This window comes from Mytilus californianus, unplaced genomic scaffold, assembly GCF_021869535.1.
Source record: "Mytilus californianus isolate M0D057914Y unplaced genomic scaffold, xbMytCali1.0.p SCAF_1, whole genome shotgun sequence".
Lineage (NCBI taxonomy): Eukaryota > Metazoa > Mollusca > Bivalvia > Mytilida > Mytilidae > Mytilus > Mytilus californianus.
This window is the reverse complement of record NW_026262581.1, coordinates 136,800,271-136,853,492: the sequence shown is the minus strand read 5'-3', so window position 1 is coordinate 136,853,492 and position 53,222 is coordinate 136,800,271. Positions and strand designations below refer to the sequence as shown.

At 31.7% G+C, this 53,222-nt stretch overlaps 4 protein-coding genes across 6 annotated transcripts in view; 2 read left to right on the top strand and 2 right to left on the bottom strand.

The window, feature by feature from the left end:
• Positions 1 to 7,331: 7,331 nt before the first annotated feature.
• On the bottom strand, positions 7,332 to 22,560 carry LOC127735835 (membralin-like). The gene is made up of 11 exons (XM_052246227.1): positions 22,515 to 22,560; positions 19,048 to 19,279; positions 18,148 to 18,700; positions 17,492 to 17,602; positions 17,092 to 17,214; positions 16,574 to 16,674; positions 15,978 to 16,035; positions 15,665 to 15,748; positions 14,671 to 14,803; positions 13,183 to 13,282; positions 7,332 to 12,191 (listed from the first exon to the last, which is right to left on the bottom strand). Exons 2-11 carry the CDS (start codon positions 19,231 to 19,233, stop codon positions 11,424 to 11,426), a joined length of 2,217 nt encoding a protein of 738 aa, XP_052102187.1. The 5' UTR covers positions 19,234 to 19,279; positions 22,515 to 22,560; the 3' UTR covers positions 7,332 to 11,423.
• Positions 22,561 to 22,748: 188 nt separating this feature from the next.
• On the top strand, positions 22,749 to 31,089 carry LOC127736067 (BRISC and BRCA1-A complex member 1-like). The gene is made up of 7 exons (XM_052246571.1): positions 22,749 to 23,059; positions 24,655 to 24,713; positions 25,890 to 26,010; positions 27,124 to 27,236; positions 28,763 to 28,886; positions 29,938 to 30,024; positions 30,661 to 31,089. The coding sequence occupies exons 1-7, from the start codon at positions 22,805 to 22,807 to the stop codon at positions 30,859 to 30,861; spliced, it is 960 nt and encodes a 319-aa protein (XP_052102531.1). The 5' UTR covers positions 22,749 to 22,804; the 3' UTR covers positions 30,862 to 31,089.
• A 4,602-nt stretch (positions 31,090 to 35,691) lies between these two features.
• LOC127736106 (leptin receptor gene-related protein-like) lies at positions 35,692 to 41,265 on the bottom strand. The gene is made up of 4 exons (XM_052246656.1): positions 41,216 to 41,265; positions 40,784 to 40,852; positions 39,199 to 39,385; positions 35,692 to 36,434 (listed from the first exon to the last, which is right to left on the bottom strand). The coding sequence occupies exons 1-4, from the start codon at positions 41,230 to 41,232 to the stop codon at positions 36,321 to 36,323; spliced, it is 387 nt and encodes a 128-aa protein (XP_052102616.1). The 5' UTR covers positions 41,233 to 41,265; the 3' UTR covers positions 35,692 to 36,320.
• A 9,910-nt stretch (positions 41,266 to 51,175) lies between these two features.
• The window catches only part of LOC127735817 (transitional endoplasmic reticulum ATPase), a 25,748-nt gene continuing 23,701 nt past the window's right edge, over positions 51,176 to 53,222 (top strand). For 2 of the 3 annotated variants that reach the window (XM_052246207.1, XM_052246198.1), the window contains exons 1-2: positions 51,176 to 51,306; positions 52,515 to 52,617. In XM_052246207.1, the coding sequence (XP_052102167.1) occupies positions 51,290 to 51,306; positions 52,515 to 52,617 (120 nt within the window). In that variant the 5' untranslated portion in view covers positions 51,176 to 51,289. Of the gene's footprint in view, positions 51,307 to 51,857; positions 51,932 to 52,514; positions 52,618 to 53,222 lie in introns of those variants that run through there. The other variant, XM_052246215.1, reaches the window with a different exon arrangement.

Here is a 53,222-nt window from a genome sequence, read left to right as displayed (position 1 = left end):
TGAATTATTTAGTGAGAGAACAACATCTATATGAAGTGTTCCTTTACTAATTTTTATACCTGTGATTGAAAAGAACTTCCAATTGACATTTCAACACCGATGCTGATGCGCGTTGTCAAATATAGCTTTGATATATATTCATACATTTTTATTTCTTTTGTCAAATTTTATTTCATTTTTTTTTTATTTTGGCAGATTATATTTTTTTTTATTTTGAAAATGGGGGGATTAATTTTAACCTGGTTTCATAGTAATTTAATAATTTTCTTATTTTTTAAACGGACAATTTAAGAAAGTTTTATTAATAATCATATCAGTATCCTCGGGGTTTCATAGTCCATCAACAGTGGTAGCGACCCAGTGCTGTAAAACATTATACATTTCATGAGACTGCAACGCTTTTCTAACATTTTTTTCATCAGGAACGCTCAAAGCCGAATATTTGAAAGCCAAGGGCGAATACGAACCGAAACAGTTGAAGGCTTCATACAAAAAAGTTAATATTTTCTAATCTTGATCTCATATTGTATATATATTGCTAACTTATGCATATTCAAAGTTTTGTAACGGTTATCAATGAATTACAAAGACCACTGCTTAAAGTTGAGAATAAGGACCATATAGGTTTGACGTAATGTGCGAGTAATTTGATGTTAAGTGAACCTCTTCATTTTCGTCAACGGAGATAGGTTGATTTTGCTCACAGTTATAAAACACAGAAAACCACAAAGAAACTGTTTAGACATATACCAGCAATAAAAAAGTTGTTCTTTGATGAATAAATAATGTCCAGCCTGAACTATTATCCCTACAAAAGTTGAAGATTGCAACTCCGAGATGGTAAATTGATGTGAGATGAATTTTTCTAATGTTTAGACATATCAGTGTTTTAGTATATTAATGCCCTTACAGAAATGGCTTATTAACGGCGATGACAGATGTTGAAGGCTATGTGTCAACTCTTAGAGCAATGGATATCTGAACTCGAATGGATATGGTTACATTTTTGACACAACCTGCTCTTCACAGCAAGGTTTTGTATGAAATTCGTATTCCCACAAGAACAAGTTTACGTGTATTGTCCAGTGATCCGTTTTATTTGCCTCGTCGGTGTCTTGCTCTTTGCAAAATAGTTTACAAAAATAAAAACAAAAAATCAGTCGTAACTTATCCATATGCCCTCGTTAATATCTTTTACTCGATCAATTGGATTTGGTAATATTATATGACCGAGCTTTAATTTTTCAATGTCTGTATTGTTTTGCAAGTAGCAGTCTTGTTTATGCTTTGTTCTGAATAATAAGGTGTTTCAATTTCAAAATTTAACATTCGGTCAAGTTTAAGGGTCAGAAAATTTACATGAACGATTATTGGCGAATTGGTGATATCTTAGTAAGTCAATAACCAATCCGCTTTTGTGTGATGCCTAATCACGTAATATTACTTATCAACGTATTTTATAGGAGTAACTCGACGGGTTTCATACGTGGAGCCGGATCTGCTAATCTTTCTAAAGCACATGAGATCACCCCAAGTTTTTTGGTATGTTTAGTATTGCTTGGTCTTTATTATTTTTTCTATATGGTGTTTTGTGAACTTTTTGTCTTTCCTCGTCTTTCGTTTTGCCATGGCATTGTCAATATCTATCGACTTATAAGTTTTGAAAGTCCCCTTTCTATTTTCCACCTTTTTTTCCAGAAATGAAGGTTAAAGTTATACAAAGGGAAATGTACTATTTCCCAAAAAATAAAGGATTTCATTCTATAATCTTAGGTGGTTATTTGCCAAAACCTCAAAGTATGGAGGTGCAAATGTCATTTTTTCGCAGATCTGCATCGACTTTAGGGGATTGAATTTATAAATCATTCCGCGAATCTAGCCTGCTCTTGGAATTTTTTTAATGCGACTTATGTGGACACAACGAAATTGTAAAACTAAAATACATTTCAAAAAGATCAATCGGATCATTTCATAGTGAACGTTACAAACTCGTCTTACCTTAACATTCGCGTTATTTTACAGCTGTAAATAAGTTTCAATTCATGTGTTAATTCGAATAAGACAGCTGATGATTTCAAATCTAGTAGGATTGTGGGTAAGCCTTCTTTTTCCATTGGATCTACTAACACTGATGACTTTACTATGGCCTTCTTAGGGCAGATAATAAAATTTCCTGTAAATTGAAAATTCGACTTTTGATAGATTATACGATTTGATAAGAATTTTTGAATTGTACTACAATAGAACGACTGAAACACATACTGTCAAGTCACAATTAAAGTCTTTTTGATGATAAATGTGATGTGTGCATACATTCGGCGAAATTAATAATTGTATCGTAACATTTCATGAATGGTTATGTTTATGTTATGGGAAGCGATGGTCGTTCATTATCAAAGGCTTGGGTCGGCAAAACTTAATCAAACACCACTAGCTATTGAGATTACAAAACAAATGGTAAAGGGTTCCGTAGAACCATGTATCTCGTATGATATTGCTAATGTCAAGAATAGATTTTAAATGATGACTGCCAAAAACTAAGTTCACTTACCAGTTAACTACAAAAAAGTAAAAACAAAATCAAACTTATTTTCTATAGATTGTATTTCTAGATATTGAAGAAGCTTCTGTTCATGTTCCAAAACATTCCCTGAAAGTGTTAACTGTCAAAAACTAAGTAATATCCTGTCGAATAAAATACACAGTTCAACCAGATGCACATTTCGACAATAAATGTCTAGTCTCTCTTGACGTTACACGATTTGGACGTTTCGTAAAATAACATGAAGGTTGGAAAAAGTTATAGAAGTCAACAAAACCTTAACCTTAAATTGTAACTTAATGTAAACTGTCCAAAAAAAAAACAAAGTCCATTATCAGTAAAATAGGAAAAATAAAGAAAAAACATAATCAAAATTTACTCTGAAGTCTTTTGATCATTAAAAAGCTTCTGTCCAAGATTCATATATTTCCATAAAGGTTTGACAAAGCTATTGGACATTTTTACCACGCGTTAGATTCTGGTTTGTCATTACGTCGTCTGATCTTTTAATTACCGAACGTGACTTATTCCCGATTGTGACTGTTTTGCTGAGTGTGAAACCGCATTGCTATAAGACGTGTCACGGTACTTTTCTATCCCAAATTCATGTATTTAATTTTGATGTTAGATTTGTTATTCTCGTCGGATTTTGTCAAATTTCTTAACGTCTTTTCTGTTATATTCGTGTGTTATGGTAAAGATAATTAATCACCCCCTTCATTTATTAGATTTTAGTTTGATTCAACAAAATTTATACGATATATTTGGTTTACAGTTTGATTCAGAAGAAACACTGACATAGCTAGATAATACAATTAATTATCTAATTACTACCACAATTTGATATTAATAAGTATTGTAATTTTCATTGTTATTAATAAATGTAATGTCAGTATTACAAATCTAATCTTAAATCAATCCTAATCTTATCTTATTTTTGGGAAATATTTTTACAAATTCAAATGTGACGTCACTTTGTGTATTTTTTTAGAATTGCAAATGTGACGTCACTTTGTGCGTTGAGGCTTTGGCTAACTCGGCTGTGTATTTTTATGTGTTGGATTAAGTTGTTTTATTTTATGTATCCGTTTTTATTCTGTAGTTAGTCCCCACTTCGGTTTTATCATGTATATCTATCATATAGTCATTTTATAAAATTTACTGTTTGCAAAATTATAAATTATTCTAAATAATAAGGATGTTCTTGTCCCAGGCAGAAAACCCTGGCCGTGTTAGGCGCAACTTTTTGGAAGTTTTGGTCCTCGGTGCTCTTCCTCTTTGTACTTGTTTTGGCTTTCAAACTTTTTTCATCTGAGCGTCACTGGTTGGTCTTGTGTGGACGAGACGCACGTCTGGCGTATTGAATTTTAAGCCTAGTACCTTTTGTTAGCTATTATTCGTGTGTTTCTTTGTCCTATAGATATGTTCTCCCATTAATTTGTATTGTGGTCCTGTCATGTGATGTTGTCGTTTTGGTGTTGTGTTTGACGTTGACATAAAAGCGGGAGGTTTGGCATGCCACAAAACCAGGTTCTACCCACCATTTTTTTCTTAAAATGTCCTGTACCAAGTCAGGAAAATGGCCATTGTTATATTATAGTTCGTTTCTGTGTGTGTTACATTTTAATGTTGTGTTTTTGTTGTGTCGTTGTTCTCCTCTTATATTTGATGCGTTTCCCTCAGTTTTAGTTTGTAACCCGGATTTGTTTTTATCTCTATCGATTTATGAGTTTCGAACAGCGGTATACTACTGTTGCCTTTATTGATGCTAAACGAAATAACCAGTCTTATCCAAAATGTTGATGCTGTCGACAAAGACGGAACGAAGGATCATGATGTTTCGCTTCCTTGACAAAATGTCATAGACTCGACGAAAATGAAAAATATTTGAATTTAAAAAAATACGGGAATGGAATACTGATGCCTTAATCCCTAGAAGGACCTGAATCCTCAGAAGGCATGTATATCCTTGCTTTTATCGTACGGAACCATCAGCGTTGAACATAGAATTATGGCAAGAGCCTTTCAGAGAGGGACGAAAGATACCAGAGGGACATTCAAACTCATAGATCGAATACAAACTGACAACGCCATGGCCAAAAATAAAAAGACAAACAGACAAATAATAGTACAGATGACACAACATAGAAAACTAAAGTCTAAGCAACACGAACCCCACCAAAAACTGGGGGTGATCTCAGGTGCTCCCGAAGGGTAAGGATCCTGTTCCACATGTGGCACCCGTCGTGTTGCTTATGTTGTTACAAATCCGGTAAATAGTCTAATTCGGTAGGTCACATTCGTGAAAAGGGAAGGGTATTGTAGTTACGACATAAGGAACATATCCGATATCATCTGTGAAACGGTTATTCCATAACGGTCAACCAACTCGTGATGACGTCCGTAAAATTTACGAAGGGATGATTTCAACTTCACCACTTGCGTTTTCCATCATTATTTCCTTGCATAAGAGTTGCTGCTAATAAGAAGCTATCGAACCAAGGGTTCCTAATGGTAAAGTTAAAAATCCCTTTTAAGTTTTAAGGACGTCATTATGAATTGGCTGATCGTTATGAAATATCTGGGTCATAGATGACAAATGAGGTTTCTAATATCTTAACAATTTCCCCGAGTCTGACATCATCGAATGCGACGTATCACCGAATTGTTGGCATGAGCAACACAGCGGATGTCACAAGCTTTTCCTTCCTGAGAACCTGCGATTACCCCCGGGTTTGTTTTTTTTTTGTGGTGTTCGTGTTGCTCAGTTTTTAGTTTTCTGTTTAGCGTTTCTTACACCAATGGAAGAATTTAGTAAAGTGTTTAATTAATTTGTAGAAACGAAATCCCTGACTTAGTAATTTACATAAATTACGTTCATTGAAATCTAAAACGTGACTGCAGACACGGGAATAGCAAACAAATTCTGAAATATGCACAACATAAGAATGGGCAAAAGGAACATCCCCGTCCAAAATGGGAAAATTAACAATAGGAAACGAAAAATCATCTCTCTTGTCAAAATTTCGTAAAGAGTGTTCTGTACGAAACTGAAATAAACATACCTAGAAAAGGACAATTATTGCTATCTGTATAAGATTTATTTAAAGTAAGTACTCTTTGTTAAAAATTTGCTGTTTATCAAATTTATTATGTGTGATACAATGTCCAAAAGAAAACTTAGGACAGCTATACATGTAGCAAATAAATTATCATATTGCTTAGAGTATTCTAGTAACAGACATAACCACAGAACTTAATGTTATTCACTGTTTCATCATTGGAGTCAATAGAGTCAGGGTCAGGTGAGCCATGTCTAACCTACATAGATATATTGCGATGATTCTACATTAATGTACCAAATATAATATTTTTATTACTCATAAAAATGTTCAGAAGATTTAATCCTGTTTTATAGTATACACAAAGATAATTCCAGTAAAAATTTCGTCTAACTCTTCCAACTGTGTCTTAAACATAACAAGCACCAAAACTGTAAGTAATTTTTCAATATAAAAGGAAGGAAAAAGAGTCAGTAGACTATGATTGAGGGGGAGGGGTGAAATAATCTTCACGGAAAAGAGATTTGTCAATGCTTATCCTGTTGCATACCAAATACACAATTGCACTCGATAAACTGCCTTGTCTGCTTTTGATTGCAATTGAACTTTTTATTGAATGTCTTCAATATAAGTTTGTACTATAGGTACCACATAACATTATTAATTCTAAATCAAGATGGCATCAAGGTCGAATGGATCCTGCCTAATACATACACTGCAAAATCAAAGTATACACCAAATACAATTTACCATTTACTGATAGCATCAGAAAAACAGGCCTAATTACGAAATTTCACATTCACCAATGAACCATAAAAATTGTTTCAGATAAACACTGCCAACTTACAATATGGCAGTTGTTTTTCACTTGTTCCATTGATTGATAGCGTTTGATTTTGTCAGTTTTTATGGACTTCCCCTTTTTTAATTTGCCTTGGAGTTCTGTGTTTTATATACTTTTCTTACAATCGTTCAATACATCATATAAAATTGACCTTTTGATCATAGTATCCGATAACCGGCTCTAATAAGGAAAACCAATGAATCATAAAAGTGAGTTCAAGGTCAGAATAACCCTGTCAGACAGACATATACACTTTACAATCTGTACATATACCAATTATGTTAATCTATTGCTTCATTTCTAGAGAAACAGACATAGGAATTAAAAATTAACTTTGATCACTGATCCATCGATGGAGTTAAGGTCAGGTGAACCCTGCATAATGTACATGGATACCTTGCAACGATTCTATATACCAAATACAGTTGTATCAATACTCAAAACTGAAAAAAATGATGCCATATAGAATTTAAGTTTTTAAAAATTTGCTGGAACCCATGAAAATAAGATCAAGGACAATGACATATGTCAGATGGAAACTCCAGATCATAAGGCATCTGTTTAAAAATTCTTGAGACCAACATCAATGTCTACCCACCAGAAAATACACATCTGAGTTTCACTTCCGCTAATTCCTTGTGCAGTCAACACAAAAATCAGACATTTGCTTACTATGCGGTATGAGTTTTGTTCATTGTTGAAGGCTGTACTGTGACTTATAGTTGTTGACATCTACATCATTTGGTCTCTGGTGGAGAGTTGTCTTATTGGCAATCGTACCACATCTTCTTTTTTTTATATTTACCTGGCCTGACAATAGACAAGAAATCGCCGTTATACATGATTCACCTAAAATCCTATCATACAAATAAGAAATAATCAATAAAATGTAAAAATTAAATAGCTGTATTAAATTTTCTTTTGGACCTTGTAAAACACAGAATAAAATTGGTAAAAATAAACTGAACCTATGAACTATATGAGATAGACCCTGTAGAGAAAACAGCAGTGAGCTCTTCGTGTAGATAAAATAATATTAATCAATGAATTCAGTTGTTGTCTTTACTGAGGTTATAAAATGTTTATACAACAGCACCAATCATATCAAATAATTTTCTGAACATTTTCATATTGAAATGGCTTTCTTTCACAAGTGTACATCCTCATATTTCACACTATATTATTACATACATTTTCAAATAAGGAATTTAAACAATGTAATCATCACAATAATGATAAAAAAAAATAACACACTTTTTCTCAGATTTAAATGAAATAAGAATTTTAAAGATTATTTTACATCAAGACTCAGAAAAAGAAGGCTCATACAGATCATATAAAACACTGAATTGCAACTAATAATTGGAAGCAAGGGATTAAACAGTCAACATCACAGTGAGCAACAAATCATATTGAATGTCTGACACAATTTCTAATAGGGCATTTCCAAATCTTTTTTCTTTTATTTGTTAAGTATTTTACGAAAAGTCTGTCAAAAATATAGACAGAAATAAATATCATAACTGTTACAACAAATTGTTATTCTAATAGATAATAAATATGTTGTAACAGGAGAAAAGTACAAAATGAATGAATTTCTGCACCATGTATACATATACAAGTCAATAGAAAGACATCTTTGTTACTATTAGAAATGATGGATTCTCGTACCATGTGCAATATATGTTATTTTTTTTATAAATATTGTTAGGCACAAAAACATCATTTTGTAACTTGAATATATGAGTATAAATTTCCTTGATAAATTTCTTGATATGTACATAAATAGGATGAAAAGAATGTTCACCTAAATACATTTTGTTTTTGTAGTGATGAGGTCTTGCAAAAATAAGCATAAGGGTTTTGATTGTATAAATGCAATCTTTAACCAAAAACAATAGGAGCATTAAGCTTTTATTCTCTATGGGAGAATGCTTTAAATATATATTTGTATTCATAGACGAGTTCTTTATAGAATCAATACTTTATGTCACATACATAGATGATTTTCACTATGTTTAATTTGGTAGTGTAATTTGACTAAAAAGTTCTAATTTTTTTATTTTTATTAAAAAATTAGGAATCATTAAAACCTTTATGATCTTCTAAGGATACATACCACATCTTTTCGATATTTTCTTACAACATTTTTTAGAATCAAAATTTTTGTTTTCAGTTGTGACTCAGAATTAAGAGGTTTTTAAAAATCTACTGTCAACCAACGTTGACAGAATGAGTATATTTTTTTTCCTGGAACATTAATTCTTATAGTTAGTATTTTCCATAACACAAAATAAGTAATATTGGTTAGGAATTTGTTCATCTAAAGCTAAAAATCTAAGATGTAATTTTTTTTTAATCCCCATGTACCAGTAAGCAGCTTTACTAGTGCAATATAGGGCTATATAAGGCACAACATGATACAACTGCAAGCTGTCAACATGAGAACATTGAACATGTGTTTATTGAAGCAACAATGAGCAGGATATTGTTATGAACACATTAATATATAGACATTAAATTGATTCTATTTACCATGTACAAATATGATTTCACATCATGACACAATTCTTATTGACACACCAATGCATTCATTGATTGTCATAAAAATTCACATGGAAATAAATGTTGGTGATTACCCAATAATCGAGCCCTTACAGCTTGGAAATTATGAGAAGCTTACAAAAGCCATGTGATAACAACATTATATCTTCATTCAGACAAGTTGGACTGTGAGTTATTGCTCACAAATGGTACCCCTGTTACAAGTATTCCGAAAACAGTAACTGATGAGCAATGGATGTGAAAAGCATCACACTGTATATCATGCTCATATCAAGCTCAATTTTAAATATCAGAAAGCATAGCCATTTTGTGTAAGAATATATAAGTATTTGGTACACCAGAAGCTGTTGAAAAATGATGCTTTTTTGGGAAATCATAAGGAAAACTCAAAATTGAATTCTTTTATTTCTGGCAAATGGAAATCAAATGATTGATATTTTACCAAAGTCTATGTCTCAAAAAATGATTTTTTTCTGAAGAATTCAAAAGAAAAAATAAAAAATAATTAACTTCAAACTTCACAAAACACTTCTATTTTGCACCTGTTCCTCTTATAACCTTTTATTCAATTCATCTCAGATACAACAAGTAAAAAGCTGGCACGGCCAACTGATATTCCCCAAACTGAACATTTATTCAGAGAAAACAATTTCAAGGGTTCAAATTACTAGTATGCTTTGAGGTGCAAATACACATGTACTATAATCACAAATTTTCCACCTGTATAAATGTTTACAATTCATAGTGGGATACAATCCCAAACCAACTTGAATAAAACAAAATTGTTTAGTACATCACTACATGTGATAGCTTCCTTCACCTTTGACAAATGACATGTCAAAAGTTGACAGTAAATGAAGGAAATAGTGTATAAACTTTCTGCAAGTCATAATACATCATTAGTTTCATGATATGTCTTCAACTCAAAATTCTGCACCATCTTAAAATAAAAAGTGATCACATATATCCAGCTTGGCTAGATCAAAAACTGATTCAAACCTTCTTTTGAATATTCATGGCATGTACGTCAACTCCAACATAAAACGTTAACAGATAACAATGTACGAGTCAAAATTACTGATAACTTGACTGCTCTAGATAGCCAAGGCTTCAAAGAAGACATTGAGAAGAGGTAGAAGATAATATTCTGTATTGATTCTTTCAGCATGATACATCATAAAAACTTACAATCTCATTACATGTATGTGTATCAGAAGACACTTACATTGTACATAAAACATACCCTTCCCATCAATATGTCCTTTTTTCTGCTTTTTGTTTTGAATTGTAAAAATATATATATAGAATTAAAACTAAAGGTAAAATTTAGCCCCAAATATCACCATATCAAGTCAATTATTTCAAGACAAAATGTGTTTCAAGTTGATGAATAAACATGTGAGAAAGATGAGAAAATCTCCTGTATTTCAACAAAAATTTACGTCCAGGAAATATAGAACACAGGGTTCAACAAACTAAATATTCAAGTCAGATAGGATATTTGTTAAAACAAACATATTGTTACAGGTTTTTTTTAGATGCATGTGCTGTATTCCTGTCCAGAAAACCAATGCAAATTGGTCTATTTTTCATCAGACGAAAATTAAAATTGATCCTAATAACAAACAAAAGAAGAAAAAGACTGCTGATATGTCAATTCAAAACTTAAAACATTTTTTTTTCTATTTATTAATTGTTATAACTATGATTCTTTGTGATAATAAGCAGAAGCAAATATTAATAATTTCAAATTTTAGCTAGAAATAGGGGCCACTTTTTTAGGCCTTACCAAGTCTACTTTTTTATTTGCAAGAGGCTTAGAATACATGTAAAATGTAAAATGTGAGGCTTTGCTGAGCATTTCAAACCTGTTTCGACCTCAGTACAAATAAAATTTACATTCTGAGATAATGAATAATTGTCTTTTTATACTGCAACTTTTACACTGTTCAAATGAAATTTTTTGATAAAAAAATATGTTTACATATAGGAATAAATAAACAATGCCATTCCATCATACAATATAACTGTGTCAATTCTTTAGCACATTTTAATTTACATTACTTTTATGCATGAACAGTTCAGTCAAAGATTCTTTGTTTTCTGTGGTTCCAGACAGACATTTTGTTTTCTGTGATTACTGACAGACATTTCATTTTCTGTGATTACTGACAGACATTTTGTTTTCTGTGGTTACTGACAGACATTTTGTTTTCTGTGTTTACTGACAGACATTTCATGATAACATATCAATATAGGTACTGTGTTATGAACAGCTGCATTTTTTTTCTAATCTTGCACATTTTTTAATACATACAAAACAAGAAGTTTTTAATTCACAATTCCTTACCCAAATTGCATTTCAAAATTTTCTGTTTTACCATTATACAGTTTCACAAATTAACTAAATTCATGATGTGGAAGTTTGTTCACTATCACAGTTCTGAAAACAACTTTGACTAGATCTAGATGATTCAAGTGTTTGATCTGAGTCACCTAAACACTTTGATGATTCTAAGTTATCTCCCTTAGAATTGTCATTATGTGAAGTAGTGGTATTGCAAGGTTTATGAGAGAGATCACCAGTACTAGTTCTGTTATTATCATTGTTAATTAGAGATTCATTTTCTGAATCTTTAGGAATAGTTCCATTCATAGTTTTTATAGAGTCTGATGGTATATGAGAATTATTTTCAGTAACTGTTTCACTATTTTCTAAATTATTTTCAGGTATAAAAGATGCTTGTTGGCTATTTTCTATAGATGTATCTGTTCCTGCAGATACAGCTTCTAAAGGTGATTGTGTATTAGTTACTTTTGTATTTGTTTCTGTAGATAAAGCTCCTAATGATGGTGGTTGATTATTATCCTCTGTTATATTCTGACCAACAGATTCAGTCTGTACTTCAGACTCTGAATTACTCTGATTTGGTAGTTCTTGTGTTGGCATATCTACTGGTACATTAGGTTCTATAGGCTGCTGATCTACTGGAACATTAGGCTCTGTAGGCTGCTGATCTACAGCTACCTGGTTATCTTGTGTAGTATTTGCTGGCTGATTATTTTCTCTTTCTGCATTGGTTTGATTAGTATTTTGGTTATTTACTATCTGTTGTATTCTGGCTTGTTGGAGAATTGCTGGTAATTCATAGTGATGGAAAAAGTACACCATGGAATGCTGTAATATAAATATTCATGACCGATGATATTTTTAATGGCCAATCAACCTATGAACACAAATTGAGGGGAAATAAATCCTTATTTTACCACATTTTTGTTCTTTAAAGATATTATTTGTCTGCCTGTAGCTACTTTAAAATTTGTTAATTTAAACTTGAAATTTTTATTTGGCCATCAACTGCTGTAAACCAACTAATTTTCGCATGTGATTTATTTTTGTGTCTTTCACGAGTAAATAAATCATGTGTATATAAATCGTTGTGAATATGTAATAATTGGGTCTTCCCTTATATAAAAACATCAAGAAATTTTTAAAAACCATGTAAAGTCGTCTATAAAAGGCTAAACTCAAAATAAAGTATCAGCAAAAAAAAGTTGGTTAACAGTTTTGGTTATAAATATAATTTTCATTTACTAAAGCAATCAACCTTGCCACATGCTAATGTGCCCGTTCCAAATAAGGAAGCTTTTCAGTAGACTGATTTTTTTCTCCCTTAAAGAATTTGGAGTTGATAGCTGATCTTTGGTAGCTGTTGATAATTTGTTCACCACAAGTCTAGACAGGTGGTTAGAGCTTGATAAATGGTAAGGATAGTTGTCTATCGTTGGAGACTTGCAGATATCTTCACTAGTTTTATTGTGCTACTACCTGTGGTCTCCTTTTATTTCAGTCGAGATTTATTCTAACAAACATATCATCTTAAATCTACTAATATTGAAAACATATTTCATCCTGAATATTTATTCACATAATGCTAACCAATCATAATAAAATGTGAACATTCTTTTAACAAGGTCTTCCAATTATAATTTCTTTAAATATGATAAGATTTGGCTATGTAGTCTCGGAAGATTTTACTATGTAGCCTCAAAAGAGAAGAACACAGAAAAAAACATCAATTAATAAACAATTGACTTTTAATAGGTCTGGAACCTTTATATAAAGGGATATAACTCTTTCAATGAATCAACAGAATGAGAGTACTTACCTGTATAAATAACCAAGATGTAAACAAAGCTAAACCACTGTACTGCCCATTAAATCTATAGTGGTAGGCATAAAATGCCAAATGATATAAATAGAAAAACCTGAAACAAAATTCAAAATTTAAAATCTTTATTAGCTTTTTTTTTTTTAACAAAAGTGTTTCATCAATGGGTTGCGGTCTCTAAATAATATGAACAGAAATGGTTCTGGTATGGGAAACTCCAAAAATCATTCAGATCAAAATTCAAGCTGGATGGAACTGTTTTAGTGGACCAAAAAAGGTGTCTCCTCTTCTTCTACAGCATGCATTCTAGAAGTCCTTGAAGTTAAGGAAGGTACAACAAACACAATTTTGTACTTGAAAGGTATTGAAAGGTATTGTCATTACAAAAAAGAACAAGCATTCTGAGGGTGGAGGAAAAAACTTATGGTGAACTAGAAAAGTATCTCAAAGCATTTACAGATACATATGGTTTAGCAGAGGGGATATGAACCATCTTTGAGATATTTAACAATGTGCCAAATATCAAAAGCCTTTGTCAAAGATTGAACTATTTCGGCAAAAAAAAATCCCCCAAAAAATCTTTTTTTTTTACTTTGAGATCAAAGGTTAAGGTCACAAAAAGGTCCAAATGATATGTAGCACATTATCTTGAGGTTATATACATTCATGCAAAATATCATATAACTCAAATGTTAAAAGATAAAAAGTTTTGACCCAGACAAGAACATATGAGAACAAGAATCTGAAGAACAGATGAACCAAAAGAAATACTTCTAAAACATAATGTCTCTTTCTTGGAAGAGGTGACATAAACAGCAGGTGCAAAGTTACAAGTCCTGTAGAAGAATCTGTTCTTGTCAAGTAAAATTCTGTCAAAATATTTTCAAGGACTTAAATTAACCAAGTTTTTTATTTTGACAAAGAAGTATTAGAACTAAAATCGTATTGACCTCTCAAAGTTTTCATATCTTCAATAACAAACTCTTAGTCTTACTTTCTCGTCAGAAAATAAACGTGGTTTAAGGTCAGTTTTCATCCAAATAAAGAATAAAAAAGATAAATAACAGGTAATCAATTTGTTAATGAAAATGAGGAAGATACATCATTTAGATGCTTGTCCTTGCCTAGAGATATTAACCTAGTCAAGGGTCATTAATTAGGACATGTCTTGCAGCAATTTGACAACTGTCAACTTCTTTGATGGTAATATTTATGAAACATTTTTTAAATAGTAATTAATTATTATATGCTTAAAGTAAAACACATGGATATTAATTTGATTAAATAAAAATATTTCTTAATATGTGATTTAGATTACATAATAGTTGCTGTGAGTTACCTGGTATTTCATATCTCTGGTTTGATCTTTCTTTAGAGAAAAATTTCTTATCTTCAGTCAAAATTGTACTTTTATATGTTATTAAAGTAAATAAATTGTTTCATCACTTTTTCTATGAATTTTTGTTTACACAATCACATATTTACCTTAACCAATGACGTTTACTGATGTTAGTATGACAACAAATAGCATCGTACTGGTCAGCAATCCATACTATCAGTATTATGTAAAATGCTGTTGTGGTATCATTAAAAAATTCTGACATAATGGCTTCCATACCTGAAATTAAAATCAATTTATTATTGTCTCCTCTCCCATTAATTATATATTTTGTAACTGTCTCAATAAAGGGAGAGGACTTACATGTATATTTTATATACTGGGGATTAATTATTATTCATGGGATATAAACGTTCAATGATCACATGGCTAAAGATAAACCACACTTCTAAATGTTCAACAAAGTATTAATTATCAATAGGCTTGTAAGCAGACTTTGGCAAAACTATTAATTCAAATTTCCATGAAAACACAATTTTTCCTCAATCAATAATTGTTACCAATTAAAATAAATTAATCCAAGGTATCTGCTATTCTGTAATGCTGATTAATTTACTTAAAGCACAATGTCCACATTAATTTAATTTTGTATTTCCATTAAAGTTTTGAGAATATGATACAATATAATTTTAAATACATTAATATGCTGCTTACTTATAATAGGTTGGGAATGGAATTTTGAGGGATTTTTTGGTGCACAATTTTTTTTTCTGAAATCAACAAGGAAATTGTTGGAAGTCTGTCATACTGTTTAGAACATTACAATCTACAATTGTTGTTGTCCTTTACAGCTTGCACTATACAAAACATGAAAATAGTCATCTCGACTAATTCAAATGTCAGACAGGAAATGGCATAAGAAACAAACGATTAAACTATTTTTTTTTTCAAAGATCATTTCCAAAGATACCATAATGATATTTGTGTATGCATATGTCTACAATATTTTGGATTGAAAACAAAATTCCACATAAACCTGACTAGAAGATTGGAAGGTCAGATGTGGGAAATATTTCTAAAGGATGCCCTATTTTATAGAAATATAACATAACCAAATTTCATAGACTCAGTAGGACTTACCAACTAAAGCAAGGATTACGGTCAACAGTGGTGCAGCAGGGAATGCAATAGTGATATTCATCTCCAACATCTGTAGAAAATCAACTGTAAATGAAATGAGAACACATCAATAAATGTCACTCAACAATACATTAAATTGCTAAAGAAAAAAATCTTGCCCAGGTGAGACGATGACTGAGCAAAAACAATAAGTTTGTCAAAACTTTGTTCTGGAAACTTAATAACCTACACCATTTCACTTCACCCTACACTGTTTGTTCCATTTAGTAGTACAAAATAATTATCACATTTCCTCAATACTATTTTGACTCACCTATAAAGATAAATATCTGGTGATGAGAATACCTCAACAAAGTTGATACAGAGACAGTCTACAAAATAATACAGAAGACATGTTATCCTAATAATCTCTCATCTTTATTTATTATAGATTTATTCTTGTACCCTTCCAATTAAATAACTGGTCATAAAAAAATAATTACTGCATATGTTACGATGTTGTAAGATTTAAGTTTTACAGGTCTACTACAATCATCAAAATATAGTTCTCAAGAAAATAATTATAAACAGCCATTTTATTACAGATAAATGAAAAATGATTGTCATCAAGAAGTCTGCTCATATAACATTGAGGACAAGTCACAAATGGACCATCCATTTATTGCTCCGACAATCTTCTTGGGATGTAAAAATCTAGGCCTATTTTAATACAAATTTCCTTGATATGAACGTGCTTTCCATGGGAAGCACATACCTCAGACTTATGGTTGTTGACAGTTTCCATAATCACTAATCTTTCTATAATTTAGATTAATTGAAGTTTTAGGACTTTTTGTGATAACACTTCTCATCAGTAACTTATATATTTAAAACTGATCCCTAAGACTCTTTTGGTAACCTTTAACTTACAAATATTAGCATAATGAAAGCAGCAGCTAAATATGAACTTCTAGCCATCCACATGCTGACAAATCTGTAATGTTCTCCAGATACCACATTTCTGAGGTAACCTTGAATAAATGATAATAATATTTCTATACAAAATGAAATTTAACACATTTTTAAAAGTTCTCTTATCAAATTACGTTTGCTGTTGGTTTCAGACAAACATCAGACAGACAAAAATGTATTTTGCAGGTAACATATGGAAAATACAACCATTTTGGAGGTCAAAGTCTCACCACTTCTTGATACATAATATTTTATATAATTATCTATCAAATTAAATAAGAGGATTTTCTCTTTTAAAGTATAATTTTCCTTTGAGATGCATTCTAAATTTAGTTTTAATTGTGGGACCTTTGTGAAGAAATGTTAAGTTTTTGTGTAAATGAACAAATATAAATCACAAAATGTATACATATAAATTTTCATATAAAATCAATAATGCTCAATGATATAAAAAGCTACTTGTTCAGGTTATCTACCTTTATTGTCTTCCTGTTCTGCTAACTGTTTGATACTAGACATCAATATGTCATCATATCCCAAGAATTCTGCCAGTAAAAATCTACTGATACTATCTCCAAAACATACATCCCTGTCTGGATCTGTAAAGCATAGATATCTTATATTCAATACTTTCATTAATGTTATTAAATGTAGTGCAACATAAAAATCATAAAAAGATGACAACACAAAACCTCATCTAATACATGAAATTTGACATTGTATTCTATAATAATTGTCTCACCTTTTTTCAAATGTCTTCAATAAAGATTAGGCTAAGTTATATCTCGAAATGAATATTAACTGCTATTCAATCATAATTATAAAGTTATAAATTTAGTTCATTTAGCTGTAAATGAAAGGAAAACCAATACAAACCTAGTGTTACCAACATGACTGTAATATTTAGTTTCTGTCTGGTCTTTGGTGATAAGCGTAAAAATCCATACTCAAGAGCATATTCAACAATGTACTTTTCTTCTGGCCAAACTATTTAGTAAAACATAGAACAACGAAAATCATTATATTATGTAAATTTTATGTTATACATATATAAATCAAATGTAATTCTTAACTCGTGTCTATAGTGAATTCAGAGACTTTACAGTAAAAATACAATAGTCAGGTTCTATGTTTAACTACTAGGAAAGAGCTTTATATATGGGGGAATCAATTTTCCTTGTTATTTAAAATCACAAACATAAATTGTTCACTGATTCATTACCATATTCTATTGATTCATAACCATATGCTATGTACAAATGCTGAAATTAGAATCACAGGAGTCATATCAAGTTTTTAGTAAACCACAAACTGGAATCTGCAATACACATGTAAATACAAATAAACTTTAGTCAGTATTTCTGTTTCCTTACGTGTAAAACCATATATACTAAATTATCACCAACTTTAGCAAACTTAATAGATATAAGAAGATGTGGAATGAGTGCCAACGAGACAACTCTCCATCCAAGTCAAAATTAAGCCTACAATTCTATTTCAGTAGGTTGAAAGCCACAAACTAAAGTACCTACCAACTTTGGCCAGCATTTCTATTTCAGAAGGTGTAAAGCCATAAATAGACGTGGCATCAGTGTCGTCTATCGTTTTGTCCTCTGCACTTAACAGTGTGGTATTCTCAATAGTTGTCCAATTATCCGATTTTATATCACTGGTCTTTTCAGAAAGAAGATGATCTATGAATTTAGCTTCCAAAATTTTTTCCTCCACTTTCAATTCTTCACTTCTTTCTTCAGATTTTACTTCCGACTTTTCTGAATTACCACCAGGTGGCACTTCTTCATTTTCAGAGGCTGTAGTTTCATCATCATGTGATTGTTCCCCTTCTGATGTCTTGTCTTCTTCTTGATGGAGAACTTTGCCATTATTAAAGAATTGAAATGTAAAGTCTGTGTATTCTTTCTCATAAGAATTAATTAATGTGTAGTTTGCTGTTGCATTGTGTACAATTTCTACTCTAAGAATACCATCTCTTGGCCATGAGTCTTTGACGTGAGACAAACAGTTAATAGGAGTTCGAGCAAAAACAACATGTATATAAACTAATATACTCAAAACAACCAGTGCCTGTAAAAAAAATAATATTGTTTAAATTCAATCATGCTTAAAACTTTATGTGAGGCAAATAAAAAGTATTAAGATAAATGCACATTTAAGATGACTAGTCATGAAGATTCACATGAAGTTCATGCCAATGCTAAAAAGCTTTTAATGTCCATGAGATGTTATATCTAGTTTACAATATTACTAACTCTTAAGCATGTAAAGTGAAAATAAAAATATATATTTTCGATAAAAATCAACATTTTTTAAAAATGTTTTGAAGTCATATTTGAATTGTTCAACAGACATGAAAGTTTATGTTTAAATCATGGCACTTTGTACAGAATACAGAATAGATAATTTTAATTTACCTTTAATAAAATTGCAAATTCCAATACTCTTCTGATAGGTTTAGGAAAGGCCCTAGCATATGTTAATGCTACTCTGTAGAATAAAGCATGAAAAAGTCTGTCTCTAACATTCAACAAAGGGTTCTGTCCTGTCCTTCCTCTAGCTCTGGGCTCATTGTTATTGTTCTCTTGGTCAGGATTGTTCATAACTGGCTCGGGTGTTCACTTATATTCCAATACTGTTCATCAACAACTATCAAAACAAGGAATGCATGGCATAATTACAGTGTTAAGACATGCAGTGTTTCTAATTTCAAATGTACATACTTTGTTGTCAGTTCAGTGAGCATGTCTATTACATTTACAGATCATCCAATTTATGATTTTTGAAGTATGGTCTGACCATGCTGACCCCCTCCTCATCTTTATTAAATCCTATACTCTATAAAGGCCCTTATTACAAGTGATAGTTACATTTTAAAGAAGGGTACCACATGGAAAAGTAAAAAGATTTAATGTTGTCACTAACCTACATTGTTGTACCTAAAACAGCAACAGGTGCTACTTAAACAAGTTATTTTTTTCAATTGCCTATAAACATATTTTTTTTTATGAAAAATTACTTGAAAGAGTTATTTGAAATTTTCAAATTTCACTAGAAGCATGGACTACGTGTACATGAAGTTTTCATTAAATTTTTCACATTACTTTATCACATATAATTTAGAATCAATTAAAATTGAGAGGAGTATATAGATAAAAGGTTTCATTAAAAGTAATGACAAAAATATTACTTCGATAAGTTATTTTCTACATCTTTGAAATAATTAAAATGATTTATTGTTATTGTTTTCGACTTTAAGTTAACTTAAAGTCTCAATTAAATCACAGGTTTCTATCTATTGTTATCTGTCTACCATGTCTACCTTCTGGATTTCTAAGGAAAATGATATTAAATAGTCCCATATGACCAATCTTGTACCCAGAAGCACCAATATTAAATATAAGTGTGTCTGGAATGCAATTAGTGTTTCAGGAGGATAAGTTTTTATTCTTGATGGGAAAAATGACCAGATGTAAGATTTGATTTTGATTTGATTTTTGATGTTTTAACGCCACTTTTAAGCACCGCTTTTGGGCTATTTCGTGGCGGCCAGTTTTTATTTGTGGAGGAAGCCGGAGTGCCCGGAGAAAACCACAGACCTTCGATACGAAAACTGACAATCCTAGTCAATTAGGATTGGAGTCGAGTGCACCCGCACGAGGGGGGTTCGAACTCACAACCTCAGTGTTGACTGGCTAGTGATTACAGTAGTAACTACTTAGACCACTCGGCCACCTAGGCCCCCCAGATGTACGAGAATATTTGTTTAAGGTAGTAAAGTCTGTGTGAATGGACACCTATGCAAACGAAATTTACAAAAGAAACTTATAATACAAGCAATATTTAAGTGAGCCTCATTTTCAACATACCTTGTATAGGTAATTTTGAAAGTCACATGTTTAAGAGATGCCCCTGACTGTAAAGTACCTGTAGTCTCCATATTTACACTGTCATGGTTTTTTTACATTTTGCTTTACATGGTGTTCCAGACAAATCATATCAGATACTGAAGTTTGAATGGCATCACGAAACATGGTATATCAATATTATTTTTGATCAGATGATGCCCTCGATTGCATATAACGTTATAAAGGGACATAACTCAAGAACGGTAAAAGTGAAGCTACCCAAATTCGTACTTGATGCTGAGTTTTGTGGTAATAAGCATTGGGTATCTGTTTCATAACATTTGGTTGAGGCAAACTTAAGTTATAGAATTGAACAGAAACGAAAAATTCAGCAATTTTTCCATTTGTAAAGGGGTGTAACTCTAGAACGGTAAAAGTGACATATTTACACTGTCATGGTTTTTTTACATTTTGCTTTGCATGGTGTTCGAGACAAATCATATCAGATCCTGAAGTTTGAATGGCATCACGAAACATGGTATATCAATATTATTTTTGCACATTTTAAAAACTAGGCTAAAAACTGGTTGTCGTTTAACAACAAAGATAATGTTACAGGGCCTATAAGCAACAACACTATTGGATACAAGCAAAATACCTTTCAATCTTATTTGAGAGATGAATAAAATTTGTTTCTTGTAGGTCTTCACCTGTGTCACAATTACATTGTAAATCTATGAGCTTGAAATATGACAATGGCATTAAGACTAATTGACAATGCAAAGGATGCAAAACCAATAAACTATAATAATTTTAAGTTTAATTTAATCAAATAATATATGTCTGATATTTTACCTGAACTACTCAGAAACTTCAAAATACAGTAAACATAGTAAAAGAAATCATTTCATAGCAACAAAATACTCTATACGAACAAATCTTTCTTGTCCCATGGAAATCCCTATATTATAAATACAGTAGTCTCTCCCTTGTTGAATAAGAAGAAGAGAGAAAGATTTGGAAGTGTTCTGAGACTGTGAATGACTTTTGATTACGAAGTCGAGCAGTTCTTGCATGCTTTGAAACCTCATTCATGCCACCTTCACATCAACTTTGCAAAAGGCATGTAATTTACTGTATCGTTATGTAACAGGACAAGGGGTCTAACTTGTGTAGTGCACACCTTAATCTAGCTGCCGAAACCGCAACTCTATTGGTCCTTATTATGTTTTCTGATATGAGCGACCACATGGTCCCCAAATTGTAAAAAAAAATTACAAGGACCATGAGAGCTACAATTCCACAGCAAGCCTATATCATGTGGGTACCCAGACCGCAGGTTAAACTAGAATGGGTACTTTGAGGGCCTCTGTTGGTCAAAGTGGCCCCAAACTTAACCTGGAGATTGATCAATAGATATCTCTTCAGTTTATCTTTTCCCACCAAGGACTCCAGTGGTTCTATCCAAGTAATTTAGCTTCCTCTACCTTTATAACAGACTTCGCCGTGTTCTAACACTCCCTCTGTGTGCGGTTAGGGATTGACCTGGTTGTGGGACGTGGGTTGCATATAAGTTAGTGACACATCTCCATTAATCCTGATAGGGAGTGTACACCAACTCCCCTGTACCCTCGCAGCAATCCAGGGAATTCCGAATCACAGAGGGATCTTCTTACCTACATACATACGTTGGCAGGTATAACATTTGTAGGAGTTTGACTTATCTGAGCTAACCATATGTGGGTAAATTACCCTTTTGATTTCATTTCAATAGACTAGAATATAAATCTTTTCGTCATTGTTTTTAAATTCTCGATTTTAAGTAAATAAAGCCGAATTGTGATTTTTTTATATCCAGGTAAATTATTTGGTCATAAAACAAATTTAAACATGTAAAAGAAGACTAGACCTCAGTTTGCAGTACGATCATTGTTTAACCATAATTATGATGTTGAATAGCTATACTGCGCTTATTGGGTTATGTTAACATGTAATATACTTAAAAGAAATCATAAATATCTTGTTATTAATAAAACCTCATGATTTTTGTGTATTCTTTGATGTGCGACATGTCAATAATGGTTATGAATAAATGAAAGACTTTTTAGACAGGTTATTATTGGTCTCAAGTCTAATATTTTATTTCGAAATTGATAATTTTTTATTAATAAAAAATTATGATACTGAAGAAAAAATAATTTGTATATGATTTCTGGCAGATAGATATATATTTTACATAAATGCTTTATAATCTTTCTTTTACTCAAAAGGCCAAGCCTAATACCAAAAAGATGCATCTTCTGTAGAAGAATATTTCCACTGAATTATGAATAATGCTTGGTTATCTAATAACAAGTCAAAAGATAATAGATCTGATGAAACAGAGAAAGAAAGAATATCAAACATTGTTTCTTCTGTGATTCACGAATATGATGTTATAGACGACCCACCCTGTGCTTCCAAAATGGCCCAAAATGATCAACATGAAAAAGTTTTGACAAATGACCAATCAAAGCTGTCACAATCAGCAAATGAACAAATCATAATGTCATACCCAAGAATAAACTGTAGAGAAAAAATAGTTAGTATTTGCATTCATGAGCATCTATTTTAAAGAGAAATAGAGTACTTTCACATTAATTTATTTTCCCGTACATTTTCTATGTCATAATGCTATTGTTAATATGCTTCACAGTAAGAGTCAATTGTTTAATGACATCATTTACGCTGATTGGTGTCGGGTCATCAGACGAAACTCATTAAAAAAAAATGAACTGGAAACTTGTCTTTAGTGCTATGTCGATCATTCCTATAGATATCCGCCTGTAAAATCTACTATATTTTCTCTATTTTTGTGCTTATAAGGAGCACATTCTTAAAGATTAGCAGTTTATTTTTTAATAAACCTAACACAAATAAACTGCTGAACCTAAATTCATTTTTAAAGTATTAACATATTTGGCTTTGTCATTCATTTGTGTTAATTCTCAAGGTGCCAGTTCCATGTAATCTAAATTTCAGGAACAGAAGGTAAATGAAAACAAAATTGTTTGATATAAGTATCCAGAATATGGAGTTTGAAAAAATGATGGTGTAATAGCAATTTTAATTTGGGACAGCTTTTATGTGACGGGTGGATACAATAATGTGACCCTGTGTTCACTTCTATGAACCCCAAGCAATAATAATGCTCTGGAACAATTTATGATCTAACAGTCAAGTTGGTGACAAGTACCACTATATTTTTTAATGCAATTTTTTAGCTGAGAAGCATAAATATTGTATAAATACTTATTTCACAAAAAGGCATATTAATGCAAATACATTTCAGAAACTAATGTCCAGTAATCGCAAGGAAGTTTTAAAGAAACTTTGCACATATATATATCAAACATGTAAATACTTGTGTGTGTCTTCCTGGCTTGTAACTCTTATATTCTTTATTTTTTCTGTATGTTTCATAATTATAATTGTTAGTTGTATATGCATGTAGATTTGTATATTGTAAATTTTGTGTTTTTCTTTTTTGTTTCAAATGTTATTGTATCTCTGTACCGATGTTATGCAATGGCTGTTTGAGAATAAAGATATATATATATAACAATAATGATTGAACATATTCAACTTTACAATATGACACCTTAAAATAAAAGGTTTTTTAGGGTATATGTCAATGAAACAGCAAACAGACAACACATTTGTCAAGATAAGGTCTTCATGAAAAGACATGTGTTTATCATTTGTTTATACAATATGTTGAGATAAATTTATTTATTTGGAAAATTCAAGGATTTGTATAGTAAGTATTGTCTTACTATACAAATCCTTGGAAAATTCAATTACAGAGGGAACAGAACTTAAGAAACTGTTAATATTTAGCATGAATCAACACTTTCATAGGACAAGTCTTCAAAATTAAAACTAATTATATGCAATAATTATTTGGGTGTTCAAAGATAATAATTCATAGTTGTAACTTATTAAGTAGCAATATTTTATTTAAGTATTGCATTCATTGTTGTTCCATTAAAGGTAATGTGGCTAAAAATCATTAACCTAACAGGACAATAGCAATTGTAAAGTTATGTTTATGTACAAACTATGCATTCTAGAATTTTTGGAAGTTTCTTGAGATTTATTTGATTTTTTAATAGTGTTTTTTCTTACTTAACACAGGTGATATGTGTAGACCTCAGTTCAGAAATGGACAAAGTGACATTTAGATCTAGAGCTGGGTAGGTATATTAGCTTTTACAATTAGATTCAGAAAAAAAATAAGAAGATGTGGTATAATTGCCAATGAGACAATTATCCACCAAAGACCAAATGACGTAGAAGTTAGTATTTGTAGGACACTGTATCATCAGGAAATCATAGTTGAGTTGGTTTGATTTATCTTTGACATTTAGATCAAGAGCTAGGTCTGTATTTATCAGCTTTAATATTTATATCTGGAGCTGGATTGATATATAGCAGCAATTATACATATATTCAGAGCTGAGTAAGGTATTAAGCAGTTTTGACAGTAAGATCTAGAGCTGCTTAGGTATGGGTCACCTTAGAACTGAGTAGGTACTGGTCAGTTTAGACACTTTGATCTAGTGCAGTGTAAGTATATACTGGTATCAACTTAAACATTTTGACCTAGAAATGTTCGGGTATATATTAGCTTTGATGTTTGATGTTAGGGCTAGGTAAGTACCAATTACCTTTTGCTTTTAGATCTAGAACTTGGAAATCAGTTTAACACACAGCACTTGATTCTGTTGTAAAGGTATATAGATATAAGAAGATGTGGTATGAGTGCCAATGAGACAACTGTCCATCCAAGTTGACAGTTAGTCTATAGGTTCAGAATTGAGTTGGTATATATCAGCTTTGACATTAGATCCTGAACTTGGTAGGTAAGTTAACATATTTTAAATTTCACATATTGGCTTTTAACTATCAGAAAAAAGGGAATAAAAGTAATAAACTTTTGATATGGTATATTTTTTTAAATATTCAATATAAAAATAAGAAGATGTTGTATGATTGCCAATGAGACAACTATAGGTCACCATACAGCCTTCAACAATGTGTAAAACCCATACTGCATAGTCAGCTATAAAAGGCCCCGAAATGACAAATGTAAAACAATTCAAACGAGAAAACTAACAGCCTGATTTATGTACAAAATAATGGATGAAAAACAAATATGATACACAGCAACAAACGACAACCAATGAATTTCAGGCTCTGTATGTTCATATATACTTGCTTGTTTTGAGGAAAGATTTTTCAAAACAGTTTCCGTGGAAACAATTTAACATTGGTGGTTATACTTTTTTTGTTTCTGATAAGTTTTTTATATGAATTTTAAATAATTTATAATAAGCAGGATTTCATTGTTGTTATTTTTTATTTTTCAGTGATAAATGGACACCTCTTAAACTGGTAAAAAGAGCCTTAGGATTTTTTCTTCATAGTAAATCAAGAATAAATAAGTTACATGAATATTCTCTAGTCATTCTACATAACTCAGCAAAATGGGTAAGAAGCTTATTATTGCTAAAATAAAAAATTACCTGTTCTCAATAGTCTGAATAGTCTTTTTTAATTTTAGTTCATTTATATGTTTTGGAGTTTAGTGAAACGTCCATTTTCATTGAACTAGTACACATTTTGTATAGTGGCCAGCTGAAGCCCGCCATGGATGTGGGATTTTCTCGCTGTGTTGAAGACCCATTGGTGGTCGTCGGCTGTTTGGTCGGGTTGTTGTCTCTTTGACTCATTCCCCATTTCCATTCTCAATTTTAAATGCCAATTCTGTAATTTATTCTGTAATAAGAGATTCATTTGTATGAGTTATTTCCCCTTGGAGGGACATACATTTTATTTGCCAAGAAAAAGCAAATTTATCTGTGTGAAATGTGTAAGTTTTGCAAATCTTTTGATTTCATTTAATCTTTTGGTATGCTAGATACTTTTTGATATCAAAAAGTATTTTTCAATTTCTCTATCTTAAGAACCCAACACAAATATTATATTTAACATAAATTAATTGAACTGAAATTTTCACTTCAAAACACAGAAACATCTATTATTTTAGAAAGAAAAAAATCACTCAATCCCAAAAATGTATATTAATTGTAATTTTCATGCTTACCTTATCCAAACAAATTAAAAAGACAAAAATACACAATGTGACTCACAGCTTCAATATGAAGAAAAAAAAAACTACCTCAGATGTGATTTTTTTAAAAGTGTATACAGTGCCATGGACAGATGTGATTTTTTTAAAAGTTATACAGTGCCATGGAATATGTTCACCATATAATATACACTGAGGATTTCTTTGTCAGTCATAGTCATATGAATTCCTATAAAATCTGCATAGACCATAAATTCAGAAATGTTTGCATTGTTTTTATTATTGCAAAGCATTCACTAGATGCAGTATTCCATTACTTAGAACTTGCATTGTTGATTCTGGTCATATATTTGTTTGCAGCATTTTCTGAAATCACATTGACTTTTATCTGTTGATCGTCAATTGCAACTCATAATTGCATGCAATGATTTCTAAATTAACAGTAAGCATTCAAAACAGAAATATTTGAAATATGTCAATGTGTACAAAATATTTATTCTTATATTTTTCAGGTGAGAGATTTTACATCAAATCCAAAAGAAATTCTGTCGTTCTTCGAAGATGAGATATTATTAGATACAATCGCCTGTGAAACATTTGATGCATCATCATTATTTGATGTTTTGTAAGTACGCTAAATATTTAGATAGCACTCCATAGTTAGACAATAAAATTAGAATTTAACCACAAAATGTTTGATCATCTTCTATTCCTGGCTTTCTAAATACATTAAGCCAACTGTTTGTGTCATACATGTGCATACGTATGTAATCAGTATCTTCCTTAGATTTGATTTTCAAAAGTTAAAATGGTGAAATATAATTCCTTTTTTGTGTATCCATGGCAACATTCTGCATTTATTTACCATAAAATATTGCAAAAAGGGGCATGAAAATGTCACATATTCCCTCAAAATTTGGTTCAAACTAGAATTTCAATCTCTTTGAGTGGTATCTTTTCTGAAACTATTGACATTAATCTACCAAATGATTTAATAAAGATTGGGTGTCTTTCGCCTCATTTTTTCATAAAATTTAATCACTAAGTTCGTGCGACAAAAAGTTGGAAAAAAAACATTACAATAATTTCCAGACCAATGTCTCGTATGGATATGAAAATACAGACTGTCATACAGAAAACAGCCCATAATACATAGATTACACAACCTTGATGTTCCTATTAAACCCCAATGAAGGCTATATTAATCTTCAGCTATTCAAAAATGTATTTTATTGCACATTAGCTTTCATATTTAAAAAATCCACAGGGGCCAAAATGTGAAACTACACACCTAACTGTGGAGTTCTACTTTAACCACTCGAAGACAGAGTCAATCTTGGTTGTTAACATGACCTTTAACACTGTACATTTGCTGTAAAAGTGAAGAATGGGACTCTTATTGTTTTTTGTCATCTGTAGTGAATTTGGAGTTTCAGATTTTAAAATTCCTGTAGAGTTTAATGTTAAAAATTTAACCATTTCCTGATGGAGACACTTTATTTAAACAGATCTGAGATAATGTTTTCCTACTTCTTTAGACATTTTTGCCTACAAGTCTTGGAATTAATTTTAAAAGGTCCTCCATTGTAGCTTGAGGGATTATGATTAAGTCAACATATAGGTCTATATCTGAGAGAAACTCCAGATGTTCATGAATGTTACTTCATTGCTACTATTCTTTCATTTAACCAAAACATTCCTAGAACAATTGGATCAGCATGACTTACATGTCTAGCTGAGTGGCATGATTGCTATTTCATTTTCAGTTCAAAATTTTGGAAATCTCCTGTTAGTTACTTTGATTAACTTGAATGCCCATAGTTAAACATGCAAAAAAGTTTCAAAACAGAATAAGACAATGTCCCGCTTGTTCAAAATATATTGTGATTTTATTAGGCAGTATTGTCCTTTTTGTGCCATTTCAATAGGAAAATCAGAAAACAACAAATAAATTTGATATTTAAGTTTAATTTCTACGTGATTCAGGTTGATATGGCTTGGAATTATCACTTGATTTATTTTCAGTTTGCAAAATTTCAAAGAAATGTATGTAACAATGTAAAATGTCCCAATTTTTTTATTATCTATCATTTATATGTGAAATGACAGTTAAGTAGTGACTATAATTTAGATACATATATATATTTTTAGGTTGAACAGATTAGAATTACCTGCAGTGGAAGGAGATGTTTCTGTTACACCACCACCATATATTGTTCGCGTTTTAATGATTTATGGCAGATCACATTGTCCAATAGAATTCAGAAAAAAAGAGGTACGAAAATATATTTAACCATTATGCACTTATTTTTAGTCATTCTGTCATAAATGTTTTATCCAGCAAAGAAGAGACTTAAAGTATTTAAACAGGCAAATCCTAACATTGCAGAAACATTTTGTCGTTCTATTCTGTAGAATACAATATTGCTGAATGAAATCTACGCTGAAGTACAGCTCCCAATATTACAGTTAATGACAGCATAGTTTCATATTAGAATCTGTGCCAGTCTTAATTATTATTTTTTGCTTGTACTTGTGTTTTTTTCATTTGTAATACCTTTTTACTGAGTATAGTACCAGTACTTTTCCTTGATTTTTATTATGCATACTTGTATGTTCCCCGTGTGATTTCATTGGGGAAGGGCTGAGGTTTGAAAAAAAGGTGTAGCCCTGCCACGCGTTTATGTCTGCACTGGAACCTAATAATTAGTTGTTCATGTTTTTGTGTCTGCATTAAGTCCGATTGTCTTTTGTTACATCTCATTGTTTATTGTCGTTTGGGGAATTTGTTACATCTCATTGTTTATTGTCGTTAGGGGAATTTGTTACATCTCATTGTTTATTGTCGTTTGGAGAATTTGGTGCTGAAATCAGGTCTTTGATAGTCTATGTTAAATTAAACTTTTTTATACTTGGAGTCATTTAAAGTTTGACATATTGAATTAGCAACTCTCTATTGTTGACAGTGTGTTGACCTCTGGATGTCTTTTGGTTATATTTGTGGTTTGGTTTCTGTCTAATTAAAAAAATTATATGGTCAGAATAGGGACATAAGATATAATGCCCAATGTTTGGAGAGGCAATCTCTACTTTTAAAAGAAGACGTGAACTTTTTGAGTGTTCAGTGGGACTGAGTAGGTGAACAAAACAAAAGCAATTGCCATTACCCAGCAAAATATCCAAATTTACTGCCCTTCATCCAGCTTACCTTCTTTACAAAACCTTCATTGTTCCTTTTTGTTTATGTGATATATTTGCTACTGGATCAAAATAAAAACAGAAATCAATCAAATATTATTTTGTTTATGTATTTCTATTCTTTGCAGTCTTTCAAACAGCTTGATTCTTCTCCATATTTCTTTGTTGATGTGATGTATATACATGAAGCTCCATCAGAAGAAAATAAATGTGAGGTATGAATGCTCTTGTTATTAATCGACTGAGTAAAATAAGGTAGTTCTCCAAGTTATAATCCCTAAAATTAGTATTTTTTTTATGTTGAACAAAATGTAAAAATAATACATGAAATGGCACATATTTCATTATTAAATGCACAATTTTTCAAAGATTAAAGTAGTGATAAACTATAGAACTGAAAAACAAAAACCCCACAAAGCATCAAACTTCTATAATCTTTAACAGAAAAAATAAAATGACACAAAAAAGCTAAGAAGCATTTGAAAATAGCTGTGCCAAAATTAAAGAAATTTGAAGTAATAATCTGCTTCTGCAAGATAATGGCTTCAATCAACAAATTCATTATACTGCCATGGATTTTGGTGGAGTCACACCAAAAAATCAATCAATCAAACACTTTACTTTAATCAAGAACGCACTGAACTTACAAAGCCACAGACATACAAATATATTTGAGCTAAATAACCTAAATATGCTTTAAAAAGTAGCCCAAAAACACCAAATGTCAATATTCCTGATATTATTATAATATATGAAAAAGATATTTAAACAGAATAATTGGACTATTCACTATTCAATTTTGTATAGACTTCATATCAAATGTCATCATAATTGTTTATTTTACTCTGTAGATGATTTTTGACAGCCTTTGTGACTTTGATGAGAAAGGAATGTCTTACATATTTGAAGCGGCTAGAAATCCCACTAAATTTTACGACCAGATGTCACAGTTATTAGCTCATCCCTTACAAAGGCCTTTACAAAAAGACATTGCTTGTAGACTTCATAATGTAGCAGAACTTGTAGAACAATCTTCATCTTCATCTTCATGACTTGTTCATAAATGTTTTTGAATGATGTTCATAAGCATTTTCAGCATAGGTTGTAATAAAAAAAGTGTTATCAGATCTGAGACATAATAAACTGAAATGTATGTGTCCATTCTCTTTGTATGTGTAGTTTGTTTAAATTATAGTTGAAATACTTCCTGCTGAACAATAAACATCTAATATTTAGTCAATCTGTAATATTTTAACATTATAATAAAGTTTTGATACTGACGTAAGATGGTAATAAATGGGGATTATCCCAAGGAAGGTTTTAAACCCAATCTCTGATGGTGGTTATACCTGTTTACTTCTGTCCACCTCTTGCTCTCCATCTATCTTAGTGATTTTTTTCTCAGGAACTACAAATCAGAGCCTGCTGAAATTTGGTATTAAGCTTCATGTGAGCATTCTCTACTGTGTAATGCATTTTCACATTCATCACTTATCAACTTTCTGTTAACAAAATACTGAAGTATTCTTGCACATAATGGCCATGTATGAATTTTTTGACACATTTTTCTTAGTATCTACTAACCATGTGATTGTTTCCAGATTCTTCACTTAACAACTTACTGTTTACCAAATAATTTACTGTGGATTCAATATTATTTGTGGGATGCCAATTGTCATGGATTTCTTGTGTAAAGTTGAATTTTGAATTTTAATGCCCAAGAAAAGTAATAATTTCCTATATGATTGTATGAAAACTTTAGCACAACCACAAAAATGAAAATTTTCATCAATCCACTTAAATTTATACCCAAGAAAATAAATTAATTCACAGTACATTTTTACACATTTGGGCTATGTATGAAAATTTTGCCACATTTTTCTCAGGAACTACAAATCAAGGCTTTCTGAAATCTGGTATCAAGCTTCATGTGAGAATGCCGTAGTGTGTTATTCCTTTTCAGATCCATTGCTCATTAACTTCCTGTTTACTGATTACTCATAGCAGGGTTATCATTTGTGAGCAATAGCTCACAGCTCAGCATGTTTTCATTGTTAGACTGTTATCACAACTGATATCTTAATACAGTTGACTGTATGGAAAATTCACCCCTTTCTGTATGGAAATAGCACTTCAATATGACAACACTCCAATGCCAATATATCTTCTTTAAAAATAAGGAGATGTGGTATGATTGCCAATGAGATAACTATTCACCAGAATCCAAATGATGCCGATGGGATGATAACAACTATAGGTCACCCTTCATCCTTCAACATTAAGCAAACCCCTCGCCACAAAGTCGTCTTTGTTTATTAATGGATATACAATCTAATATTTTGCATGTATTATTGGTCTAATATTGATACTTTTCTTGTAATGCATTGCTGGTTTCCTGGACATGCTACTGGAATCTGTCCAATGAACTTTCTTTGTGATTGATACAGAGCTTAAGAATCATAGCCAGCTGTTAATATGAGATGTCATTTCTTGGGTGTGTCTGTATGAATAGTAGTTATATGAAGATTAATCATGATTTGGTAAAAAAAAATCACACCAAAATATGTGTTGCCTTTTTAAGGTCCGTCAGTATAGTTTACCTATTGCTTATAGTATTTGAGATAGAGGATTGACCATGTAAACTTAACCTTGATCACTGACCACCTTATTTGTATAAAGCTTTATATAAATAGTTGATGCTGCCACCAGATTGTAATCCCTTTGTCTGACATTCACGACTAAGTATGTCAGATAGAAACAACAACCACTGAATAACAGGCTGCTGTCTTGGGATAGGGGCCGATAGGCACATATACAATGTGATGAGGATAAACATGTTTGTGAGCTCTCAATCCTCTGCTAACCTTGGACAGTGGTGCAACAGCACAAATACAAAACAAACTGTAGAAATCAGTATGAAATGGTCTAACTAATCTGATAAGGCTATTTTCCCAAGGTCTACAAGACTCCATTATTCAAAATTCAATGTATCCTGTAAACCAAAACATAGAAGCTGTCAATCTATGAGAGCTATCTGTATGTCATGTATAAAAAATCTGTAAGTATTAGCTTGTACTTGGATGGTTCCCGGTATTCAGAAAATATCTTCAAGAAAATTGCCTTGTATATTTGAAGACCTAAGAAAAATGTACAGCTGTCAACCTAGCACTAAAACATTACACCTTCATTGTTATATCTACCAATTTTTACCATTTAATATTGTGATTTTATCTTAATGATGTCAAGCCATATAAGCACATTTTCAGAAGCCTGTAAACATTTTGTCATGTTTACATATGTGTTAATTTTAAATCTTACAACTTGCTCATCCATTTTTATTACCCTTTGCAATGCCAATAAGTCATATTTTTCCCTTTCAAAATGCCTTAATATCCCATGACTGCTATTTTCAACTTGATTTGACGTGCAACATGAAATGTGGTGGTTAAGGGAAAAACAAAGTAAATTGCATAAAATTTAATTTCTCCTATATAAATGATTGACACATTACTATAAATATTAAACAAAAAACAATCATAAAGGTTATACAACAACAAAACTTTAAAATCGGTGGTTTCACCCATTACAGGCAAATATCTTATTATTAAGCAAATTAGAATTATATTAAAAAAAAATGCTTTACAAAATGCTATATTCCTTGGACACTGCTATAAAATATAGACAAATGCTTAATACTCATGAACTGTGAAGAAATTTAGGTTATGGGATAGAGCATTGTTCCATCAAAACATACATGGGACCCATGGAAGGTAACTTGAATCAGCTACCATGGATGTGTTTGGAATAATATGTTGTACACACATTTTTTTATTTATGCTGACTGTCTCCAAATTGCTTCTAAGGGTGGCTTCTCTATTTTCAAAGTGCTTTCCATGGTTTCCATGTATATCAAACAAATTTAAAAATTGTTTACTTAAAGACTCATTCTTTATAGTTGTATTCCTTTTTCCCTGCTTTAGATAGTTTAAATATAAAATCTGTGACTGAATGATAAGGAATGACATATATACAAATAAATTACATAAGTCATGAAGAATAGATATATACAATGATTGCACCAATACACAAGGAATTAACTATTAAATGATTTCATTATTCTTTTTACAATTTCTTATTTTATTTTTATTTAGCAATTTAGAGTAAATCAATAAATAAAATCCTCCATAAATTTACATACTTTGTAAAATGAAGAATGAGAATCTAAAACAAATTCTAATATGGTCCAAATTTAAATTTCTTATACAGGTTCTAATTAGATTTCAGAGAATTCTGAAAAAACTGGAGAGCATTTTGTTTTAGAAGTTCATGAAAATGCATGTTATATATGAGTAAATGTAAATGATATTCAACAACACAAGTTTGACAATCAAATATCTTGCTCCGTTTTGGATAGATGTAGTAGGGTACAAACAAATCATGTATCATCCTCCAGTTTATATACGGTCATATTTGACGATGTGATAATGATTCCATACAACTAGCAATAATCAAAACAGATTTCAATAAATAATACAAAACATGAAATCAGATGATACATATTAAACCTATGCATCAATACAAGTAAAAGTTATTGTTGACAATGACTCTAGCTATACACAAAGCTGAACATTTAATCTCAGAAAATAAGAAACAGGTAGACATAATTTGTAAAAATAAATGTTATAATGACTGTATTATTCATAATATAAAGTCTTTTTGTTTTCTCCGTGATAGTTCTTAATATATTGTTATATTGTAGTTTTGATAAGAGAACATGGTTCATGATTTATAACATATATGTATAACTTTATACAAAAATCTACATTAATTTTTAATTGGCTTAAGTAGTTATCGGGGTCAAAACATTCTTAAAATACAATACACAAAAGACACACACTGTAGCTAGGAAAACAGTCAAACCTACTTTTGTGGGCCCTGTATAAAGGAAATCACTAGGAGTAGCTAGGGATACAGTCCAAACTGCTTCTGTTGGCACCTGTATAAAGGAAATCACTAGGAGTAGCTAGGGATACAGTCCAAACTGCTTCTGTTGGCACCTGTATAAAGGAAATCACTAGGAGTAGCTAGGGATACAGTCCAACCTGCTTCTGTTGGCACCTGTATAAAGAAAATCACTAGTAGACAGGGATACAGTCCAAACTGCTTCTGTTGGCACCTGTATAAAGGAAATCATTAGTAGATAGGGATACAGTCCAACCTGCTTCTGTTGGCACCTGTATATAGGAAATCACTAGGAGTAACTTAAGATCAGTCAAACATGTTTAAGTAACACCTGTATAAACTTATCATAAAGGACAAATAATTGTCTTCCTTTGGATAGCACATATATCTAGGTTTGATTATATGAATATAAATGTTAAGGTGCACTTGATCTGCCTGTCATGGGATTTGTAAGTTACCCCTGAGAGGCTGGATTGTTTATCTCTGATACAACAACAAAATTGACCACTATTATGAAAAGTAATGCACAAATAAAACAAACATTTTAAGTATACTGTGTGCTAATCAGCTATTGAAAATAAGGTATGATGAAAATTTAAATAGAACACCTTATTTTGATATTTAGAGGGAAAAAAATCAAATGTAAAAAGTTGGTTTAAGCCTTGCTGTAGTTCGTTAGGTATGTGTTTAATAAATCCTAAGACTTGTGTCTAATGGCAGCAATAATTTGGATGCTATAATAAAATTGAGAATGGAAATGGGGAATGTGTCAAAGAGACAACAACCCGACCATAGAACAGACAACAGCAGAAGGTCACCAACAGGTCTTCAATGCAACGAGAAATTCCCGCACCCGGAGGCGTCCTTCAGCTGGCCCCTAAACAAATATATATACTAGTTCAGTGATAATGAACATAAACACATAACTTAATATTACATATCAAAGTTTGATGGTATTTTCTTAAGACAAGTGCTTTATGATATATTGTTTATATCTTTAAAAAAATCATTTGTTCTTAATATATTTTCTGTAAAAATAAATTGAAGTTGACAAACAATTGTGTAGATATTAGCACAGTGGTTCATGTGAGCAGATCATTATAGGGTTTAATAGTGGCAATTGACAAACCTCTTTTATTTCCAAGAAAAATGTTTCTACCATTCCCTTCTAATTAAAAATAATGCCTTTTGGCACAGCTGCTTATTTTTTTTATTTAAGTTTCACAATACAAAGAATAAATATTTCTTTTACAATCAAAGCTATATTTCATATGATAACTACAGTATCCATGGTATGTGCCCTTAAGATGAATTTTGCATATAAAAAGGGTGCTTTGTTTGTTTTAAACCATATCCTTTTCAAAATTTTAGGAAACACTGAACCAAACATTATAAATACAATGTAAAAAAAACCGGTATTTTCCAAGAAACCTATACTTTTATTTCTATACAATCTAGTTTCTTGAAAAATCTTTCAAGAACAATAATTCAAAATATAAATATTGTTTGCATTAAAATAAAATCCCACTTGCTGGCTGACAATGTGTCATCACCAGGATGAATAGTCCAGATCTTCATTTCCAAATACAAAGAAGTATCCCAGTATTGTAAGGAATACCACAAGGTTACCAGCTAACACCAAAGCACATGCTCCCCAGTCAATCTGAAAAATAAAAACAAGAGGCCAGCTTAAAACAATTTACTACTTGGACTTATTTACAAACAAACTCCATGTAACCAAATCTGAAATATGACAGTATTTACTGAATAAGTCAGGACTACATTCACAAATAGTAAGTGCATGCTAAGTATATCACCATAAATAAAAGTGAATTTGTATTAAGTCAGACCAAACCAACTCCCAAGCAAAGACCAACCTACATTCATCACAGGAAATCTGATATGTAATAAATTTCACCAATAAAAACAAGGGGCAAAAACTAAGTCTCAACAAAGGAAAAAATGTGTTTATTATTTTGTACATAAATCAGGCTTTAAGTTTTCTTGTTTAAATAGTTTTACATTTGTCATTTTGGGGCCATTAATAGCGAACTATGCGGGATGGGTTTTGCTCTTTGTTCAAGGCTGTGCTGTGACCAAGGAATTGTACATTTAATCTTAAATATACAACTCCTTGCTGTGACCTATAGTTGTTCGGTTCTAAGTCATTTGGTGGAGAGTTGTCTCATTGGCAATCATATCACATCTAATTATTTCTAAAGAAAGGGTCTTATCTGGCCTTAAATATGGTACCAATATTAAAGTAAACATACACTATCACAAACCTGTTAAAACAATATTATGTAATGGGGTATTCAGGAAGTTGAGAAAACTTTTACATTCCAGGCAGATCTTTCATAGCCTCTGTTAAAAATTGATTTACAACTTTTTTTATATTGAGAGGTTGGAGAGCTTGACATATTGTTTAAACACCTGTTGTTAATAAACTGTTAACACAGAGATATGTCTCGCCTATTTGTTATTTTGACAATGCAAATGTTGAAATTAAAATAGCAATACTTTAACATGTAAGTTATGCAAATATTCAAAGTCAATGAACCATGACTGAAGGTACAGGGCTAAACAATCTCCATGGAAATGAGATGTGCCAATGCTAATACAACTGCAAACCAAATACCATTGACTTTTCATAAGTCGTTCCATTTAAACAGACCTAAAGCAAATATTAACTTGTAAACTATGTAAAAGTTTCAAAGTCAATGAACCATAATAAGGGGGTGGGGTTATATAATCTCCATGGAAATAAAACTTGCAAATGCCAATACATTTGCATACCGAATATCATTGACTTATTTTATTTTTTTTTTAACATTAGTGGTTCATCTTAAACTGACCTAATCACAAACTAATACATGTAAACTAAGCAAAAGTTTCAAAGTCAATAGACTATGACTAAGGGGTAAGGACCCAATATTCTCCATGGAAATGAGATGTGCTAATGCTTATACAACTGCATACCAATTATCATTGACCTACCACTAACAGTTCCCCTTAAACTGACCTAATCACAAACTAATACATGAAAACTAAGCAAAAGTTTCAAAGTCAATAGACCTTGACTGAGGGGGTGGGGCCAAATAATCTCCATGGTAATGAGATGTGCCAATGCTAATACAACTGCATACCAAATATCATTCACCTACCACTAGTGGTTCCCCATAAACTGACCTAATCACAAACTAATACATGAAAACTAAGCAAAGTTTCAAAGTCAATAGACCTTGACTGAGGGGGCGGGGCCAAATAATCTCCATGGTAATGAGATATGCCAATGCTAATACAACTGCATACCAAATATCATTGACCTACCACTAGTGGTTCACCATGAACTAGACCTAATCACAAACTAATTCATTGTTGACACCGCGGCCGACGCCGGAAACAGCATACCTATGTCTCGCTTTTTGACTCCGTCAAGGTGAGACAAAAACCATATGTTGACCTCTAGATGTTTTTGTGTAATAGAGTTTCATTTCTCATTGACATATCTCTTTTATTCAAATCAATCTTTTTATAACACAGCCATATATATAACCATTGCAACAAAGGTTTATAAAAAAATTGAAATTTTTATACTTGAGTGCTTGAAGATCCTTTTGCATAAGCACAGTAATTTGGTTATTTTATAGTGTATGTCTAGTTTTTATGCCCTCACCGTAGCGGAGGGGGCATTAAGCTTTACCTTTGTACGTCCCGAAATTGGTTTCCATTCTCTAACTTTAGTTTGCCTCAACCAAATGTTATGAAACTTATCCACAATGCTTAATACCACAAAACACAGACCAAGTTTAAATTTGGGTGTGTCACTTTTTTTCTTTCTAAAGTTATGTCCCTTTACAAATGGAAAAATTGCTGAATTTTCGTTTCCGTTCTCTAACTTTAGTCTGCCTCAACCAAATGTTATGAATCTCATACACAATGCTTATTACCACCAAACACAGATCAAGTTTGAATTTTGGTGGTGTCACTTTTACTGTTCTAGAGTTATGCCCCTTTACAAATGGAAATATTGCTGAATTTTTTGTTTCCGTTCTCTAACTTTAGTTTGCCTCAACCAAATGTTATGAAACTTATACACAATGTTTATTACCACAAAACTCAGATCAAATACGAATTTTGGTACTGTCACTTTTACCGTTCTTGAGTTATGTCCCTTTATAACTTTATATGCAAGCCCCCAGGGGTATCATCTGTCTCCCATGGATACATTCCCCATTTATTTTTAATTTTATGTTAGTGTACTGTATACTTTTGGCTTTAAAAAGTCTTATTCTAATAAAAAAGAAATCCTTTACTATCTTGTTTAAATGCAATACGTTTGCTAACAGTTTATAGTAAACATTCGTTCCAGCAAATTCATTATATAAGTAGGCAATGAAATAATATGTTTATATAATTTTACTCACAGTATTTACATGTGCCAATACAACGGGAAGTCCAATAGCTGATATTACAATGCCTGTAGTTATGAATATTGCAAGTTCTACACAGGCACTACTTGCTGTGTCCAGACTATCAGACATACGTTTAGATATTACTGTAGGTAGTGGTGACAGGAAGTAGAAAATTAACACAAACATTGGCCACCAGTTACTGAAATATATAGAAAATTAATACAATCGATTCTGGTTATTTGCATAGCCTATTTGTCAGACAAAATTATGCAATTAAGCAGAGTATGCTTTTATCTGAAATGCCAAATTACGGCGTCAATTAACATCGATAGTAAAAATCAGTAAAGGAAATCCCTGAAAAAAGACGAAGAGCAGTGATCCACTTGCATCGTGTTGAATGATGATTTATTCTAATAAAAGTTATTTAACTGATGTCATATATGTTATTGTCTTTCAATTCTACCAATAAAGTTTATAAACACATTTTGTTTTAGTTTTTTGCGTACCAACGTTTCCTTTACCTGGGATATAAATATAGAACCAATTGTTCTAAAAATAGATTTGTTTCTATGACCCGTATGTTCAATGAAACATTATTAAGCTTTGATTAAAAAACTATTCAACAATTCTTCACAGTTTATTGTCAATTTACAGACTGCCACAATGAACAGAGAAGATTTAAGATGATTGATTTAGAATACACAAGTATTGAGAGTTATCAATCAATTCTTTGTGTAATATTATTAAGATGAATACTTTAAACCCCATCAATATGATTATCATTCCAATATATTATTATTTCCAAAATTTGTTGTTTTTACAATACTGTCCCAGCAATTTCAAACAGGGTTCTCACTAAGGCGATTCCATGAGCCCTGGACTCATGAAAATCTGTCATTTTCAAAAGAGATGAGTCCAAAGATGCATCAAGATTATAAAATGTACCAACTGAGCACAAATATTATCATTTTATGACAAAAATTTCAAATTCATCAAAACCTGATGTCATTTCCTTGCTCTATTTTGTCATTGGAACTGAAATATTAATAATATAGCAAAAAAATTTCATCTTCTCACTTTTGGACTCACCTGGCCAAAAATGATCCGAGTCCCTGGGCTCGCCTTCAAAATTCCTTAGCTAGAACACTGAATTTATTCTACATTCTATTATGACATCCAGTCTACTTGTTTTGTCATGTGCATGATACATTTGTATGTTCAGTAAATCATGTAGAATAAAGACAGAACAATACTGTTGTAAAATGAATAGTTAATGGTGTTGTTCAATGTAAGATAAATTCTGGGGAATTATGCATACATTTTCCTACTAAAATAGAAATAATTTAAAGCATTACACTGTTTATCTCAAATTTTAGCAAGGGTTGGGTCTATACTTTCCAAAATGTACCCCTAACTTCACTGCATTCCATCCAGGACAAAATTTTCACAAAAATATGGTCTACCCAATGTAATATTTCCCATAAACAAAGGGCTATCATAAATTATTTAATCATACAAACATGACAAATTAAGTTTCAATTAGAAGGTTTTCTATAGTAATCAAGAATAAACAGAATAGACTACATCATCTACTTACTCATATAAAGCACATCCAAGTACTAAGAATGTCACACCAACTGCTGCAGCAAAAGCCATAGCAATCAATCTGTAAAAAGACATAAGAGATTGTACGATTAAATGAAATTTAACTTTGACATTTTTTAGTTTCCAGTCATAGGCTGTTGATGTTTGTGAAAAACTATACATATCATCATCACTCAATCTATTCTAATTTAATTTTACTTTAATAACCTACATAAATTAACTCAAGTTATCTTGTAGATGTACAAATAATCTTTTTGGTAACATACACACTGTCAACAAGGATATGTTTCATGAGCATGATCAGTATTTACCATTAAATCTCCTCTCTACAAAGCTGTAGTCAAATTTGATATAAACACTTTAACAAATACTGATAATGCTTATAATAGAACACTTAAGTTTAATGTATATTATAAATACTTACGCTACAATTAGTTCCATCAACAGCAAAAGAAAGGAAAGAACATGAAAAAGAATATATCAATATGTAGGATTTATATCATCAATAAACTTTATATATTTTGTATATTCCATGACTTAGTATGAAATTATTTTTTTGCATATAAGATAATGATTTTTGTCCTAAAATGGCAAACAAATTATTAAAAAAATATACTATTTCTCTCAAAGTGATGCTTTATGGTTGATTTTATAGAATAAATTAAACTTGTGCAAGTCAAATCAAAGTTTATAAGCAAAACACAAGATCGTACTAGTATGCATTTTCACAAGTTATATACTAATAATATTAAACTGATAAATTTCCTTAAAATTCTATATCAGTTAAATGTATATAATGTCACAATGACATGTTTTCTTCCTAGAATAAAGCTAGTCCAAGATACTCGAGCTAAACTCCCAAAATGATTCCCCTGTCACCATGTAATGCAATGGCAAGGTCTATGATTTGCTTAGGGAAACCCAAATAAATATTTGTTTAAAAAATCAAAATTTATACAATGGCATTATATGGTGAAGATTCTGATAAAGTTTCATTTAATTCTAAATAAAGGTTGAGGAGGAGAAGTGGGGATGTGATGAAGTCCATGTCATGCCATAGTTAATCCCAAAAAATGTATTCAGATGAAAAAATACACAGTCCGTAAATTAAGATACAATCCATGTAAACAAAATGATCCTTTGAATAAACTTATTCTTAAAGTCTATCAATTTAACACAGTAGAAAAATCTTCAAATATTGTTTTTATTGGTATTAATATTGATTTTGTTTTTGAAAAATTAAAACATAACTAAACATATATTGCTATACATGCTATATATCATGTATATCATCCTACATCCTGTCAATACTGTTTACTTATATTTTGGCATTGCACAAGATCCTGCGTTTCTCAAAGTGTTTATGACGTCTTTACACTCAATCTGTTGGATGTGTAATGATTGATACTTTAGTTTGGGAAAACATGATTAATTTATTAGCTTTGATCTAGCTTTCAATATAGTTCAGTGGTTTTCGTTGGTTCACGTCATACTTGATTTTCATTAATTGTTTTGTTATAAAAAGTAAGCCATAGTTTACTCAGTTGAATTCTTTCACATTTGTCATTTCTGGCCTTTTATAGCCGACTATACAGTATGGGATTTTCTTATTGTTGAAGGCCAAACTGTTGCCTTTAATTGCTTACATCCACTTCATTAGAACTTTGGTGGATAGTTGTCATATTGGCAATCATACCACATCTCCTTATTCTAATATTACTTGACTTTTACACAAGCATAGCTGTTGATTTTGTATCCACAAAAAATGAAAAAGACAAAAGGACAGTTTATGATGTCCCCGCCAAACATGATTTCAATTTTAGCGTAACATAGGTATTGTACTATTATAGTCCTTGCCATAAACCTTTTCAAAATTTGTAATTACAACACTTAAAATATTCATACCATGGACTATACAACACAATATACATGACATAACATACATTTTGTACTAAACAATATGGGATAACTGACTCAGGCAAATGTGAATATGGAACCCAGGTCTAACAGGTATGTGGGCAAACGTACAGGGTTTCCCCTGGGTCAATTTTCTTTTTCGCCACCTCTTTCGCAAAAACATTATATTTTTCGCCATCTAACATAAACATATTTTTCGTTTAAAACTTTCCTTCTTTCTAGCAAAAAAAAAAATCAGTTTGTCACATTGTTATCTATTATAATTCTTAATAATTTTCTTTTAATCTACATTGTAATGAATAAACACTCAATAATAACAAACATTTAATTTTTAAAAGAAACTAACTTTGCAATATAGATCATGAAACCACTATTTTTTACTTCTGCCGCAGAACATGGGATTCATGAACAATAAGTTTATCGGATACTTCCTGTCTAGTTAAAGGATAAAGACTAAAGTCAGAGATTTTTCTTACTTTTGAATTTTTTTCTTCTTAACAATAGTTTTCTTTACCGGACCATCGTTAAAAGAAAAAGTTTGGACTTAAAACTATGCCTCAAACACGTGCGTCGCTAAAGCGATTGCAAATTATCCACTTCAAAACTATTATGTCTATGAAAATTATAGGATAAATAAAAAAGTCAGAGATTTTTTTTACTTTTGAAATTTTTTAGTCATAACAAGTTTTCTTTCCAGATCATCATTAAAAGAAAACGGGGAGACGTAAAACTATGCGTCACTAAAACAATTATTTCCATCAAAGTTAAAAACAAATCCTCTAAGTGACATGTGATGCCATTAACCATTTCATTAAACAATACAATCAACACCTTTAATAATTATAATCCATTGTTGCTGATAGCTGTCAAACATGTCAAATGCAATCAGCTGATTATTGATTTTCTATCAAAATTGAAACGAGTTCAAGGAGAATTCCCAGTATTTTCTGATCAGGGAAAAAGTCAGAGAAACCCCACAAAAGTAAACATGATGTATGAAGTCGAACCGTTAAACTTCTTTCGCCAAAATTTTTATTTTTTCGCAAATTATGAAAATGGCGACCACCAGCAGAAACCCTGAAATGTACCTGGATTTGGTTGTTCCCAACCTGTTTCGATGAACAGTAAACATCATCTTTGTGTATACTTTACAATACATTTGTGTTTATTTTGGCCAAGAGTTGAGTAAAGCTAATGTTATGTAGTTTTGTTTCAAACCATGCTTACTTCAAATAAAACCTTAGACAAATAATACCAGGCGTCTGATAAAAGGTATTTATTATATCATTCATTTAATATTGGTCTATGTACTAAGACTGCGAAAGAAAATGACTCATTGTCATAGCCGTCTGAACCGCTGGTTCTTAAGATACTAAAATAAATTATATAAACTCTTATTTCATTATGTTCGTCTTTTAAATTTGTCAATGTTTTAACGAGGAAGTATCTATTTAAAAGAAACAGAAGGATTTTGTTTCGAACCTCTTATTCCTGCCATTTTTCTTTCAGGTAATATGATGAATACAAAGGAGTTCCGAAAACTATTCCGAAAGGCATAAAATCCCGGACAGACAATGAATAATCCGGATGTTAAAAAATAGAACTGTGAGGCCCCATATTAGAAACTACTAGTTTCTAATATGGGGCCTCACGTCTACATATTCTCATGTAATCGTGTAATCAAAAAGATGTGTTGCTGTAAAAAATGAGATGTCTTCCACAAAAATACCCAAAATCAAATTGAAATTGTTATTTTAAAAAGCAAAGAAACGTTGAATTTATTCTTTTATTGCTGTTCTCCATCTGAAAGTCACAGTAAGGCATTCAACACGGGACTAAAGCTGACACATTATTCGTTTTATGATGAATTGTGTTAGATAGGTCGATTATACTTCTAATAATGGACAGTTTTTGGAGTGGTAGACATTCTTTCAAATCAGTGGATCATTTTCAGATAAATTACATGCTGCATATCAATGGTCCTTTTAATTCGGGTCACAGTTTTGACTTTTCGACTCTCTACACTACACTTTCAAACCATCTCGTCAAACATAAGTTTTCTTATTTGATTAAACGGTCGTCTGAAAAATCTGGCTGGCATGGTGCGATTTATTTGATACAACTCGTATAAAGCATCTGGGCTTTGAAAACATAAATATGTTATATGTCTCTGGCTAGATATACTTACTGGAAGTATGATGATAATTAAACTGTACATGTTCTCCTTGATAACATCTATGTGCGTTTCGGCAATAAAGTTTATCGACAAGTTGTATATATAGGTATTCCTGCGGGAAACATTGCTCCCCTTTAATAGCATATTTATTCCAGTATTGTCATGAATCCGGCACAGTTTATGGCCATACTCAGTAAAGTACAAAGAAAAATGATTTGGAAGTTTGGCTGTTCCTGCGGATAACTTATAGCAAGCCGGACATCATATCCTAATTTTTTTCGGTGGAGTTGTTTATCATGAGATCCTCAGTGTCAGATTAGATACGATCCGTGTAAACTTATTTAATGCAATTAATGGTACACATATTGAGTTTGTTATCAATAGATTAAAAACGGTCCTGTACATTCTGCTGATACTTATATTTTGGCATTGCACACGATCGTTTTTTTTTTTTTTCTCTCTCTGAGTGTTTATGACGTCTAATACGCCGAACCAATTAACATTAATAATCATATGGTCACCGACTTCGTTTTTTGTCTAACAATCAATTAATTTGTTAACTAGTTGATAGTGAAAAACGTCAAAAATTAACGTTTTACGGCCATAACGCGATGACGTTACGATTATTTCGACGTTTTGTGGTATTTTTTTCACATTGAACACCACTTTGAATGATGAATATCGTAAAAACGAAGTCGGTGACCCTATCTTTATTTTACATCATTAAAACGGAAATTTATGTATCAACAACATATAGTTTTTTATGAAAAATCTATATATTAGAAATTAGAGATTTGATGATTTTAAGACAAATTTAAGAAGGTTTTTCGTCGATTTTATGAGCTTTCTATACAAATGTTTACCCATTTTGAAAGAATTCAATCAGTAATATTTCAGATGATAAAAGAGATTTATAAATGCATTATTTTTTCGATTTTCAATTGTAGTTCATCGAGCCAGAGTTGTATGCAAAATTTTACCTTTTTTGTTAGTTGTTGTTGGAATATTTTTTTTGTTTGCTTTGAGTGGATCATGTGAGTAAAGCCCTTTTCCAACTGATTTTTATAGTTTTTTCTCATGTTGTGTTATTCAGACACTGTCACAGGCTAGGTAGAGGTGTTTAACATGTTTAACCCAGCCATATTCTGCATTTACCATTTCCAAATCAGGAGACTATTATTCAGTGGTTGTCATTTGTTGCTGTTATATCATATTTGTTTTTCGTTTATTGTTTTGTACATAAATCAAGCAGTTAGTTTTATCGTATTAAAAAGGGCATTAGCTACGAGATATCAAAATAAATAAAATATGATTTTTTTTGTTCAATCATTAATGAAAGGGAAATAATGAAAAATAATTCTCTTTTAGCAGCCAGTCTGGTTTAATTTGTCAAAATAAGCTAAATAAAAAATATCGATGATGAATTATTCACTTGCGACCTTTAATTTAACCCCTTAGCTAGAGATGGGTTTCACATAAACTATGCGTGTTTAGATATTAAAAGGAAAAGACTGTCAACATTGGAAGTGAAACAAGGGTAAACCATTTGGTTGACTGATTTGATCCACAAAAACTCATTCTTATATAGATAAAAACAAACAATGATTAACATATTTTTTAACCTATAATATTAAATCAAACAGACTTAGAAAACCCAATTGCACGTGTTCGCTATCTATTTATATCTATATTTATTGTTATATTGGGTTATATGACCGTCGGCAGTCTTCGGAGGTCACCTCGATGGTTAATTAGATGGCGTCTAGACAAAATACACACGAAATGCTGATACATACAATCGAGTACATGCATCGTAAATCGCAGCATCTGAGGTTACCCCCCCCCCCCCCCCCCCCGGTTCCTGCTGGGGTTCCTTTTTTTTTCTTTTCTTGCTCAGTCTCTCTATGTTGTGTTTTGTAGACTTTTTTTTCTCAGTCTTTCTACGTCTTGTCTTGTATAGACTGCTCTAGCTCAGTCTTTCTATGTTTTGTCTTGTATAGACTGCTCTAGCTCAGTCTTTCTATGTTTTGTCTTGTTTAGACTGCTCTAGCTCAGTCTTTCTATGTTTTGTCTTGTATAGACTGCTCTAGCTCAGTCTTTCTATGTTTTGTCTTGTATAGACTGCTCTAGCTCAGTCTTTCTACGTTTTGTCTTGTATAGACTGCTCTAGCTCAGTCTTTCTACGTTTTGTCTTGTATAGACTGCTCTAGCTCAGTCTTTCTACGTTTTGTCTTGTATAGACTGCTCTAGCTCAGTCTTTCTACATCTTGTCTTGTATAGACTGCTCTAGCTCAGTCTTTCTTTTCGTGTTTTGTAGACTGTTTTTGTTTTACTTGTCTTATTAATTTTTACTGTGTTGTGTTTTGTTGACATTTTTGTCTTTTCTTTTCGTCATTTTTTGATTTATTACCATGACTATGTCAGTTTTTCTTCGACTTATGAATTTGAATATCCCTTAATTAACTCCCGACTCTCTTTTTGAGGCGAACATTTAAGAAGTGTTCATAAGTGTGTATAAAGATTCAACTTTTTAATCTTATTGTATGAATGTCTATTGTGCATATGTATGGTCTAAATGTAAAATTGAGAATGGAAATGGGGAATGTGTCAAAGATACAACAACACAACCAAAGAGCAGAAAACAGCCAAAGACCACCAATTGGTCTTCAACACAGCGAGAAAATCCCGCACCAGGAGGCGGGCTTCAGCTGGCCCCTAAACAAAAATGTGTACTAGTTCAGTGAAAATGGACGTTACACTAAACTCCAAAACATATAAAGGAACTAAAATTAAAAAACATACAAGACTAACAAAGGCCAGAGCCTCCTAACTTGGGACTGGCGCAAAAATGCGGCGGGGTTAAACATGTTTCGTGAGATCTCACCCCCCCCCCCCTATACCTCTAGCCAATGTAGAATAAACAAACACACAGCAATACACACAGTAAAGCTCAGTTTAAAAGAAGTCCGAGTCCGATGTCAGAATAGGTAACAAAAGAAATAAGCAAAATGACAATGATACATAAATTAACAAAGGACAACTAGCAGTTACTGACATATGCCAGCTCCAGACCTCAATTTAACTGATTGAAAGATAATGTCTTCATCAAATGAAAATCAAGCACAATCCCTCCCGTAAGTGGTTGAGTATCATACCATCATAAAATATATAAGAAGAAAATAACCCGTATCATGCCAACAACTGGTTTTAGAATAAATGTGTTTATTTCCGATGCAAAGACCCTATGAGCGAATCAATATTAATATCAAAATATGTCATGGCTGTTTAAAGGTTTGGTTAGCTTTTGGGGTGAGTGTCGACTTTTTTGTGCAAGTCTGCCACATTAATTAAAGTTCGTGTATAATAATGCTTTCAGGATGATAATGGGATCTGAATGTAGATGTAGTGCGAGTGATATGCTTGTGAAGAATGAAATTATGTCTTTCAAGGAAGTTATGTGAATTTCAATGTTAAAAGTTATATAAAAATGAGGAGATGTGGTATGATTGCAATGAGACACCTATCCTTTTTATACGGGGTCTCTTTTTATATATACAAAGGTCTACACAGACATGTTTCTGGGATGGGTCGCCTTTTTTATATGAAAAAAGAAACGGCCATAGAAAATCAACTTTCCGGTAAAATTTCTATCCAGGCAAATACACAGTATCTTTCAGTAAATCAAATCAAAAGTAAACAAACATGACTACCTTCTATATAATCACAAGCATTTTTCGTCAGCCAAAAATATGGACGTTTCTATTAAATACAATTTAAAATAGTAAGTCACCGATCATTCATCGTGTGTTTGGGGGGGAGGGGTGCGGTATTTTTTTCTTTCTCGGGATAAACAGTTTTTTCCATTTCAATAAAAAAAAAAATTTCAATAAAATACAGGAACCAGAAACAAAATTTGAAACTCAATGATGTATTAATTTTTTCCTTATCTTGAATGGAAACACATTATTTTTTCCTTCCCCTTTGAAACAATAATTTAAAAAAAACATGGATTCAAACAATTTCTTTAGCTAATGACAACAAATCAATAGGCTTCTTAAAAAGATATTCCAACTCATCTATAGCCAAAACATAAATAGCCAGGGGTATCTTACCAAACTGAGGTGGTCATGCTTAGTTTGGGATCTCATTCTGCTGAGCAGACTGAGCAGACTTTTAAAAAAATGAGATGGTCCAAAGAAGAGCTGTCAGCTAAGTCTGCAATCAATACCAAAACATCAGTATAGCGTATCAGAAATGTAAACACTTTAAACTGGCCCACATTACTTGACATACTCACAAGGCTTATAAAGTTAAAGATAGTCCATCATATTGTAGCCACTGCGTGTTTAAATTATGGACCAAAGTGGTGTTTTTCTTTGAATGTGTGCGTCCACTTTCTGGTAGGTTATTTTTTAACTATTACTGATTTAAATACTGTTAAATCTGTGCCTATGAGCTTGTAAAATATAGGTTCCTGTCAATATTTGGCTCAGTTTTGTAACTGCATTTCGGATGTCCGCGAGACAGACGAAGAAACTGTAGCCCAAAATGGATGTGTGACACCTATTTCTAAGTTTGAGATTGCTAAACTTAGAATTAAGAGTTGATTTTTTTCTTCACATTCTAAGCGTAGTTTGCTAGTCCACTGTTCGTTTATTGCTGATTTTGTCTTTCTTTTCCACTTTATTTTTGTTTACTTGTTTTCGAATAATTCAAGAAAGAAAGGTATATTGTGCATCTCTAGAACTTCTGCTGTTTTGGTAAAGAAGCTTGTTGACTTTGCCGGACATATATTGACACATAGGCTAGCTAGGGATCTAATAGTTTCGTTGTTACTGTTGAGAACACCAATCAAGAGGCTGAGTAACAGTTGTCTTTTGTGAATTACGGCATTTAGCAGAAGAGCTCCCAGAAGAAGATATACCGAGCGCATGATGTCCTTTTAGGAAGTGAATGTATTTTCCTTAGAATATCGAGGTGGAAGTTGGATAGAAGCATCATTCCTTTGGAGTTGACATGTAGTGTTTCAAGCCCGTATATCAGTATTGGTAGGATGTATGCTTGACAGATCCTATATTAGGATTTAGGGTTAACAAAGACCATTTGAGCCATGTACACATGTCTTTATGAGAGAATATAACGTTCCCCTTGCTAGATTTAGGGTTAAGACCATTTGAGCCATGTACACCTGTCTTTATGAGATCGAGAATATAGCGTTCTCCTTCACGGCTAGATTTAGGGTTAAGACCATTTGAGCCATGTGCACCTGTCTTTATGAGAGAATATAGCGTTCTCCTTGCTAGATTTAGGGTTAAGACCATTTGAGCCATGTGCACCTGTCTTTATGAGAGAATTTAGCGTTCTCCTTGCTAGATTTAGGGTTAAGACCATTTGAGCTATGTACACCTGTCTTTATCAGAGAATATAGCGTTCTCCTTGCATTTCGTTGTTTCCTATTTTGAATGCCTCGATATCTTCTGTTTTCCTGTCTTTATTATAACGTTACTCTTTTGTGGATGGATGTTAAATCGATGATCTCCTGAGGCTGCCATGTTTGGAGATAATCCCTGCGTAAACCAAATTGTAATGGAGATGTCCAGATTTCATTAGGTTGGCTTTGTCCGAAATGTTATATTCAAATACTTTTTCGATAACTCATGTAGCTGTTATCACCATGGTAGTTTTCTACTTCGTTTAATGCTTTCTGAATGTCTTCCCTTGTTATGGTAAGTTTTAAGTTGGTTGAAGTTTTTGCGATTTCTTTTTATGATTTTACATCTTTTTTTACATTTCCGATTTTTTCCGTTGTTAAAGTTTACGTTGTCTTTTGGTTGAGCCAAAATCTATTTTGTAAGTAATTCACACTACTCTTTTTTGGATACGCCTTCTTCATCTCCCATTTTCAGAAAATCAGTGTCAGATTTTGAAGTTCCCGATCTATTTCTGTTGCAGTTTCTTTCCTCTATTGTTTTCTGAGATTTATTTAAGCTTCTTTTTTTTCTTTTAAGAGTCTGGATGGTTAACATGCTTGTATAGCCTGTACTGTATATATGTCCAGTCCTGCTGAAATAACAAAACTAAACTTGAAATCTCAATATCACTTTTTTTAAATTTAAATTTCTTGGCTGCAAGTAGAATGAAGAAATTCACATTTTTTTATCCTTTTGTGATAATTTTTTGTAAACAATTTTAGGAAATTTAGGATACGCTTAATTATAAAGTCGATTACAAAACCTCAATGTTGATTGTTCAGATAATCTTTGAATAAGCACACGGAATAATATTTATCCGTGTTTAACCGGATATTATACACTTTTTCCAATACGTCGCCATTTTAACGCAGAAGAAACCGGCACGCACGCACTTGTACAATTTGGTAGAATTTGGAAGTAAAAGAAATAAATAATGGCTGAAGGAGCAAAGTAAGTTTCATTAGTGATTTTCTTATGGATTGGTCGTAAATTAAGAAGGCTATTAGCTATGTCAAACTCCTAAAAAGGGATTTGCTTTTCAAAGTTTTTTTCTTCGATGATCAAATTCACTTTGTCATTGTCTTTGTTCGCCTCGAAAAAAGCCAAAACGTGTGAAAAAAATTATTGATAACTATTTCAAATGGAAGAAAAGTATATAAGTATGAATTGTTCATGACTTTTCAAGCCAAAAGTAACTGTTATGTAATTTTTGATAAAAAATATTTGATCATGACAATTTTTTTAAAACCGGAAATTTTGTTGAAAAAATGTACAGTTTAAGTCATGTCAGAAGCTATCGTATTTATCTATTATCAATGTTATATTTATCAACTACATCTTTTTTTAATTTCCTTGAAATAAATAAACCGAAAATAAGTTCTATTTATAGAAATTAAGTCATTCTGTTTATCCATTCTCTAAGCGTAACGTGTCATTGGTTGAGTTCATTTCATTATTTACATTCATGATATCAGGTTCAAAACTGCAATATCACTATAAAGTATATATAAAATCATCAATGCTAAATTTTCCATTCCAAACAATTAAGCAGAAACTGAAACATTAAAATGGACAGGTACATGTATACTCACATTATAGCTAAGACAAAAGTTAATATATTAATACAATTTACATTCATATAACTCTCAGTGTCATTGTTGAAAAATTGATTTTGAATTATATAATGACAGTGATGTTGGATAAATTTCAACCAGACTGAGACAGGAACCTATAAAAAATTAAACAAACAATTCTGAGATACAAATGTACGTATGGATAAATTTCAACCAGACTGAGACAGGAACCTATCAAAATTTAAACAAACAATTCTGAGATACAAATGTGCGTATGGTTTAAATGCTGTAAATTTGATAACTCCAAACTCACAAAGTGTGAAATCTCATACAAAAATGTTTTCTTTCGAAATTTCTGTACCATAATGTGGGAACCCTTGGTTTTAACAGAAAAAAATAACTTCATATAGCATATAAACCACACAACATTTGACACAGGAATCAAAAGCTTACACACATGCACATATAACAATACACAATTAATTCAAAATAGTTCAGAACTGGATATATTCAAAATATACTAATGACCTCAGTAAAGATTTGAATTAAAATGAACTACAATTTAGATATATTTTTGATTTGTAGTGAAGACCTGCAAACTGCCATCCTTAAACGTAAGGACAGACCTAACAGGCTCCTTGTTGAAGAAGCTATCAATGAAGACAATTCAGTTGTCTCCCTTTCACAGGTACAGTATCTTTTACTTTACAACTGTATCAATTAAAAAATGAAGTCAAAAATTTACACCCCCCTCTTTTTTTCTTTAAAAAAAATCCATGATCTTCACCTGCAGTCTTATCTGCTTGTCAATCTGAAGTGAATTTCAGCAATTGTCCAGAAATACAATTTCTGAATTTAGAAACTAGATAAAAAAAGTGACATAAACCAATCCAACAGTTCGTCATTTGCTTTCTACCAAAATGTCAGTTGATTTCATAACATTCTATTGTCAAAATTTAAAAGCTGTGATATGCCTGAAATGGATAATTAATTTAAAACTATTTGGATAATATGATACAGATGGTTTTGAAACTAATGATTATGATGATTAACTATCTGGGACTGATCAACCATTGTTTGACATACTAATGAGGGAAAAGGGGAATATTGGATTTAATAGTATCCTACTTTTTGTCTTGCCTTGACAAGTCCCAAAGGTACGACTTTGGTGTGTGGGCAGATCTAGAGGAATCAACAATGTACATTGTATTTAATTGTTTGTGATAAGGTTGATTTGTAAGAAACCACTTGTCACTGCTAGCAGTAGTAGATCAATGATATTTGGTGTGCATT

Bases quoted from the DNA above. Each gene is read 5' to 3' on its own strand.
- LOC127735835 (XM_052246227.1), bottom strand. From the start codon at position 19,233: ATGAACAATCCTGACCAAGAGAACAATAACAATGAGCCCAGAGCTAGA. The intron at 18,701-19,047 runs GTAAATTAAAAT...TTTTTTTTACAG, and splicing joins AATTTGCAATTTTATTAAAG to GCACTGGTTGTTTTGAGTAT. The intron at 16,036-16,573 runs GTAAGTTAAAGG...ATTATTTTGTAG, and splicing joins CTTTCATTATGCTAATATTT to ACTGTCTCTGTATCAACTTT.
- LOC127736067 (XM_052246571.1), top strand. From the start codon at position 22,805: ATGAATAATGCTTGGTTATCTAATAACAAGTCAAAAGATAATAGATCT. The intron at 26,011-27,123 runs GTAAGAAGCTTA...TATATTTTTCAG, and splicing joins TACATAACTCAGCAAAATGG to GTGAGAGATTTTACATCAAA. The intron at 28,887-29,937 runs GTACGAAAATAT...TATTCTTTGCAG, and splicing joins TAGAATTCAGAAAAAAAGAG to TCTTTCAAACAGCTTGATTC.
- LOC127736106 (XM_052246656.1), bottom strand. The intron at 39,386-40,783 runs GTAAGTAGATGA...TATATATTTCAG, and splicing joins CTTGGATGTGCTTTATATGA to TAACTGGTGGCCAATGTTTG. The intron at 36,435-39,198 runs GTGAGTAAAATT...TTTATTTTTCAG, and splicing joins TATTGGCACATGTAAATACT to ATTGACTGGGGAGCATGTGC.